The 72,089-nt window shown below is 42.8% G+C and overlaps 1 protein-coding gene across 2 annotated transcripts; it reads right to left on the minus strand.

The window, feature by feature from the left end:
- Positions 1–13,318: 13,318 nt before the first annotated feature.
- LOC138250358 (nicotinamide N-methyltransferase-like) lies at positions 13,319–46,745 on the minus strand. 2 transcript variants are annotated; one of them, XM_069205142.1, is made up of 3 exons: positions 46,538–46,745; positions 32,879–33,083; positions 13,319–13,828 (listed from the first exon to the last, which is right to left on the minus strand). In XM_069205142.1, exons 1-3 carry the CDS (start codon positions 46,689–46,691, stop codon positions 13,390–13,392), a joined length of 798 nt encoding a protein of 265 aa, XP_069061243.1. In that variant the 5' UTR covers positions 46,692–46,745; the 3' UTR covers positions 13,319–13,389. The 2 variants fall into 2 exon arrangements, with proteins under 2 accessions (XP_069061243.1, XP_069061242.1); XM_069205141.1 differs by having other exon boundaries at positions 32,879–33,086; positions 46,538–46,744.
- Between the last annotated feature and the right edge of the window lie 25,344 nt (positions 46,746–72,089).

The raw sequence follows: 72,089 nt of genomic DNA on the forward strand, positions 1-72,089 counted from the left end.
ATTGCAGTCCATAGTGGTAAGGTAAACAGTGTGTCGGAGAACAGTGCATGTTACCAACTGTAGCAAGACTGGCATGTTGTCAAGCACAGGACATAGGAAAATCACTGCCCATGTGGCATGGACTGGTGCTTCCTGGTACTCCTACAGGTGAAGGTGATCTGTTCCATGTCTTCATCTTCTGATGTGTGTATAGTCTCCTCTGCCCTTGGTGGTGGGTTTCAAGGGGCAACACACACTTCAGTTTTGGAGAAGTGGACTCTGAATTCCCGGTAGCTGCCAACTGTGGAACTATTAAGGGCATAACTGCAGAAAGGAGGAGCTGCTGGTTACTGAGTATAGCAGCAACATCGCTGTGGTAGGCAACCAGGTTGGCCCTGAGGGGGTCGTGATTGTAGTCATGCATGCAGTCAAATGTGTGGGAAGCCAGGTGTTGTAGCAACTCCCTCACTGCAGTGGTGAAGTCACTCACACACTGTTGTAGTCCTTGCAGTAGTGATTGTTGGATTTGCATGGCTGCTGACTGTTCTGCGCATGTCATCATGCACATGTGCATCCCCTCAAGGCTGGCTGCCATATTTTGCATCCCCACCCTCACCTCCTTGGCCAGGTCCCACTGGACTCCCACAACTGTCCTCTCAAAGGTGGTCCCAGTGTCATCAGGGTCCTCAGCTGTGTTTGAGCTGGCAGGTCGTACTAATGGGGTGGTGGGTGGGTCCTCTGTGATGGTTTCTACATCTGTAGTCCTCCATGCGACTAAAGGTGAGGTCTGGAGGGTTCCCAGGACATCTTGGAGGGTTTCCTGGCTAATGGTTGTCAGCTCGTCATCCATGTCATCAGGGTAGTCCAGGACAGGCATATCCACAGGAGAGCCATTTTCCTCTGCAATGAGATATTGTACATTTAGTGTGTCTGTGTTGTGGCAGTTGTAATGTGACGTCACTGACTTCCTATTAGTGAAACATTGTAATCTGGGTTCCTGTTCATTGTTCCTGCTATTAATATTAGCATTCTCACAGGCCTATGCCCCACCTGCATGTCACATGTAGTGTGGGCAGTTTGGGGAATTGTCTGCCTAACATCCTCTATGTGTAGGTTCTGTCCAAATTGTGTCTTTCCACCTTCTTGTCTTTCTCAACCCTCCCTCTACTACCATTAGCATGGAGAGGCCTTGCAATGCCTGTTGGTGTTCTGATGCCACTTGCACCACACATAACAATATGGAACTGACCCAGTCTATGATATTTCACAAATGCCTATACGTTGCTGAGACCTAGCACATACCATGTATTGCATTGGCATGACACGATACAGGTGTCAGCATTGGTAGTCTGTCATGTTGATGTTTGCGAATGTGTGCTACAGTGCATTGCACTGATGGGCCTGGCAGAGTTCCATTTCCTCTTATGACTGTGCAGGTGTGTTGCACTAGCTACACACATATGTCCTCCCCCTCAATGCTGTTGTCTTAGCAGTATGACAATTGAGATGTTGCAAGGTGGCATGGCAGCTATTGTAACACAGGCATGGGGTAGACCCTGGAATGGATAGCATGGGTATGACATTACTGCTGTGTACTTCATAATGTAAGTAACAATACCTGATGTTTATTGTGCTTATAGACATGAGCATTTGACAGGAGTTATACTTGGTTAGGAACTAAAAGGGATTGATCACGTAGTCATTCTGAACCCTCCTTTTGGATATGTTGGTTCCATGGGCATCTAACTGCCATTTCCTAATTGACCAGAACACACAGCACAGGTAGTAGTGGCAAATGTTGTCAATGGTAAATGCCACTTGAGGAAATGGCCTGAGACTGGGCATTTTCCCCAAGTTCACATTCTGACAGTACCAGCTGTCCTGTGACAGCAGCCCAGTTTTACTTTCTACCCAACCCTCCTGGTCCGCTACAGCATTTCCAGCAGCCTTGGCATGGCGAAGTAACCCCATGCAAAGGTTGTTGGTGTTGTGTTGTGCTGTGCCCCTGGATGCCCCTGCACAGCCCATGCACCTGTGCCGTGTCCCTTTCCCCTTTCCACTGCCTGATTTCCATGGCTGACATGCATTGTGTAGTACGTATGTACCTCCCCCTGCTTGCAATTAACATTTAGGCATTTTGGTCCCCCATGCAACTTACCCTGCATATGTGTTAGTCTGCGTTGTCCTGTTATTCCTGTGACGATCTCCTCCGGGATGATGGCTGCAACCATCTCCTCCATCTCGTCCACGGCCTCCTGCAGTGCTGGACTCCCACCTCCAGTCTGCAGTGCTGACTTTCTGTTCCTTGCCATTTTTTCCTTTGTCCTGCGCTTGCAGTCATGCCAGCGTTTCTTGCACTCTGTGACAGTTCTCCTGACCTCTGACACACTGTTTATCTTGCCAACAATTTGTTGCCAAATTGCTTCTCTCCTCCCAATTGGCAATTTTGAGGTAATGAAAAGTTGATGCTGGTGCTCCGTCACCTCTCTGACCAGTAGTTCATGTTCCTCTGCGCTGAAACAACTCTTCCTATTCTTCTTGTCTCTCCGCTGGGTCTTGTCTGTGTCCTCCTGGCTGGTTCCTGGTAATTTCGGTCTCCCTGGGGTCTCTCTCAGCTTCTGGGATCCATTTTGGGGCTCCTTAGTACTGTTTGCTGCATTTGTGCTGCTTTTTGATGCTATTGAGGTGGAAAATGGAGCATATCCGGTATGTGATCTCGCAAACCGGATTAGAGTCACTTTCCCTGCGTTAACGCAGTTTTGTTTTACGACATGGCTCAATGGTTAGCATAAAAAAATTACTCTAACCCATGCTTAGCGCCACCGTGCATCAAAGTATAAATTTGATGCACGGGTGGTGGTAAGAAATGGCGTTAGCCTGCGTTACATTTTTTTACACAAAACTGCATTAGCGCAGTTTTTCTTCAAAAATCATAAATATGGCCCTAGCTGTCCACAGTTGGAGCTTTGATCTTTTAGATGCTAGTTTTTACTATAAGGTATAAACATATATATATTTGATTTTACTGATGTCAAGTAGTTTACTCTATTTTTCTAAATTGGTGTGGAATTTTTCTTATGTTGTGCTATATTGTGCTTTTTACTCTTTGTGTGCTACATGAATATTTCACATTTTGCCTCTAAAGCAAACAAGACTGCTTTTTGTGCCAAGCTTCCCAGGGTTAAGCACAGGTTAATTTCATGATGTTTTTTGGTCCATGCCATAAGTTTGTGCTAATGATATATCCTATATGGTCAAACACAGAATATTAGGAACATATCATAACATTTGAATGTAGTCTCCAAAAACCAAGGAATGATTCACAAATTGAGTCTTTCTTTATTGATGGATACATCTCAAGATGATTTTCATTTGTAGCCAGGGCCATTGTGTTGTGTTCTACAAGAACTTTTTCAGGGCTAAAATGAAATCCATATTTATATTCATTAACCCCTTCGCTGCCAGGCCTTTTCCCCCTCAGGTGCCAGGCCTTTTCTTGGCTATTTGGGGCAGTTCACACTTAGGCCCTTATAACTTTTTGTCCATATAAGCTACCCACGGGAAATTTGCTTCCTTTTTGTCCAACATCCTAGGAATTCTAGAGGTACCCAGAGTTTGTAGGTTCCCCTGAAGGAGACCAAGAAATTAGCCAAAATACAGCAAACATTTCATTTTTTTAGAATAAAGGCTTCAGAAGAAGGCTTCTGGTTTTCCCCCTGAAAATGGCATCAACAAAGGGTTTATGTGCTTAGATCACCATTTTCCCCGCTTCCAGGAAAAGGCAGACTTGAATCAGAAAACCACATTTTTCAACACCATGTTGGCATTTTACTGGGTCATTCCTCATATTTACTATATTTTGTGCTTTCACCCTCCTTCCAGTTAGTGACAGAAATGGGTGTGAAACCAATGCTGGATCCCAGAAAGCTAAACATTTCTGGAAAGTAGATATAATTCTGAATTCAGAAATGTGTAATTTGTGTAGATCCTACAAGGTTTTTCTACAAAAAATGACAGCTGAAATAAAAAAAAAAATGAAATTGAGGTAAAAAATAGCCATTTCTATCCACTTTTCACACTGTAACTTTTTCCTGCAATGTCAGATTTTTTAAAGCAATATACCGTTACATCTGCTGGACTCTTATGGTTGCAGGGATATACAGGGCTTTTAGGTTCCTCAAGAATCCTAGGTACTCAGAGACAATAAATGAGCAGCACCTTTCAATGGGTTTTCATTCTATACCAGGTAAACAGCATTTCATTTGGTGAAATATAAAGAGTGAAAAATAGGTATCAAGAAAACCCTTGTATTTACAAAATGGGCACAAGATAAGGTGTTGAGAAGCAGTGGTTATTTGTGCATCTCTGAATTATGGGGTCCCCATACTAGCATGTGAATTACAGGGCATTTTTCAAATAGATGTCTTTTTTACACACTGTCTTACATTTGGAAGGAAACATTGTAGAGAAAGACAAGGGGCAATAACACTTGTTTTGCTATTCTGTGTTTCCCCAAGTCTCCCGATAAAATGGTACCTCGCTTGCGTGGGTAGGCCTAATGCTCGCGACAGGAAATGCAACATGGACACATCTCATTTTTACATTGAAATCTGACGTGTTTTTTGGAAAGTGCCTAGCTGTGGATTTTGGCCTCTAGCTCAGCCGGCACCTAGGGAAACCTACCAAACCTGTCCAGTTATGAAAACTAGACATATAGGGGAATCCAGGGTGGGGTGACTTGTGGGGCTCTCACCAGGTTCTGTTCTCCAGAATCCTTTGCAATCCTCAAACTTTGGCCCAAAAAACACTTTTTCCTTATATTTTGGTGACAGAAACTTCTGTAATCTGAGAGGAGCCACAAATTTCCTTCCAGACAGCGTTTCCCCAAATCTCCCAATAACAATGATACCTCACTTGTGTGGGTAGGCCTAGTGCTCACAACAGGAAATGCCTCAAAACACAACATGGACACATCACATTTTCCCAAAGAAAACGGCTGTTTTTTGGAAAGTGCCAAGCTGTGGATTTTGGCCTCTAGCTCAGCCGGAACCTAGGGAAACTTACCAAACCTGTGCATTTTTTAAAACTACGCACCTATGGGAATCCAGGATGAGGTGACTTCTGGAGTTCTCACCAAGTTCTGTTACCCAGAATCCTTTGCAAACCTCATAATTTGGCCAAAAAAACACCTTTTCCTCACATTTGGTGACAGAAAGTTCTAGAATCTGAGAGGAGCCACAAATTTCCTTTCACCCAGCGTTCCCCAAAGTCTCCCAATAAAAATGGAACCTCACTATTGTGGGTAGGCCTAGTGCCCGCGGAAGGAAATACCCCAAAACTCTACCTTGACACATTTAAATCATCAAATACAAAACTATCTCTTTTTCTGTGGGGGCATCTGAGTTTTTGGTCCTGAGCTCAGCAACAATACAGGGAAACCTATCAAACCCAGACATTTCTGAAGACTAGACACAAGAGGGAGTCCAGGGAGGTGTGACTTGCGTAGAGACCCCACTGTTTTCTTACCCACAATCCTCAGCAAACCTCAAATTTAGCTAAAAAAAACACATTTTCCCACATTTCTGTGTTGGATGACTGCACCGGGACAATGTTCCTACCACCCAACGTTCCCCTCAGTCTCCCGGTAAAAATGATTTCTCACTTGTGTAGGTGGGCCAAGTGCCTGTGATAGGGAAGAGCCAAAAACAATGTTGAAATTGAGGGGGAACCAAAGCGGGTCCGAAAGGGCAGTTTGAAAAAAAAAAAATTTAGGCTGAGAAGTGGGCATAATTTTTATCCGTATAGATGAGACCATGCTGGGTGGTAGGAATTTTGAGGATTCCTGCAGATTCGGGAAGGTTCCATCACAAAAATGTGGAAAAAATGTGTGATTTCCAGCAAAGTAGGAGGTTTCAGATCATTGTGGGTAAGAAAATGGTGCAGGGTGCATGTGAAGCACACCACCCTGGACTCACCCAGATGTTTAGTTTTCAGATGTGTCTAGATCTTTTGGATTTTTCTACATGGCAGCATCCGAAAGTCCAAAAAGTGAAGCCCTCACCATTCCAAGTGGGATGATTTTGAGAGTTAGCCAAGCTCTCATGGCCTAAATTTAAAACCAAAACCCAAAATAATTAAATGTCCTCTTGCTTGCCATGGGATAAGATGTTTTAGTGTGTGAGGGGAGAGGTGAAAGACTGTTACCCCCATCATTTGGGCCTATACTGGTTGGTAGCCACCACCACACTATTTTTTTTAATTCCCTGGCATCTAGTAGACTTTCTGCCCCCCCGGGGTGTGGATCGGAGGTAATTGCTCCATCTGCCCACTGGTGGGCAGAACAACTTTGGCCCCATTTATTTGGGGTGTTTTGAAAACAAAATCTTCCCTGGTCTCTGGGGGGCAGATTGGCCTTCAACTAATAGGCTGATTTGCCCCCAAATGGGGCACATATGGCCAACAGTAATGTGCCCCATTGGGAGCAACCCTTGGCCAAGGAGTGGCCCCCCAAACAAAATACACACATACACGCACACCAATTGCTGGTGCCTAAGTGGTTTCTCCCCACCCAGGGCAGATCCGCCTAATAGAAATATGCCGATCTGTCACCAAGGGGTGCAGAATTGGCCTAAAAACAATTCCCCACCCCCCAGGGAGAGATCCAAGGGGTCGCGCCCCTTATCAATCGAAAAATAAAATAAATCCCTGGTGTCTAGTGGCTTCTGCCCCCCCTTGGGGCAGATCCGCCTAATTAATATAGGCCAATATTCACCCAGGAGGGGCAGAAAAGGCCTAATAAAAAAATTGCCCCCCGGGGAGCAACCCTTGCATAAGGGGTCACGCCCCTTATTAATATAAATAAATAAAAATAAAAAAATCCCTGTTGCCTAATGGCTTCTGCCCTCCCCGGGTGCAGATCGGCCTAATTAATATAGGCCGATCTGCCCCCAAGGGAGGCAGAAAAGGCCTAATAAAAAATTGCCCCCTGGGGAGCAACCTTTGCCTAAGGGGTCACCCCCCCCTTATCAATATAAATAAAACTTTTAAAAAATCCCTGGTGTCTAGTGGCTTCTGCCCCCCTTGGGGCAGATCGTCCTAATTAATATAGGCTGATCTACTCCCAGGGGGGACAGAAAAGGACTAATAAAAAAATTGCCCCCCTGGGAACGAGCCTTGCCTAAGGGGCCGCTCCCCTTATCACATAAATAAAAAAATCCCTGGTGTCTAGTAGACATTTCTGCAGCCCATTGCATTGCGATCGGGCTGCATAAATGCTCAGAATGACATCAAAAGAAAGGAAAAGACTTTCTTTTGATGTCCCTCCCTGCTGAGCATTTATCTTCTTCATTGCGCTATGTATGGAACACTCTTCCTCCTCCTCATTTCCCTCATCCTCTGTGTGCCCTTCAGTGCTCTTGGCTGTCACCCAGGCCCTCAGCACCTTTTGCAGCTCCTCCTTCTTGGATGAGCTCTTAATGGGACAGCCAAAACGTTTACAGAACTGCTTTTGCTGAGCCTTGGTATAGCTTTCCAATTTCTCCAGGTCAAAAGCAGCTCGCCTGATGCATCTCCAGATTGGGACATGATGAAAAGTCAACAAAAGTACAAAGTTCCAAAAAGCAGAAAAGTTTCCAAATGAAGTTCAGAAGTCAATCAAAGATTACGACAAAAATGGATGTAGGGAAAGAGAAAAATCAAAGATCACCAGACAAGTAGTATGTGGTCATGTAGGCACTCAAAACAGTAGTGTACACTTAATTACTGTATGTCAAGTACAAATACAAATACAAGTCCAAACCCCAACCGCTGATCACCAATGTTAGAAATGGGGTCTTTGGTTGACAGTCCGGTTATCCCCTGTTCAAGCAAGGACCCTCACTCTAGTCAGGGTAAAAGAGAATCACCCTCTGCTAACCCCTGCTTACCCCCTTGGTAGCTTGGCAGAGCAGTAGGCTTAACTTCAGAGTGCTAGGTGTAAAGTATCTATACCAACACACACAGTAACCTAATGAAAACCCTACAAAATTACACAACACAGGTTTAGAAAAATAGGAAATGTTTAGTTTAAAACACACACTAACACTGTTAGCATTAAAATGTACCTTGGGTGTGTCAAAAATAACCCTGCACGGGCGAGGGTGTCCCAAAAGGGGCTTGGAATACATTGATTTCACTCACGAGTGAGAACTTGCGTCATTTCGCCTTTCGTCGGGTCATGCGCGTCGTTTCTTCTATCCGCAGGAGAGCAATGCATCGATCTGGTCAGCACTCTCAGGTCCGGGCAGGCCTTGAGTTGTTTTTACACACCCAGCGGTACTTGAGTTGGAAATCCAGCCACGCGATGAACCAAAAACCACGCAGCGCAGGTTGTGATCTCCCAGCCTCCGTCAGCAATGCTGCATGTTGTTTCTCCAGCTCCGTGCGTCGATTCTTCAGTCGCGTTTCCAGAGAGCATCAATTTCCTGCTGCACGGCTGGCGGCGCGTCGTTTCTTCAGCAGCAGATCAGAGTCACGTTGATCTTTTCCCTGCATGTTGCTCTGTGCGTGGATTTCCTCCTCTTAGGCTGCCAGCTTCTCCTTTCAGGGTCCCAGGAACTGGATGGGCACCACAAAGCAGAGTAGGAGTTTCTCCAGACTCCTGGTGCTGGAAGAGAGAAGTCTTTGCTGTCCCTGAGGCTTCAAACAACAGGAGGCAAGCTCTAAATCAAGCCCTTGGAGATCTTCACAAGATGGAAGGCACAGAAAGTCCAGTCTTTGCCCTCTTACTCTGGCAGAAGCAGCAACTGCAGGGTAGCTCCACCACGCACAGTCACAGGCAGGGTAGCACTTCTTCCTCAGCTCCTCAGCTCTTCTCCAGGCAGAGGTTCCTCTTGGTTTCCAGAAGTGTTCTAAAGTCTGTGGTTTTGGGTGCCCTCCTTATGCCCAATTTCTCCTTTTAAGTAGGCCTACTTCAAAGTAATGTCTCTTTTGAATGTGAAATCCTGCCTTGCCCAGGCCATGCCCCAGACACTCACCAGGGGGTTGGAGACTGCATTGTGTAAGGACAGGCACAGCCCTTTCAGGTGTAAGTAACCATTCCCCCCTCCCTCCTAGCACAGATGGCTCATCAGGAAATGCTGTGTGCTCACTGTCTAGCGTGAGGTCCAACCAGCCTAACTGTCAAACTGACCCAGATAGGGAATCCACAAACAGGCAGTCACAGAAATTGTATAAGCAAGAAAATGCGAACTTTCTAAAAGTGGCATTTTCAAACACACAATCTTAAAATCACCTTTACTAAAAGATGTATTTTTAAATTGTGAGCTCAGAGACCCCACACTCCACATGTCCATTCGCTCCCAAAGGGAATCGACACTTTAATCAGATTTAAGGGTAGCCCCCATGTTAACCTATGAGAGAGATGGGCCTTGCAACAGTGAAAAACGCATTTAGCAATATTTCACTGTCAGGACATATAAAACACATTACTAAATGTCCTACTTTAACCATACACTGCACCCTGCCATTGGGGATATCTAGGGCCTACCTTAGGGGTGTCTGACATGTAGGAAAAGGGAAGGTTTAGGCCTGGCAAGAGGGTACACTTGCCAAGTTGAATTTAGAGTTAAAACTGCACACACAGACACTGTAATGGCAGTTCTGAGACATGATTACTGAGCTACTTAAGTGGGCGGCACAACCAGTGCTGCAGGCCCACTAGTAACATTTGATTTACAGGCCCTGGGCACCTCTAGTGCACTGTACTAGGGACTTACTAATACATCAAATATGCCAATCATGGATAGACCAATTACATTCACATTTTGTAAAGGGGCACTTGCACTTTAGCACTTGTTAGCAGTGGTAAAGTGCCCAGAGTAACAAAAACAGAAAAATCAGAGTCCAGCACACAACAACAACCTGGGGAACAGAGGCAAAAGGTTAATGGAGACCATGCCAAGGATGAAAAGTCTAACAGGTAGTATTTCACTGTTAGGACATGTAAAACACATCAGTAAATGTCCCACCTTTAACATACACTGCACCCTGCCCATTGGCCTACCTAGGGCCTACCTTAGGGGTGCCTTACATGTATAAAAAAAGGGAAGGTTTGGGCCTGGCAAATGGGTACACGTGCCAGGTCAAATTGGCAGTGCACGACTGCACACACAGACACTGCAGTAGCAGGTTTGAGACATGTTTACAGGACTACTCATGTGGGTGGCACAATCAGTGCTGCATCCTGCTAGTAGCATTTGATTTACAGGCCCAGGGTACCTCTGGTGCACTTTACTACGGACTTACTAATAAATCCAATATGACAATCATGGATAAACCAATCAACAATACAATTTACACAGCGAGCATATGCACTTTAACACTGGTTAGCAGTACCAAAGTGCCCAGAGTCCTAAAGCAAACAAAAACAGGTCAGAACAAATAGGAGGAAGGAGGCAAAAAGATTGGGGATAACCCTGCAAAAAGGGCCAGGTCCAACAAGTATCAAAACTAATTTCATTGCAAAAGATATGTTTGCATGCCTTATGGTGCTGCTCTTCTCTCAACAATTCTATTTTTTCTTCCTGGCTGATAACGTATCAAATTGTTTTATTAAATTAAAGCATCTCCATGATGAAAGAGACAGGGATACATTGAAATATAATATTTCGTGTCTAGATACATGCTCTGTTGCATGTGAATTTGAAGAGAGAAAGTGGTGTTTTTAAGATACATGACCTGACCGTGACCCGAAATGAACCCATATAATGGAAAGTGATTATTTACTGTGAGATATAACTGTAACCAACAAATGAAGCACAAATTTAATTTGCCTTTATTTTGATACTGGCTATCAAATTGTATGTTCTAATTTAGTTTCAATACAGTGTATTGAATTGAATTTGCATGTATATATTGATCCATATCCCTGGAAAGGGAGCAACATGATCTTAACTTTGTATTAACGTTTTCGGACTACCTAAATGTTTTGACAGAAAAACACTGCACTCTTCATTAATAATGATTAAGGTGCATGCCTCTACCTAACGCTGGGGAGCAAAGGAACCAATAACGTTAAAGTTCTTGCTCCACTTTATGCCTGTGTATAGTTGTGGGGAGGCGGTAGTGCTCAGTTTTGGCGGTGTAACACTGAGAGTGTGGTTGCGATTTGGTTACTGTGCTGTATTGCACAAAACATAAAACTGCAGCCCAGAGTGCCGGCTGTTCTTTACATTTCTGATGCTAAAATGGGAGCTGTCCCCTTGAGAGGCACGTACGAGCTGGTGACCCAATTGTTTAGGGTCCCGGGATACTGAGTTCAGTTGGGACTGGATATTAAGGTATATTAGGCCCGAACCACAAACATCTAGAAATTACACTTTCCTTTCAAATAAATTTCTAACTATCATGAAACAGACGTATATTCTTAAAGTCCTCATTGATATCTGTAACAATTAGAGGAGTGTTTTTAAAATTCATAAACATTTGTGCCTAAGTCAATTTACACAACTGGCATTTTTACGTTTTATTTCGTTAAACATTCTTTCCCATTGAGAAACCAATTCCTCACAAACATCCATTCTGAGGTTTTCCCTTTACTTATCGAACTTTAGTTCATATTATCTTCTGCCTTTGACAGGAATAATGTAAAAAAATAATTCGAGGCTGGATACTGCCGGCAAACGTTTGTGAATAATTACATGGATGTTTTGGGTATTGCCCTGCCTTAGAAGGTGTTCCCACCTAGAAGCACCCACAACTCGCTCCTTTAAATATAACTACTGAAATGTAGAAACCTCCACAGTAGCCTGATCTTACATTAGGGTAAATTCATCTGTCTGTGCAAATACAAATCTGTTGAAGGTCACAACCACACTTTTCATGCTTCATGCAACTATTTCTAATTCTACGTTAGACGTAATGCACAAATAGTTGTGTGAATCTGGCTCATCGTAGAATCACATCTTGGACGGTGGCTTACTGTTGTTATGGGAAAAGGCTCCCTTGATGTTTTCTTAACTTATATCCTCTTTGAGCGATAGTTTGGAGGATGCATATATAGTATTAGCCTTGGGGACTGTAAACAGAAAGGTCTACATTTAGGGTTTTCACGTTGAAGGCTATGGGAACAGAAAAGCAGAGTAGCATTTTGTGATAATATCTATTGTGCGGCTTCCTTTATTTAGATTTTCATGAGTGTGGTGTACAATTTTTCAAAAGATATATACATGTTGCCTGCATGCCTATTTTATTGTGTGAGATGGGCATCTTTGTGTAGTTTGCACCACTCAGGTGTGGAAGTAAGTTCATGGTAACTATTTCAATTAAAATATTATTGTGAGCAAATTTGGGTGTAGATGTACATAGTCACCAATTGTGTTTAGTTATGAAAGCTATTTTTCATTTAAGTGGGTTTGACTACAATTGTATACAAATGCGCTGACGTTACTGACTACTTTTCCAAAGTTGTTGATAAATCTATAACTTAAACATTTAAAACAATCATCATACCTGATAAAAATGCACACATTTGCAGAACATTTTCCTACTACCCAATGGGTGAAATTGTTTTTATGAATTAATGTAGTTTGGTGTGCAGTTATCCGTCCCCGTAGCCTTGATTTCACGCTCAGCGTCAATGCAAATTTGTTGCACGAATGCGAGAATGTGCTGAAGTGACGCCCCTGACAGCGAAATGACAGGCGCCCTCAGAATTAGCATTTAACTGGAATATTTACCGCCTTTCAGCTATTTTCACAAAATCCCTTGTAAAGATCACATTGAAAATGAAAGTGTAAACAGATCACACTGGAAGTGATAATGTAAACAGTAACTTTATTTTCACCACTGACAGCAGTAAGAGGATGAGGCACACCAACAGTTTTCTTAACTGTTCTCTCTGTCTCCTCGTCACCCCCATAGTTACAAAGCCACAGGATGGTTATACCAGACAACAAAACTCAGTGGGGCTGAGGGAAAAGGTAGGTCGTGTACAGCGAGGTACAGAGGTGGAAAAACAGACTCTTTGGGAAGAACATCGTTAATATAACCGTAACAGACACAGGTCGGTGCATATAAAGATATCTATGCTAATTTCTGCTTTGTGTGCAGCTCTGCTTGTATTTATGGTATGTGCTGCATTGTTGCCACTGATTTATTTTGTGTGAGGATTTAGGGCCATATGTACAAACACATTTTTCCATAGACACAGAATGGGTAAAACCATTTGCTACATCTGGCCCCTAGTTCTCCTGGCATCCTGTGGAAGTGGGTATATAAAATCAATCATATGGGACAGTGTGGAGCTGAGCATTGGTCAGCCAAAAAAAACTACAATAACAATTCAAACAACAAAAACACAATAGATTAATTTTTTTTTATTACATATCACATCATTTGCAGACTTATGCGTTTCACTGTTTTCCTCTTGAATTAGATATCTCTTTTTTTGCGTGCTAATAAAAACAGAACTGAATTATAATCACACAGTGCTGCGTCAGCTTCACAATTCTCTAAAGTGAAAACCTCATGTTCCTCGATTAAAAAACCAGATTCGGTTATAATTTCTCTCACTAATTTATCATTCAAATTCAATACGGGAAGCCATTTGTCACCGCACAAATACTTCGTGCATCCTAAGGCATCCGTGAATAATAGATACCCGCCTATTTTCAAAAAGGAGGAGATATTTTTTACAATCTGTCGGAAGCTATCCAGATCTTTGCTTGCAGATGAAAGACATTCAAAAGTGAGTATACAGTCAGCCTGAGGCACAACTATTGGATCGAATGGGTTGCTTTTCGTTACGTCACATTTTAATACTTGTTTGACTACACTTCTTAGTTTTTCTCGTTTCTCAACAAGCTTTCCACTGCGAAGAAAAGAAAAAGAAATTGTAAAAGCTCAGATATACATGTTTAGTTCTTTCCCATAAAATTTTTACATTAATAATTTTCACAGAAAAACAACACTTGAATTGAGGGGAAGCAATGGCTAGCAATCTAGGAGGGAATACTGCTATGCTAGTATAAGTTGAAAGCTTTGTCTATAATTTAAAAATGATATGAGTTGAAATCAAAAGTAGTATGATGTATGGAAATGCAATTGCTTAATTTGCTAACGAATTTGCCACTTCATAGAATTACCTATTTACTTCCAAGGACTAATGGATATTCATCTCCCCTGTCCAATGTTGAATTAGGACAAAAAAGCAAGTTTTAAATAACGAGAGGTAGAAATGCCTGAAAAACTAAAGTGATACAAAAATATCAAGATGCAGAAATCTTTGTCAAGAATATCGATTTTTAGGTAAGTAATATCGTTTTCAAGAATGTCTTTGCTGCACATATAGACCCTCATTATGACCCTGGCGGACGGGGGAGAAGTGGCGGTAAAACCGCCAACAGGCCAGTGAATTTTTTTTTTAAATTATGACCATGGCGGTTACCGCCACTTCTCCACTCCAACCGCCAGAGACTTTGGTGTCCAGTCCGGGGGCTGTCACCAGACCACCAGCGGTATCAGGACCCTGCATACCGCCATGGATTTCGGGTGGTTTGGAGCCGCCACAGAATCCATGGCGGTAGGCACTATCAGTGCCAGGGAATCCCTTCCCTGGCACTTATAGCGGTCTCTGACACCCACCTCCCCCACCCCGAATCCTCCCCCCACACCCCAAACCCCCCTGCCACTCCACAAAGGTGACAGGACCCCCCTCCCCACCCCTACCCCCCACATGCACATACACACACCCCTACACGCACAAATACACTACAACAACACATACCCGCACACATACAAACAGACATGCACACAGACCGACCCGCACACATTTCCCATACACACAACACACCCCTGCATGCATACACGCACTCACACACCTCCTCTACATACTCACACCCCATGCACGCACACAACACCCCCCCACCCCCCTCCCCGAACGGACGATCAACTTACCTTGTCCGTTGATCCTCCAGGAGGGGACGGGATCCATGGGGGCTGCTCCGCCGCCAGCTCCCCGTCACCAGAACACCGCCACACTGAATCATGGGACGTGATTCGGTGGGCGGTGTTCTGATGACGGGGCGGTGGAGGTGGACCAGCCTCCACTTCCACGCCGACCGCCAGTATGGCTGCTGGCAGCTCTTCATCCGAAAAAGGACGGAGGGCTGCCAGCAGTCATAATATGCTGCGCGGAAAACCGCCTGCACTGGCGGTCTTCAGCTCAGCGGTCTTTAAAAAAGACCGCTAAGGCCGAAATGAGGGCCATAGTTTTTAATTATATAGTTGTGAAAACAAGTTTTCAATTATTTTTATTTGTATTAGTTCATCTATTTTTATGTATTATTATTATTTGCATAATTGCTAATATTTTAAATATAGATTGTCCTTTTAAGTGATTAACTATTTTTTATTTAATTGCCAATAGTGATATTTAGTGTTGTAACTAGTTGCTAGAAAGGTAGGGGTGTAGGATGAGAAAATAATGAAGTAATAAATAACTGACAAGTTATATTTTTTACTTTTACATTGAGTGTTGGGTGCTTGATTTGTAGGGGAATAGGGAGGGAAGTTAATTAAGTATTAATGAACAATTATTTTTTTATTTAATTGATTAATAATTATGTAAATTGTGCAGTACTTATATTTCTCAGATATATATTAGGGTCAGGTTGTTGGGTTTTTAGAAGTATAGAGTGGGAAGTTAATTAAGTAATAATGTATTTTTAATTATTTAATTGATAAATAATTATTTACATTGTGTATTTATTATATTTTTTAGTTATATATGAGGTGCAGGTTGCTGGGTTTTGAGAGGCATAGAGTGGGAAGTTAATTAGGTAATGATTAATTAATAATTCATTATTAACTATTTAGTTCATTATTAATGATGTCAGATGTTCAATAATTATATTTTATAAGTTATATATTAGGTGTGACCAGCTGAGCTTGTAGGGGTATAGCATGGGCTGTTATTAGAGTAATAATTTATAACTAATTATTAATTTATTGAAAACTATTTGATTAAATATTATTTATGTTAATAGTGTTATGCTTATTTATTTCAGTTATACTTTAAGTGTAGGCTGCTAGGTTTGTGAGGGGTATAGTGTGGGAAGGCAATTAAATGACAAATATGTTTTTATTGATTACTAAATTGTTTAATAATCATGTTTTTTTTTTATTTGTATTGTTATACATAATGTATTTGTGGCTAATTAATATTTTTCTTTTTAGGACTTTTATATTTGTTGTAAATTATTATGGCTATTTAGATTTGTTTTGGGCTTAAAGTGAATTACTTTCCCCACTGTTGCACAGGCTGGAGTGGGAATAGTAAATTTTACCCCACTGAAGTCCAATGCTTTCCCTACTGTTGCACAGTCTGGAGTAGGAATAGTAAATATTAACCCCTCTGAAGTCCAACACTTTCTCTACTGTTGCACAGACTGGAGTTGAAATAGTAAATTTAACCTATATGAAGGCCAACCCTTTCCCTACTGTTGCACAACTTGGATTAAGAATAGTAAATCAAATCCCTTCCAAGTCCAACGCTTTTCCCAGAGTTGTCCAGATTGGAGTGGGAATTATAAATCTAATCCCGGCAAAGTCCAACACTTTGTCTACTGTTGCACAGACTGGAATGGGAAAAGTTAATGTAACACCTCTGAAGTCTAACGTTTTCCCTACTGTTGCACAGATTGGAGTGGGGAATAGTAAATTTAAACCGTCAAAATTCCAATGCTTTCCCCAGTGTTACACAGACTGGAGTGGGAATAGTACATTTTACCTCTCCAATGTCCAACGCTTTCCCTAACATTGCGCAGGGTGGAGTAGGTATAGCACATCCATTATTGTTAGACTTGTCCTAATAGTGTTTAAACACATCTCTTACTATAATGTGTTTATTTTTTACATCCGTCTGTCTATCTATCTATCTATCGATCTATCTATCTATCTATCTACACTCACACACACAAATGTTTAAGTAAATATATTTTTTCAATATTTTAAATATTTGACATTTTTATATTTTTTTAACTTAGTAATTTATTTGATGGTTTGCAATCGATTTGTTAATGTTTTATGTTTTATGCATATTAATAATGTTATATTAGTTTGAGATAGCATTTAAATGCACTTTATTCTCAGCCCACTACACTTTGTAACAACTATGGTGAATTTAGATTTAATAATGGAGAATAAGGACTCTGCTCTCACATTGAAAAGGGAGGAAATAATAACAATTTGGAACTATAGGCTGAATAGTATTTCAAGTTGGTAGAATATGCATTAAGATTTCTTTTAAAATGCAATTAGCACTTTAGAAGACCAATTGAAATACATGTTCAGCAGAGAGTGCCCTGATTTACGCAATTAAAGTCTATATATAAATATATATACTGGGAGGAAGCATTGGTGATCAAAGAAATTTGGATTTCCATTTGTGTCCGGGTAATCTTCTATGTGGTTTTAGAAGAAGTGCGTAGTATAAATATATATATTTACATATATATATATATATATATATATATATATATATATATATTTCAGGGTTACAGTGATGCATAAATTATGCAGAAAAGAATAGAGAACTCTGGGTAGTTCCCAAGTGTAGGTGGAGAGCAGCTCTAGCAAGTATATATATATATATATATATATATATATATATATATATACATATATATATATCTCGCAACAAGCAATCTCCAAGTGAAGGGAGCCCCATCCCTGCAGGGCTGCTTTGAAATGGGTTTGGCACATCCCCTAATTCATATCACAGAAAGAAAAATTGTCAAAGACCAACTCAATGAAGCACAGGCACTTATTGTAATCCATAACACCATTTTCTTGGCAGTCTTAACTTTCCTGACACATTTCGGCTTTAGCAGCCTTGTTCGCAGGTGAGCAAAGTCAAAATGCAAATTATTGTGTTCCTTAAGTCACTGTGAACATGTGACCAGAAGGGTAATCCTACTATTACTACAATGCACCGGTAATGTCAATGCAATATAACACTCTGTAATGTCTATTTGAATCTTGTTTAATAGCGTCTTGGCATCACAGTTTCAAAGTAAAATATTTCAACCATGTTTCCTCATAGTAAAACGGTTACGAATATTTTACAGAATTAGGGCTTAATTCATATGTTGCCAACCCTGCTCGACTTCACTGCTGCTGCTCTTCAAATACAAGTAGGTCAGAGTTGGCAAGAGAATTTAAATCTTCCAGTCTCCCTTTCTCACCTCTGTGCTGTAAATTGCAGGATAATCCTTTTGTGTTACACCTAGGCAAGTGGGACATGCTCCCCAAATGAAATCCAAATAAGCAATCTCCAAGTGAAGGGAGCCCTCATCCCTGCAGGGCGGCTTTGAAATCAGGTTGGAGCATCCCATAATTCATATCACCCAAAGAAAAATTGTCAAAGCCCAACTCAATGAAGTACTGGCATTTATCCATTGCAGGGATGGGGTCTCCGTTCACAGCAGGAAAGGTGCTCCACAGTGGCTAGGGGGGCTGAGGAAAGAGGGGAGAAAGGAAGAAGAAATAGAGAAAAACAAGGGATGACAGAAGAAAAAGGCAGAATGTGCAAGGGTGAAACAGCAACAGAGAGAAAGAAAAGAAAAGGAAATACTTACTTATGATGGCCACCAGACCATCAGGGATGAGGTGCAGGGATGAGGTGGAGGAGGGCTTCGAACTGAGAGTCAGGAGACTCTCAGGGGCATATTTATACTCCGTTTGCGCCGGAATTGCGTCGTTTTTTTGACGCAATTTCGACGCAAAACTAACTCCATATTTATACTTTAGCGTTAGACGCGTCTAGCGCCAAAGTCCATGGAGTTAGCGTCATTTTTTAGCGTGGACACCTACTTTGCGTTAATGAGATGCAAGGTAGGCGTTCATGTCTAAAAAATCGACTCCGAGGCATGTGCGTCGGATTTATACTCCTGGGAAAAAATCACGCCCGGGAGTGGGCGGGTCAAAAGAAATGACGTACGGCCACTTTTGCGCCGTTTTTTAGCGTCTGCAAAAGGCAGGCGTTAAGGGACCTGTGGGCTCTGAAGGAGCCCAGAGGTGCCCTCCCATGCCCCCAGGGACCCCCTTGTACCCTTGCCCACCCCAGGAGGACACCCAAGGCTGGAGGGACCCATCCCAGGGACATTAAGGTAAGTTCAGGTAAGTATTTTTTTTATTTTTTTTTGTGGCATAGGGGGGCCTGATTTGTGCCCCCCTACATGCCACTATGCCCAATGACCATGCCCAGGGGACAGAAGTCCCCTGGGCATGGCCATTGGGCAAGGGGGCATGACTCCTGTCTTTGCTAAGACAGGAGTCATTTCTATGGGGGTTGGGAGTGAAAAAAAAATGGCGCAAATCGGGTTGAGGCTCAAAAATTGCCTCAACCTGACTTGCCCCATTTCTTGACGCCCAAGCTCCATTTTCCCCTACGCCGGCGCTGCCTGGTGTACGTCGTTTTTTTTAACGCACACCAGACGGCGCCGCCGGCTAACGCCGGCTAACGTCATTCAATAAATACGGCGCCCGCATGGCGCTTCAGAATGGCGTTAGTCGGCGCTAATTTTTTTGACGCAAAACTGCGTTAGCGCAGTTTTGCGTCAAAAAGTATAAATATGGGCCTCAGTTTGTCCCAGCAAAGGCAGAGGCAGCAGCAGCCAGAGGAGCTGGGGAGGGCAGCAGACACTGACCAGGAGGTCAGTGCAGTTGCCCTCTCACAGCACTGCGGCACCATTTAGAAGGGGAGGGACGGGGGAGCAGTCAGCTAGGAGGCAGGAGGCTGAGAAAGGTATATGGATTAAAACCTGTTTGCTAGATAGAGGCTGTTGATTATTTTTGGTGAATCTTGACAGTACAAAATATGGTATTTCTGATTCATACACTATGAAGTAGCGTAGTAGGGGAGGAGAGGACACTGGTGGTATTGCAGCAAGCATTCACTATTACATTCTGGTAAATACAGTTCACCATATTCTCTATAACTTACAAGCAAGAGTTTTTCACCATGTTTTGGTGAACTACTGCAATATCGCTGTGAATTCCTGGATGTGTATTTCTGGGTGATTGCCCTTTTTTAGCAGGAATGCTTGGAATGCTGGTTGTATTTCATCAGGTCAATAGCTCAGATATATGATGGAACAACACATGCGTATATCACGCATGCCTTTACAACGCAGTCGCTATGACAAAATCTTTACCACTCATGCCTTTACCATGCATACCTTTACAACACATTTCTTTGTAAAAGCATTGTTTGGTAAAGGAATATGCATGGTGAATTTTCCCCCGTCCTGCCCCTACACCTAACACCATACTCCACCCACCCAAGACTTTAAACTGCCACTTCCACCCCCTACCCTGAGCCCAAAGCCCGCCCCCTACCCTGCCCTGTCTTAAAACCTAGCCCACTCTGTCCTAAAAACTACCCTGAGTCTCTACCCCACCCTAAAACCTACCCTGTCCTAAAAACTACCCCACTCTGTCCTAAAAACGACCCTGCCCTAAACCCTAAAACCTACCCAGCCTCTCCTAAAAACTACCCCGTCCTAAAAACTAACCAACTCCAGCCCTGAAACCTAAAATTTACCTTGCCCTGTCCTAAAAACTACTCTGACCCCCCTGCCCCAAGCTCAAAAAGCTATCCTGCCCTGCCCTATAACCTACCCTTCCCTGTTCTAAAAAACTACCTCGACCCCTGCCCTAAACCCTAAAAGCTACCCTTCCCTGTCCTGTCCTAAAACCTACCCTTCCCTGTCCTAATAAAACTAGCTCAACCCCCACCCTATACCCTAAAAGCTACTCTGCCCTGTCTGAAAACCTACCCCGCCCTGTCCTAAAAACTATCCCGATACCTCACCCTAAACCATAAAACCTACCATGTCCTAAAAACTTCCCCGCCCTGTCCTAAAAACTCCCTGAACCCCCACCCTAAACCCTAAAACCTATCCTGCCCTGTCTAAAAAACTACCCCACTCTGTCCTGCAAACTACCATGCCCTAAACCCTAAAACCTACCCCGTCCTGAAAACTACCCCTCCCTGTCCTAAAAACTACCCAACCCCGGCCCTGAAACCTAAAACTTACCTCGCCCTGTCCTAAAAACTACTCTGACCCCACTGCCCTAAGCCCAAAAAGCTATCCTGCCCTGTCCTAAAACCTACCCTTTCCTGTTGTAAAAAACTACCTCGAACCCAGCTCTAAACCCTAAAAGCTACCCTTCCCTGTCCTGCCCTGTCCTAAACCCAACCTTTCCCTGTCCTAATAAAACTAGCTCAACCCCCACGCTATACCCTAAAAGCTACTCTGCTCTGTCTGAAAACCTACCCTGCCCTGTCCTAAAAACTATCCTGATACCCCACCCTAAAACCTACCATGTCCTAAAAACTACCCCACTCTGTCCTAAAAACTCCCCCAACCCCCACCCTAAACCCTACAACCTAACCTGTCCTGTCCTAAAAATAATTCCGCAACATCCTAAACCCTAAAAGCTACCTGTCAGCCCTAAAGCCTAAAAGCTGCCTGCCCTGCCCTAAAACCTGTCCCGCCCTGTCCTAAAAACTACCCAGTCCCCACACTAAACCCCAAAACCTACCTTGTCCTAAAAACTACCTCACCCTGTCCTGAAAACATCTCTGACCCCTGCCCTCAACCCTAAAATCTACCCTGTCCTAAAACCTATATTGCCCTGACCTGCCCTAAAAGCTACACGTCCCCCGCCCTGTCCAAAAATTATCTCAACCCCCACCCTAAAACCTACCCTGCCCTTAAAAGTATCCCACCCCCTGTCCTAAAAACTACCCCAACACCGCACCCAAAACGCTAAAAGCTACTCTGCCCTGTCCTAAAAACGACCTCAACCCCCTGCCCCCCCTAAACCCTAAAACCTACCCCACCCTTTCCTAAAAACTACCTGACCCCCTGCCTTCACCCTAAACCCTAAAAGCTACAATGCCCTGTCCTAAAACCTACCTTGCTCTGTCCTAAAAACTACCCCACCCCCCAACCCAGCCCTAAATCCTGAAACCTACCCTGTCCTAAAAACTATCCCAAACCCACACCCTGAACTCTAAAATCTTCCCCACCCCGTCCTAAAAACACCCCCGACCCAGTCCTAAAAACTGACAAGTATACATTTGTGCTCTTGACGAGATGTACTGGTATCGGGTATGACGTCCTCAAGCCTTTTGTGTGCACTGGACTGAAGTTCAATCTGATTGATTGGACTCATGCGTGAGATGATGCCTTTGTGAATTATGAATTGTTACATCCTGTTCTATCATGCACACATTCTTTCTGTGCTACAGGAGAAAATGGCACATACAATACTTGTAGTTTTATGTTAACAGATCAAACATCATTGTTTGGCTATATCCGACCCCAGAAGAGTAATACGTGTACGTTGCCCACTAATTGTAGTGCACAAGGGAAACCTCCTGAATATGAAACTAATTTGTGAATTAGCCATGTCCTAAAGTATAAACCATATACTCTGTCAAAATTGTTCATCCATTAGTCCCAATTCATATTGAAAAAATTAACAAAAACTCTTCATGAAACTGTATTAGTTCAAACGTTGAATAAAAGCTTAAAATTAAATACTACTTGAGGCTATCTTGCTTTGGCAAGCTACTGATTAGCATTCTATCTTTTTTGTTGAAAAGAGGCTCACAGTTTTCAGGGATAATATTGTTCATCCAGTAATTATTCACACCGTAATAAAATACCTTAATAATTTCTCAGTTTTCTTAAGGTGAGTTAGGCTTTTAAGGGTGTGATGCATTTTAGCTTGTTGAGTGCTCTATATGCCTCGTTAGGTCGATCCTAAAGACATATGCATTAAGCCATCTTCATACACAATTTTGCCATAAATGTCTATTATGACATATAAAATTAGCACAGAACTGTGGGTGAATAACCACATAGTAAAGCTCATGTGTACCCCCATATTATCCAAATAAATCAGGTTTTGCACAACATTATTACTCAATGCACAAGTAAGGAAAACATCTATGATTATGTAAAACTCCATCATGATGTGGCTGGTCACCACTTGGAGTCCTTGCTGAAGGTCACTTCTTCTGTCTAGTCAGTGCTGACCGTGAGCAAGTAGGCATTAATGCAGTGAGTGGCTTTGGTCATCTAGGAAGTGAACTTGAAAGACTTTATCAGCTGCACCAGAGGGAGAGCAGGAGTTCCATGTCATCAGCATAGGAGAGGATTGCCAAAGGGATCAGGAATGCATTGAAGAGGGTTGGGCTGCGCAATGAATAATGAGGCACTCTGCCGATTAATTTGTGGGTTTCCTGGGAGCTAGGTGCCAGGTTGACAGTTTGTGTTCTATCCATTAGAAAGGAGCAGATTCAGCCTAGAGAATGTCCTTGGATTCCAATCTCGTATAGGCACCTGATGAGGATGGGGTGTTTGGACATGTTAAATGCTGCAGAGCTGTCCAGGAGAATGAGAGCTGATGCATCTCCACTGTCCAGGATCATGTGTTTATGTTTTCCTGTGATGGCGATGAATGCTGTTTCTGTACTGTGGTTGAGCCTGAATCCAGACTGCTCGCCATTGTGGGCATGGTGGTTGCTGAGATGGTCAGTAATGCATCATTGGTTAGTTTCTCTAAAAAGTAGGTCAAAGGGAGATGGGTCTGTATTTGGAGAGCATGGCTGGATCAGTGGATAGTTTCTTGAGTAGGGACATGATGGTGGAATGTTTACAGGTGTCTGGGAATGTGTGTTTTACTCAATAGAGATATTGAGGATTGGTGTTAGTGCTTAGCTGATTGGTAGGAGTCTTTTGGTGAAGGCATGGTGGAGAAAGGTGTCAGATGGGGCCCACAAGTGGATGGCCTTCAGGGTAGCGGCAGTTTTGACTGTGGTGATGGCAGGCCATGAGGTCAGGGTTTGTTCTTCAACAGTGATGAGAAGTTGAATTGGGGCTGTGGCAGGGTCCATTTGGTGGTCAAAGTTGCCATATATAAGATGATTTAATTACAGAAGAATTTAGAGAGCTTGTTACATTGGTTTTGCATGGGGTGTTGCTGGAGGCTGTAGGGGTGAAACCTTTGATGATGGTGAAGTTTCCTTGCTGGCGTTAGGCTTAAGATCAATGCAGTATGGAAAAGCTCCATATCTGCTGGCAATAGCGTCCTAGGGCAGGTTTGAAGAAGACTTTATCCATGGTGTCCTGGCTTGTTCTCCATTTGACTCCAGTTGCTTGAAGTGGCATTTCATCAGCCTGAATGCATATATGTACCAGCTGACCTGTGTTCAGGCTCTTGCTTTTGGGTCCCACTTAAGGGAAGCCAGGGTGTTGGTGCATGCAATGACCCAGCTGCTGAGGTTCTTGATGGTTTTTGGCAAGTTGCTGGTGTGCCCAGGTTGGTACCTGAGAAGGCCCAGTCCTCTTCTGTGATGTTTTCTAGCTACAGCAGGCAGATCCAGTAGTTGTAGGTCTGTGGTAGAGCAGGATGAGTTTGCTGAGCCTGATAAAACTGTGGTCTGTCCAGGACATAGTTGCTAGTTTGTTGATTGTGATGCTACTGATTGTAGAGAAAATTGGGTCTTATAAGTGTTCAACAATGTGGGTGGGTTCGGAAATGTGGTGGGTGAGACTGAAGTTTCTCAGGTTTTCGAGAAGGGTCGTAGAGTTTGTAACCATGTAGTCTTGTAGGTGAAATATAAGGCCTCTGACTAGGTGGAAGGATCTCATGTTAATGTTGAGGGGTGTGAGGTCCTTGGAGAAATTGATGCGGAGACCTGCTGATCTGTATACCAGGGTTCTATGCAGTAAATGGTGTGTACCTAGATGGTTTGGGTGGGAAATCAGTTATTCCACTTCCTATGCATATGGATGATGGGAAATCATCAAGCACTCTTGAGTGCCTTCTCATTTTAAAGAAGGTTTTGGCGGGAAACCAGTAATTACACTATAGTGCAGATGGATGATGGGAAATGCAATGTTGTCACTTCCTGTGCAGATTCGCAATCAGAAATGAAGTCCTCTTGTTTGGCTTCTTCTGTTAAAGAAGATTTTATCAGGAAACCAGTGATGTCACTATCCCTGTGCAGATGGATGGTTGAAAATCCAGTTATATCACTTCCTGTGCAGATGGATGATGGGAAAAAAGTCCTCCTGCTTGGCTTCTTCTCTTAAAGACAGTCGTAGTAGCATGATGCATGTTCAAACACTTTGTAGAGTAATTTATATGAGATCAATTAGCTGTGAGGTATATGGAGAAATTATTGTTCTTCAGAACCTACTAACTTGTAATACTCCATCACCATTGGAAGGTGTTAAAAGCACTAACAGGGTAAATAATTTGCAGGGAAATTCAAGTGAATTAATTAGAAGAATGAAACAGTATTTAGTGTACAAGTATATACATATTTAAAGGAATGAAGAAATGATGCTATGAGAAGACTTCCAAATCACCAGTGCCAAATGGCTGAAAAAATATTTGAGGATCTATTCCCACATTTTTTTTGTAAATAATGTTATGCTTGTTCTACTAATGGATTCAGTGCTAGGACAACCATATTTTCCAAAAACAACCTTAAAAAATAAAAGGAGAGATAAAGTGTAAAAACCACTTGGTTTCACCTCATGCTCGCTAAGACATTACAAGTGACCTCAAAGGGCTTTTTTGAGATAGAGTTTAAGGGGTGATCTTTATTCTTGCAAAATCTGCATTTCCAGAAGGAGGTGGAAAAATCAGTCGAGGGGTGAGAAAAAGAAGGAGGGAGAGAAATAAATCCTTCCAAGGTAGTTCTCCTGTAAGTAGAAGGCAAATCCCCACTATAAGGTAAGTCCCCATCATAGCTACACTTCTAAACTATAGAGATCACAACACAATCCAATCTTTTAAGACTCGCATAACCTCTGTTACTTATTAGTGGAGTGAGTTATCCTTCTACCCCAATTTCACCCGGGCCAATCAGACAGCCTATTGAGAATTCTTACAAGCCAAAAGACTCCTTCAGAAGGCAGATACCTCCAATGCTCTTATATGCCCAGTGAGGCTGCACATTTCATTTGAGGGTAAGCCTCATTTATTCACCAATGCCAAGTCTGCCCTCAAGTTCTCTAAACATATTACCGCCACTGCCCAGTGACTCCCCCCACAGTTTGACAAACGATTCTCTCAGCTACAACAAGTTACAATGAGGGCCTATGCTTGCCTTTTCAAGATTCTACCTAAATGGTGGGGTGACTGGAACCCAATGCGTATCCACCCATAACACTATGATCCAAGATAATTATTTGAAGGATATCTGGCAACAAGCACACAGCTCACAGATAGAAGGCACATGCATCACAACATCACACAATGCATTGTCCAGGATTGATCATTGGCTGACATCTACAGATGTCCAGACCTGTGTCACTAAAATTATACACTTGGCCTGCACGCTTTTTTATATCATGCCCCGGACCAGCTAGAGCTCATGCTCCCCAGTGCAGCTCCCTGCAATTTCTTCTGGCAACCCTCCCACCTCCCTGAGTGCTGCATGATTAATTATTTTGTTAAGAAATACAAAAAGAGATACTAGATTATTTTACACACAACAAGGGCTCTGATGATTCCCCCTCCACACTTTGGGAAGTCTTCAAAGAGGTCATTGCCAAGCACACCAGTGTTTTAAAAGCCATAAGAGGTAGAATGTCCATGTTGGAGAAAGATATTCATGCTCTGGAATTGGAATATTTTCGATCCAAAAATACCTCCACACTAGCGGACATTAGAGAAAAATTAAATTAATTCTCCAACAAAGCCACTCTGGAAACTCACCATCTCACTCACAAGATGGTCTGGCGATACAGAGAGGGCGACAGATGGGGCAGGTACCTTGCTGGATTGCTGCACGGGCCATGAGCCTCCACGTATGTGGTGGAATTGCTAGATGATCAGAAGGTCCTTCAGTCATCTCCCGGGACCTGCTTGACTCTGTGACCTCTTTTTACACTAAACTTTACACTGCCATCTCCGCCCCTTCAGTCACTGAACTTCAGAAATACCTGGATGAGGTCCAACTCATCTGGCTAGATCATGCCCATCACGACTACCTAGACTCACCCATAACCACAATAGAACTCATGCAGCTGATTTATTGTCTCCCGAGCAATAAAGCACCGGGTCTAGATGGCCTGACCACCGTGTTGTATAAGGAGTATGCATCCATCCTCAGACCTCACAAGCTAGCTTTAATTGAGGAGTCACTAGAAAAAGGTGCAATGTCCCCTTCTCTCAGTAATGAAGTCACAGTGACACTCCTCAAGCAGGATAAACCTGCACTTGAATGTCATTCTTATCGCCTATTGTCTGTGATCAATGTTGACAACAAGATGTTTGCCAAGATTCTGGCTAATCACCTTCTGCTCTTGCTGCCCAGAATGGTGAGACCGGATCAATCTGTTATCATCCCAGCCTGCTCTACATCACATAACCTGCACACCATTAGTGCGGATATGCGCCATTTGCACCTGCAGCTTTCTGCAGTGGCGGCACAACTTGAAGCCATCAAGGCATTTGACTCACTAGAGTGCCATACCTGTTTTTTTAGGGTCGAGCGCAAAGCACTCTGTCCCTGGTGTAATCTCTCTGTGTGCCTTTAACCACGCCCATGTCAAGCCAAACAGTTTGGTTGGTTCATGGGCTTGCCTTTTAAAATTAGCTTAATTTAATTAATGAAAGACATGCATACGTCATGCCTTTTCCATTGTGTAGCCCGGCTCGGGCGCACCGGCCAACTACTGAAAACATACGAGGCGCCATGTTTTCCGTATGGTTTCTGCACTATTTTCTCTCTTTATTTCGTAAGGAGCATGAGCTCACTGGGCAGTAGTAGAGCGCTTTGCATGACATCAACCCTGTTACATGGATATTTGTACTTTTGCCGGTTACATGGATAATTGCACTTTTGCCGGTTGCGTGAATAATTGCACTTTTGCTTATACGTTTCATTGCGAACGAACTTCTGTTTCCTTTTGTGTGTTTGCTCTGCACTCATGGCGGGTGTCGGCTAGATTATATGAAACTATGTTACTTTTCAGTTTATGTGGCAAGAAAAGTCCAGTTAGGAGTTTACAACGCTAATAGCTTTAACTCGAGTAAACGCAAGACCCATTGCATTGTAAATGCTTGTTTTTTTTTTTTGCTTGCACAAATAGGGCTGTGCTGCTGATTCCTTAGCCAGATCACGCTCCCCTACCCCTCACCCACAGCCTGCACATGACTCAATGGTATGCTGTCTGGCCCATTCCTGATCACCTGCAGAACTAGACAATGGTGCCCACTGTTGCCAATTTTACTCGATATAGCCATGGTGCCACTATTAGCTCAAAGCAGGCAAGATCATTCACATTGTGGCCTTGGCTTCTCTACCAGAGGGCTAGTGATCTTGATGTATGCTGACAATATCCCATTAAACATTCATGAAAAACAGACAAACCTAGCTCCTCTGACTCCAGAGATTGTTCGATGTGGCGGCCTCTCCGACATCTTGATGAACTAGTCCAAGTTTTTATTGTTTCCAGTCCAGTCGCGCTTTCAAATGGTTCTCCTCCTTTTTAAGGGATAGAACCTTTCTACTTCTTGATTGCTTCTTTTTTGCTAACAGCCTTCCTCTCAGCTGTGGCATGCCCCAAGGCTCCTCTTTCAGTCCCACATTGTTTAATATTTGTATGCCCTCTCTGGCTGAGATTGTGGAACCTGGCAGCTTGTCACTGGTTTCCTATGCTGAAGATACACAGCTAGTCTTCTCATTTCATTCTCAACCATCTTTAAGACAGGTCAGCCCAACCTGACACCCTGTCTTCAAGCAGTAGCTAGATGGATGGCCAGCTGTAAACTTAAGTTGAACAAAGAAAAACAGAAGTCATACTAGTGGGTAATTATGGCCCACTCAGATCCCCTTCTCTGCTCCCTGATGGGTTGGAAGACCTGCCTCCACCAAGAGACAACATAAAGTCTTTGGGTTTTTGGCTGGACTCCCACCTTACTATGGACTATCAATCTAGAAAGTTGGCAGCCACCTGGTTTAGACTATTAAGACTTTTTAGAAAAGTCTTTAAGATACTTCATTTTCAAGCCAAAAGACTAATCACTAAGGCTCTCCAATTTCACACCTAGACTACGGAAATATCCTCTAAGTTCACCTTGATATGTATTAAAAAGACTTCAGGTGGTGCAGAACGCTGCAGCATGCCTACTTATGAAGGTTCCCAGATACCTGTCTGCTAAACCTGCTTTAGTTTCCCTTAACTGGCTGCCTGTGGAACAACGGACCAACTTCAAGGCCCTCTGCACTTTGCAGAGAGCTTTGCATAGTGAGGGTCCGGCTTTCCTTAAATCTAAGATACTTGACGGCCTCCCTTATTAACCTTTCACGGATTAAGAAAACAATATGGAGAAGTCGATCTTTAGCATTTAGCGCCTCAAATCTCTTCTCTTGGAGCTCCGCTGGGATAGTCAAGAAATTTCCTTTCATAAGAATTTGAAGACCCTTCTGTTCACAGCATAAGTTGCCTCCTTGTCGTTCTGCTTCTGCTCTAGCGTTGGGATACCTTTGGGATGCCAGGCACTTTACAAACTCCTAAACTAAACTAACCTAAACTCAGGCCTTCCCTTTGGAATACCCATTCAAATGGGTGCCTGAACTGTTCCGATACCTGAGTCACAATCTAGAAAAACATCGAAAGGCTAACTTTGGCTGAGTTATGTCTTGGCTTGAGACAAAATTCCAATCTGGTCTTGCCTGACGCTCTCTGTTGCCAGGCGGATAGTGATAGCCAAAATGATCATCCTCCTAAATTTCTATACCTCTCAAACAATCTGGCCATTCCTCTAATTGCTGACTTCATGCACAATCTATGCTGAAATCTTATCACACTGATCTGGGTGGGAAAACAGCCTTGTATTGCTTGGGAGATCCTCACGCTCCCACTCTACAAGGGCGGTCTGGGTGCCATGGACATGCATCTATACAATCTATGTGTCCAGGCCTAATACTTACATTTCTGGCTCCATATTATGCATTTTCAAACGCAAGTGGCCATCAAGGCAAACCAGGAAGTGCCATGCTCTCTATTCACAGCCCTTTACTCACCTTGTAGGATATCCATAACAGAAATCAACATGTTGGAAGCATGAGAAGGGCTTGGGATGGACTGAGGAAATGTGTAAAACTTAAATACCTGTATTCTCCCTTCATCACTCTCAACCATAACCCACTGCTGCCCTCTCTGCCAGACACAGGTGCCCATACGCATGCCCATGGTGAGAATCTCATGATGTTTTCTAACCTCTACCTGAGGGATCAGTTCATGTCACCCTTTGAGACCTTGGATGCTTCAAACCCTACGTTGCTAGATAAGCTTCTATACTGGCAACTCCGAGCTGCCTGTCGTCCACTACATAACACAATCCCATGCACTACCAGCTCTCGATCACTTACTCATGTCGCCCTCACCGCACAGATTAGTCTCCTGCTTGTACACCATAATGCAGACTTTCACCTCAGTAGCCACCCCGAACATGCCCACTGCCTGGCAATCAGACAGTGACCCACCGACACACAGTGGTCCTACTGTTGTAGCCAGCTGATAACTCTCTCACCCAACTACAGGCTGAGACTGATACATTTTAACTTCTTACATTGGTTATAAAGTGCTCCATAAAGCTTTTTAAAATGGGGCTCACAAAGGGAGCAGGTTGTCTGTGATGCGCTGCACCGCAGGTCACCTTTTTGCCTTTTGGGTCGGGGTGTCAGAGAGTGGTGGAGTTTTAGAAGGGTGTCTTTTCAAACATACAAGACATCACTAGCCAATGCCTACTTCGTATGCCCCTGGTGGCCCTTCTGGGATATGTCAAAGATACCCTGACCAGTGATCATCGACTGTTTACCATGCTCCTCCTTTCAGCTATGCTTAGAGTAGCTATGCACTGATGCCGGCGCTGCAGCCCTTTAATATCCACCTAGTTGCAAGATACACATATTGTCAGGAGCAATTGGCAAGTTTCTGGGAACTGATGCCTGAGTGGTCACAACCCAAAGATATTTGTAAACCTTTCCTCACTTACATGTGCCATAGGACCACCACATTACCTTCATCACAAGAAACCAGCACCAGGGACCGCCTCTCCCACCTTGGCTCTCCCATCTCACCACCCCCACATGTACTGAGTGATCTCAGTCAGTCGCCCCAGTCAACATTATAGATCACTCAGTTCATGTATTATTCTGCTTCTCTCCAATTTTGAGGTTGAGGCATATGGTTTAATGTGAACGAGCATGTGTTATAGACAAAAAGTAACTGGAGCTACATGTGGACTGAGTAGCTTCTCTCAATGGTGCTGAATCCCGCATTATTGTATTACTGTACTCAGTGGCGGCCCGTCCTTTAGGGTGGAGGGGCCACGCCCCCTCACCTTTTGCCACTCATGAAGAGTGTCTGTCAGGCTGAACAAAGGTTAGCCTGACAGACACTCTCCATGTTCAGCTCAGGCAGCCAGGAGCAGACATGCGCGATTTGCGCACACTCCTGGCTGCCTGAGCGGAACTTTGCTGGGCTGAGGAGGTCACAGCTCCTATGGGCGTGATCTTCTCGGCTCAGCAAAGGTGCCTCGAGGCCCTCCCGTGGGTGACGAGGAAAGCGTCACCAATTGACACTCTCCCTGGGCGCTTCAGGTTTAAGCCCTGAAGTGCCCAGGGCAAGTGACAATCAGTGACACTTCGTCACAGAGTGGGGTAGGGTCAGCAGTCTCACTGACCCCATCCCACTCTGTGACGAAGCTGGAACTGCTGCCCAGGTCAGCCAATGAGGGAAGGCAGCAGTCCCAACCCTCCTGGGACCTGGAGGCTGAAGGTAAGTGTGTGTGTGTGTGTGTGATGTTTTAAATTGAATGTTTGGTGCCCGTGTGCATGTTTGAGTGTTAATGAGTGTTGTTAATGGATGTGCATGCGTGCGTGTGTGTGTGTGTGAAAGAATGTGTGTGTGCGATCTTTTACAATGAATGTTTGGTGCGTGCGTGCATGTTTGAATGGTATAAGTGTTGTTAATGGATGTTTGTGCGTGCATGTCTGTGTGTGAAAGAATGAGTGTTTGTGTGTGTATCCCGCCTGCTCCCCTCCCTCCTAAAGCTGCCTGCCACCACTGACTATACTTCCCTCCCTATTCCCTTTCTCTTCCTCCCATCCTCTCCCCCATCTCCAATCCCCCTGATTCCCTTTGTACCACTACCATTCCAGTTGTTTTTCCTCAAATGCCAATTCAAAAATATTTTAAAAATATGTAAAAAACAAAAGCATAGGCTAATGGCTCATAATTACATGAAGTGGCAGAATGGTGTCATTTCTGTAATTCCACACAAACATGCATAACACAAAATGTCGTTAATTACGCAAATTACTCCAACGTAATTAAAAATTTGCCCAGGCCTATGCAGGATTCAGTAGTTTTAAAACCCAAAATTCTTTTTTGTCCTTCTTGCTCTTTTTTCTGTCTTCATCTGCAATCAAGCCCACACTAAGCTATAGTTGCTGATTCTTGTTTGCCACTGTAACTGTATTTCCCATGCTTTGTTACTCTGCTTGAGGAACCTACCCCTTCTATTTGGCTATTGAATTATCTAGTCCTGACACTTCTCTTATGCCTACTGATCTGCACCTATTCCAGGTTATGTCCTCCTCCCACACTCACCTTTTTGCATTCTACATGCTATTCTTTGAAATATACTTACTACTCTGTCACCTAAAATGCCCTCATACTGTTTTCTGTGATTTGAAATGCACTTGTAATTGTTGTACTGTAAAAATGTGAACATAGTTCCTGGCACTTGAGTGAGTCATAAAAGTATCAATAAAAAATAAAAACATAAATCAATATAATTTAACACATACCTGTTGCCGTCCAGTTCGCAAACAAACTTAATTAATGGAGTCCAGTTATGTGTTCCTGGTTCATTCTTCAAGGTTTTCTCATAGTAGCAGAGATTAGCTGCACTGAAGTCTGCTACGATTATCTCTCTGAATGCCTCACAAGCTGATAAATGCTGATAAATGGTTGGTCCACTACCTATGTCAAGTAGAAGATTTCCATTCACTCCTCCTTAGAGAAAAAGTAATATGATGTATTAGCAGTTTACCTCAAGTAAATAATTTGTGAAACTGGAATATACCATCTGCACAAATTTAGATTTTTATCTTTCAAATGTGCTAGTTTATACAATTTGCATAAAAACAGATGATTTGGTTATTTATCAACATTGTGCACTCAAAACTAGCAAAGAGTAGAGAGCATTAGTGATACTCAAAGAACTCCAGGCAAATAACAAAGAAGGTATCGACCTGCTGACTCAATTAAAGTTAATATATCATGCATTCAAAAAGCAGAAGAAATAACAAGCACTCTCATAAACCATCTATTGTTCAAGGGAGTTCCTTCATGCAATGATAGGACAAAGGTGGGAGTTGTAGTGTATTCAGAAGAATAAATTGCTAAGGCAAATGCATGACAGTTAGACAGTCACTGTATGCCCATCAGTATATTTGGGCAGGTGAGGTTCTGTAGTGGAGTTGTATTCTTTAAACCCTTGGGTGTTACAGATGGCCGGGGGTCATACAACACCATGGTTGGCCTGTGCTTAGGCTGGACCCCGGCTGTTCTAGCACCCACCCAAGGGGGAAGTGCTGGCACTTCCCCATGGGATGCCTTCCACACCTCCCTACCAGGGATGGCAGCGGAACCGCTTCCACTGCCACCCTGAATCCCCCCCCCAAGTGAATTGATGATGTCAGAGTGCACCCCGTGCGCTGGCATCATCAGAGGAGGCCAGCGGTGCTAGAAGCCATTTGCTTCCAGTGCCCCGAGGAGAAGCAGATACATTTTGTTCTCCTCATAGAGGTGTTGTGTTTTAAAGAGGCACCAGTAGGAAAGGAAATAGTTTTTCCTTTCCCTCTGTGTCTCTTTGAAATGGTTTCCTGCTGCACGATTGCACATGGGCTCGCGATCATGCTGCAGGAATACCACTGGGCCACCAGGGATTTCTGTTTGTGTGTATGTGTGTGTTTTGATGTATGGAGAGTGGAACCTTGGGCAATGGTCGCTTCCCTTTAAGGAGCACATGTTTTGGCTATTTCTGCCCCCCTTGGAAGTATAGCGGCCATTTTTAAAGACAGGGCAGAAAACACTAGGCCACCAGGGATTATTACATTTTGGTGACTTCTGGGGAGAAACATCTTGGGCAAGGGTCGCTCCCTTTAGGGGGCATCTATTTTGGTAGTTTATGCCTCCCTTGGGGGTAGATCATCCTTGTTTTTAGGCTGATCTCCCCCAAGGGGGGAGAAACCGCTAGACACCAGAGATTTAAAATGTTGGCAATTTTGGGGAGCGGCCCCTTTGGGCAAGGGTCACTCTCTGTAGGGGGTGCAAAATTCGGCCATTTCTGCCTCCCTTGGGCCAGACCAGCCTCTTTAGTTTAGGTCCATCAGCCCCCAATTGGTCAGAAACCTCTAGGCACTAGGGATTTCAAATGTTGGCAGCTTTGGGGAGCGGCCCCTTGGACAAGGGTTGTCCCCTTTAAGCAGCACTTATTTTGGCCATTCCTGACCCCCTTTGGGGCAGATCAGCAGAAACCACTAGAAACCAGGGGTCTTTTATTCACTATGTTGTTGCTGTTGTTGTGGGGAGTGGACCCTTGGGCAAGGGTCATTCCCCTTTAAGGGATGGCCACATTTTTAGGTCTATCTTCCTCCTAACTTGTTGTGTGTGGACTGGCACATTTTTTGCATTTATGATCGTAACGTTCATTTCTTCTTTTTATTATAGTACAAGGCTGTTGATTCCTTTGCTATGAAAGGTGTAACAATAGACTGTAAAACATTTGGCGCCTTGACACTGCTTTACAGCTCACAATCTGTGAGTCATTGGTTCAGTTTTCTGGTCTTTCAGCAAGGGCACACAGGAGAGTGAACAGCAGCAGGGGCACGGGGGGAAGACACGGAGAGAGAGCACAGAGAGAGAGGTGTAGAGAAAAAGGAGGAGGAAGACAGTCTAGCAGGAAAGCAGGAGAGCAGAGCTCTCCCACTAGACACCAGGGATGAGGTGCAGGCAGAAGCCTGTGGGTGGAGGAGGGCCTCAAATTCCTGACAGGGGACAGGGGTTCAGAGGAGCGAGGGATGAGGGCTCTACTTACCAGGTGGAGCCACAGGAGGCAGATCAGTTCACTGACCAGGTCAGTGTTATTGCTCCAAATCAGTACAAAGATTTAAACCTCTGATATGCATTGTGTTCAATCCCCAGAATCTGTGGGAATCTGTGGCCATTGATAATATCAACCCTCAGAAATATGTTCTAGTTCTAATTGACCTATTTTTAAGATGGCCTGTATTTAAAATTGTTGGTCAAGCTGATACCGACTCAGTTGTAGAATTTTTGGATCAAATATTTGTATCAGAAGTCATTCTTGCTACTATATTAAGTGACAATGATATACAATGTTTGTCTAAGATGGCCAAATATTACTTTGAAAGGGTAGGTGTACACCATAAAAGCACTGCATTATACAATTCTAGTGGGAATGGTATGGTTGAAAGATACAATCATGTAATTAAATGGGCAATTAAATTGGCTATTGCAAGTAACAAAGATTGGGCTATTCAACTAAGGAAAACAGTTTGGTCATACAGAAGTACAGTTAATGAAACCATCTCCTTTTGTAATGATGAGAGGGAGAAACCCTTGAACTAAGTACAATTCTTCCACTCTGGAGTTGAACAGTGGTCAGTGGAAAATGCATGGAACAACATTAATTGTGACCAAGAAAAGAGACAAATGCATTATGATTTCAAAAGAGGTACCAAATGTGATAAAGTGAAGGTAGGTGATTGTGTTAGAGTCAAAAAAACAGGTTGTGTGGTGAAAGGAGCAATTAGATTTCACAAAGCAGAAGAAGTGCCAGAGGTTTTGAAGAATTGTGTCACACTGAGCAGTCGTAAAGTGTGGAATCTCAAAAGAATTGCGCTAGGACCTTCTGAGATTTGGAAAAAAAACATTTGGCATGAATGGCAAGTTACCAAACAAAACCCATTAGAAGACATTCCTGATGATATAAATGCAAGATACTACACCTAAAGATAGTATTTCAAACTCTGTTGTTGAGTCTCCTAGTTTATTGTCTGGGAAAGATGGTGAGGTGGTAGTTGGTGGTTCATCTGATTCATTGGAACCTAGGGATGATGCTGAGAAGATATCTGATCTTGTGAATAATGATCCAAACGCAGATGGTATAGTATCAAGTGGAAATAAGAGAAAAAGGAAACCACCCAAGTGGTTAAAAGTGGTTGAGAGAAATCACATTTTATTAATAAATTAGGGACATAGAAGTTAGCATATGGGGATTAATTAACCTACAATTAAAGGCCTAACTGAGAAAATAACATGAGTTGGAAAATGTGCACATTTAAAATATGGTGAACCATGTGGCCAAAATTTGTATTAAAAACTATGTTTAACATGAGAGTTTTGCATTCATATTAAATGAGTTAACATTAAATAATGTTTTATTAAATGAGAATTAATAATCAAAGTATTAAAAAGAATATACATTTAACAAACATATTGAATTAATTAATTTTCTTAACGCAAGGTATGCGTGTGCAGAAAAAAAAAATACATTTAAAAATTGCTCTAACATGTTATAAATAATGTTTGCAATAAACAATTTGCTTTGCATATATGAATTGTAAGGTGCGCAATAGGTTTGTTAATGTATTAATATAATGGCTTCTTAAATTGAATAGGTCTAAAGAGATTTGTTTTGCATCAGTAATGGAAAATCACTTGTTTATTTTGCCCCTTCTGACCTAAATTCATTTCTCTAAACTGCTAATGTGATGTTGAATGTCTTATTGTATTGAAGGCAAGAAATATGTTTTAAAATAACAATGTAACACTAATTGTTCTAGCTGTCAAACAGGAGAGGACATGTGTAGTTCTCATGTGAAAAGTAGTGGTTTAGTTTATTGTGTGCCATGAGAAAGGTTCTCAAGTAACAAATAACTAGAAAATGTGATATTTTGTTAGAAACATGTGAAGTTATATGGATGACAATGCACTTTGGCTGAGAAGATTCAGAAAAGTATCAGAGTTGGTGGTCCCATCTGCAATAATTGGATGCTGAAACTGATGCCCAGAGTGTGCCCACCTTAAGGACCAATCAAGAGCATTATTTTAATTAGTGAGAAACTTTGAGTCTTCCTTCAGATTCCTTCCTGCCTCAAAACTGTTCACTTTTGTACTGTCTGTTGCCATCCTCCAACTCTCCATGTCCTTAGATTAGTTTTTTTCTCATCATAGTCTTAAATGCCCTATTTTTTTTAAGTGGTTCAGTACTAATAAGGCCAACTAATTCTGAACTGCTGATTCTTCCTGTGTGCAGCTTGTGTTCTGCACTGTCCTGATGCTGCTGTCAACTGACGCTGGTAAAAGTTAACCGTCTTGCCTGACAAACTACTCCTGTCTGCTGTCCAATGAGAAGAGAGATATAAATTATATAATTGTGGGTATATTGTTTTCCTTTTTAGTTAGTGACTTACACCGGTGTATTTTTCAGTTGCTGTTAGACCTGGCATCTTTGGTGTAGTCTCCCCTGTCTTTTTGCCTCTGCTTCCTGTGTTGTAACTGTGTGCTGGACTTGGTTTTTGATGTTTTTCGGTACTCTGGGCACTTTACCACTGCTGACCAATGCTAAAGTGCAAGTGCTCTCTGCGTAAAGTGTATGTCTAATTGGCTTTTTCGTGACTGACATATTTGATTTACTAGTAAGTCCCTAGTAAAGTGCACTAGAGATGCCTATGGCCTGTAAATCAAATGCTACTAGTGAGCCAGCAGCAGTTATTGTGCCACCCACATGAGTATCCCTGAAAACATGGCTCAGACCTGCCACTGCAGTGTCTATGTGTGCAGTTTTAAACTTAAACTGCCAATTCGACTTGGCAAGTGTACCCACGTTCCAGACCTAAGCCTTCCCTTTTTATACATATAAGGAACCCCTAAGGTAGGCCCTAGATAGCCCCATGGGCAGGGTGCAGTGTATGATAACGTGGGACATGTACTTATTTGTTTTAGAGGTCCTGACAGTGAAATACTGCCAAATTCGTTTTTCACTGTTGCAAGGACTATCCCTCTCATAAGTTAACATGGGGACAGCCTTTAAATATCTTTTGTTAGAAATGGGTTCTTCAGTTGGCAGTCAGGTTACCCCCTGTCCAAGTAAGGACCCTCACTCTAGTCAGTTCAAGAGAAAATCACCCTCTGCTAACCCCCCACTCACCCCCTTTGCAGCTTGGCACGAGCAGGCAGGCTGAACTTCAGAGTGCCAGGTGTAAAGTATTTGTACCAACACACACACAGTACCTTAATGAAAACACTACAAAATGACACAACACAGGTTTAGAAAGATAGAAAATATTGATCTAAACAAAACAAGACCAGAACTACAAAAATCCAAAATACACAAGTCAAGTTATTACCTCAAATGTAAAAAGAGTCTTCATGTTCTTTTAAACACAATGCAAACACTATTTGTGTGAAAATGTACCTGGGTCGTGTCAAAAATAACCCCCCACAGGCAAGTGTGCGTCGAAAGAAGCCTGTAATGCATCAATATCACTCATAAGCGAGACCGTGCGTTGTTTCTCCTTCGGTTGAGTCGGCGTGTGTCGTTTCTTCTCTCCGCAGGAGAGCGATGCACACAGGGAGCTGGGTTGTAGCCTGCATATCCTGATGAGCCATCTGTGCTACGAAGGAGGGGAGGAGTGGTCACTCACACCTGAAAGGGCTGTGCCTGCCCTAACACAATGCAGTCTCCACCCCCCGGATGTGTGTCTGGGACCAGGCATGGGCAAGGCAGGATCTTGTGAACAACAGAGACTTTCCTTTGAAGTTTGCCTACTTCAAAGGCAGATAGGGGTATAAGTAGTGGACCCAAAACCCCTAACTATTGGATTACTTCTGGATCAAGAGGAACCTCTACCGAGGAGTACTGCCCCTTTGCCTGTGAGTGTGCTTTGCTGGGTTGGCCTGCAATTGCTGCTTCTGCCTTTGAGGGGACAAAGACTGGACTTTGCTTTGTTTTCCTGCTTGTGAAGTGCAGGGTTTGGACTGAGCTTGCCCCCTGTTCTGAAGTCTCAGGGCCATCAAAGACTTCCTCTGCCAGCACCTGAGACTTGTACTCTGCCACGTGGTGCTCAATTCAGTCCCTGGGCCTTTGAGAGGAAAACCTGATGGAACCAAGACTGGAATCCACACACAGGAGAAAAATTGAGACAGCCTCTGCTTCACAGCTAAAAACTCAATGCATGACATGTATTGTGGCTGGAAAATCGATGCAACATCCACTTGCCGCTGCTAAAATCAATGCATTATCCACGCAGTGTGGCTCTTCACCACTGTGCACCTGGATTTCTCATGCATCATCGCTAGGTGTCAAAATCATCATGAACCTGCTCGTATCCGAGGTTGCTCATCCGGAAATTGAATGATCATCTTGTGCAGAATAGGAAAACGATGCATTGCCTACCTGCCCAGAGAAGAAATGACACACTGCCTCACTTGCAAGTAAGGAATCGACACATCGCTGACTTTTCCTAAACAAGCTTGTCTGTACGGCTTTATTTTTTATGCAAACCAGGTACTTTGTGTAAAAGCAAGACATCCATTGTTTTCTGTGAAGTAAGACTCTTTTTAATTTAGAAATTCATAACTTTGCTTGTGTATGTTGAATTTTTGTCATTTGGTCTTGTTTCATTAGATAACTATTGGCTATGTTTCTAAACTGATGTGTCCATTTTGTTTTCACTGTATTACTGTGTTTTGGTACAAATACTTTACACATTGCCTCTGAGATAAACTTGACTGCTTGTGCCAAGCTACCAAGGGGGTGAGCAGGGGTTGCCCTAGATGTGTATCTCCTTTACCCTGACTAGAGTGAGGGTCCCTGCTTTGACAGAGTACAAACTGACTGCCAACCAGAGACCCCATTTCTAACAATTGTCTTAGTTTGATCTTTTTTTCCAAATTGTTTTTGTCTTTCTTTTGTCTTTCTTTTATTTATCTTTTGCCCATATGGGTTAGCCAGCTTCCACATACAAGCCCAAAATTGTGTTAGTGATAGGAATAGCCCAGCTCTGAAATCTGAAATTGAATGTTGCAACTGTATTTTGATGATTTACTGATGTCACCATCATCTGCATTGAGTTCTAATAATAATGTGCAATAGTGTTGTTGCTTATCTATGTTATTCTTTTGGAGTGTTCAAATGTATTGGTGTTTAGTAGGTTAAAACTCTTCAAATGTTTTGGTCAGCCTATGGTTTTTATGTAGGTTTATAACTTAGCTTTGCACACCATTTATGTGACATTGATTTTGGGATTATAATAAAGCTTTGAAACTTTTTTTGGTTTGGAATCTGATAGAATGTTAAATTATCAGTGGTGTCTAGGATTATTTACAGTATAATGTCCATAATTTGTGATTGAATGATTCTGAGTACTACACTCTTCGCCAAGTCCAAAGATCCCATGTAAGGGGCCCCAATGGCAAACCACACACATACACAAAAACTTGCCTACAACTTACCTGGGATGGGCGCCCCCCTGCTGTAATGTCCTGTGGTGTGGTTGGTAGGGTTGGGGCGGGCATCTATGTGCCCATTCCAGTGTGTTTACCCATGGAAATGGGCCTACCTGCACTCTAACAACTAGTCTGACCAGGTGTTTAATAATGGCGCTAAACAGGCTTAGAGACATTATTTAGGCCTGTCTTCCAGTTGCGCATTGTTTCTGTGTTGGGAGTTAAATATGGCGCTGGGGGGCTAGTGCCATTTTTAGGAAGGGAACGCCTACCTTGCATCTCATTGATGCAAGGTGGGTTGGCGCTTCCTAGAAATAGCGCTAACACAATCATTTTGACGGTAGAAGGGACTGGTATCAAAACGTAAAAATTGAGTTAGGTTTGCACCACTTTAGCATCAAAATGAATGGTGCTAAGGTGACACTGACCTTCCATAAATATGGCGCAGCTGGTCACAAAGGTGTAAAATGTGGTTGTGGTTTAGTGGGGTGTTAACACTGCTCAAGCAACAGTCACATCCTACCAGGGTGACCACAGAAGTCTGTAAATTATCTTAACCCTTTGGAAGCTTGGCTCTGAATTAAATCAGACCAAAATTAATAGAAATCCAGTATGCACAAGTTAAGATATCACTTTTTAAAGGTATAAATGAGTCTTAATCCACAAGAATAAGTGGGTGTATCCTTTTAACACACAGTACCTGGTATGTGTCAAACATAACGCCGCAGAGGAGGAGATGCATTTGGAAAATAAAGCGATGCATCATTTTTTCTGGTGGGGCAAAGGCGATGTGCCATTTGTCTCCACGCAGCATGATGATGCGACGATTTCCGGGAGTGCAGCCTTCATTCTTCACTGCAATGTGGGGATATTTTGACACCCAGGGATGATGCATGGAAAATCCAAAATTCGCTGGTAAGATGGGCAGGTGTTGCTTCGATCTGGTAGGCGATGCTGTGATTTTTCAGCTATGATGCAGGCGTTGTGTCGATTTGTGCAGTTGTTGATGACCCTGAGACTTCAGAACAGGAGGCAAGCTCAGTCCAAGTTCTTGGAGAGCAGTTATGGGGGAAGTTAGAGTCCTTCCATCAGAGTCAGAGGCCAGCAGGCAGCAGGCAGCAGGGCAACACGCATGAGAGTAGTCCTTCCAGCAAAGCAGTTCAGATGAGTCCTTTGAGCAGCAAGGCAGTCACTCTGACAGAGTCCAGTTATAGGTCCAGAAGTTTCTGATTGATGGGGTCACAAACCCAGTAGATATAAACAAATGTGCTTTCGGAGTGGAAGAAACTTAAAACAGTGGTTTTGAAGTGCACAAGTTCCCCTTTCAAGCCAGCCTTGTCTGCCAGGAGATCTCTGGTTAGTGATCAGTCCTTTGTGTGAGGTCAGGCCACTAGCCTTTGAAGTGTAAGTGAGAACCCCCCACGCTCTTTGTGCCTAGGAAGACCCATCAGTATGCAGATGAATGCAGATGCAGCTGAGTGTCCTGTGTTTAAGGCTGTCTGTGTAGTATTCACAAGGGAAGCTGTAAACCAGCACAGACAAGATGTGGATTGGAGGCAGGCTGTAAGGCACAAAGAGCACTAAGGGAAAATAAATTCCTACTTTCTAAAAGTGGCATTTCTAAAATAGTAATGTAAAATACAACTTCACCAGCAAGTAGTTGTTGAAAATGGGGCCTTTGGTTGGCAGTCAGGTTACACCCTGTCCAAGCAGGGACCCTCATTCTAGTCAGGGTAAAGGAGAATCAGCCTTAGTTAACTCCCGCTCACTCCGTTGTTTTCTTGGCACGAGCAGGCAAGCTTAACTTCGGAAGCAATTTATAAAGTATTTATACCAACACACAGAGTAACTCAGTGAAAACACTACAAAATGGCACAACACAGGTTTAGAACAATAGGTAACATGTATCTAAACTAAACAAGACCAAAAAGATAAAAATCTGACATACACAAGTTAAGTTATGAATTTAAAAGGAAAAAGAGTCGTAAATCACTCGAAAACTGTGAGAACGCTGTTGGCGCTCAAAAGTACCTGGGTAGCATTAAAATAACGCCACACTGGCAAGCGTGCATCGAAAAAGGCCAGTATTGAGTTGATTTCCACCCTCAATCAAGAATGTGCGTTGTTCCTCCATCGGTCGGGTCAGCGTGCGTCACTTCTTCTCTCCCGCAAGAGAGCGATGCGTCAATCTGGACGGGCACCTCTGTCCGGCTTGCTTTGCGTTGATTTTCCATGGCCAGCGATCTTGCATTCAAATCCGGTTGCGCGGTGTCAAGAAACCGCGCTGCATGGGGGCTTGTGTCATTAACAGCAGCCGCTGTGGGTGTTGAACGTCGTTCTTCCAGCCATGTTATGTCGATCTCCCAGCTGCGATGCAGGTGGAACGTAAATTTTTTAGCCGCAAGGCTGACGAAGCGTTGTTTATCAGCCACGGGGCGGGTGGTGAGTCGGAAGTTTCCCCACCCAGCGGTCTTTGCTTGGATTTCTATCCTTTTCCACCAGCTGCACCTTTCAAGGGCCCAGAGACAGGCTAGGGCACCACTTTTCAGGCAGAACTCCAAGTGCTGGCAGAGAGAAGTCTTTGTTATCCCTGAGACTTCAACAATAGGAGGCAAGCTCAGTCCAAGCCCTTGGAGATTCTTCTCAAGCAAGAATGCACAAAGTCCACTTGTTGTCCCCTTTCACAGGCAGAAGCAGCAACTGCAGGATAGCTAATCAAAGCACAGTCATAGACAGGGGCAGCACTTCTTCCCAGCTCTTCAGCTCTTCTCCTTGGCAGAGGTTCCTCTTGATTTTAGAAGTGATCTAATTTTCATGGGTTTTGGGTGCCCTTCTTATACCCCTTTCTGCCTTTGAAGTAGGCCTACTTCAAAGAGAAGTCTCTGTGTGTGCCAGGCCATGCCCCAGACACACACTAGGGGGTTGGAGACTGCACTTTGTGAGGGAAGGCACAGCCCTTTCAGGTGTAAGTGATCAGACCTCCCCTCAGCCTACATGGCTCATCAGGATATGCAGGCTACACTTCAGCTCCCTTTGTGTCACTGACTAGAGGAGAGGTGCAAACAGCCCAATTGTCAAACTGACCCAGACAGGGAATCCACAAACAAGCAGAGTCACAAAATGGTTTAAGCAAGAGAATGGCTACTTTCTAAAACTGGCATTTTCAAACTAACAATCTAAAAAACAACTTCACTAAAAGAAGTGTGTTTAAATTGTGAGTTCAGAGACACCACACTCCACAGGTCTTTCTGCTCTCAAGGGGATTCTGCGCTTTAATCATATTTAAAGGCAGCCCCCGTGTTAACCTGTGAAAGGGATAGGCCTTGCAACAGTGAAAAATAAATTTGTTAACATGCACTGCACCCTGCCCATCGGGCTACCTAGGGCCTACCTTAGGGGTGCGTTACATGTATAAAAAGGGAAGGTTTAGGCCTAGCAAGTGGGTACACTTGCCAAGTCGAATTGGCAGTTTAACACGGCTTACAGGGCTACTAATGTTAGTGGCACAACTAGTGCTTCAGGCCCACTAGTAGCATTTTATTTGCAGGCCCTAGGCACTTCTAGTGCACTGTACTAGGGACTTACTAGTAGATCAAATATGCCAATCATGGATAAGCCAATTACACTTACATTTTACATAGGAGCACTTGCACTTTAGCACTAGATAGCAGTGGTAAAGTGCCCAGAGTAGCAAAAACAGCAATAACAGAGTCCAGCATACATAAACAACCTGGGAAACAGAGGTAAAATGTTAGGGGAGACCATGTCAAGGATGCCAAGTCTAACAGTAGGATTTCTCATTACCATTCCAACCATACTAAACATGACACGGCTACTCCTCTCCGATCAGAAATTTCTACTTAAAAGTATATAAGGGAATGTCCAGTGCTGGCCTATGAGAGGAGCCGGTTTCACATTAGTAAAAAATTACTTTGGAAGTTTTTCACTATCAGGACATGTACAACTATAAGTTACATACATAGCAACCTGACCTTTACTTAGTACCCTGACCTTTGGATTATCTAGGGCAAGCATTAGGGATGATTTAGATGTAATGAAAGGGGAATTTAAGGCTTGGCAAGTACTTTTAAACACTAAGTCGAAGTTGCAGTGAAACAGCACACACAGGCCTTGCAATGGCAGACATGAGACATGGTTAAGGGGCTAACTATGTGGGTGGCACAATCAGCGCTGCAGGCCAACTAGTAGCAGTTAATTTACAGGCCCTGGGCATATCTAGTGCACTTTACTGGGGACTTATAGGTAAGTTAAATATGCCAATTGGGTATGAGCCAATGTTACCATGTTTAAGGGAGAGAGCACAAGCACTTTAGCTCTGGTTTGCCATGGTAAAGTGTGTAGAGTCCTAAAACCACCAAAAACGTAATCAGATAAATGGAGGGAATCAGGCAAAAAGTTTGAGGAAGACCACCCTAAGGCTGTCAGGTCTTACAGCTTCCAATCAAATGTTAGCAACCATATGTTACCCATGGGAGATGTAGTCCTCACAGTAGTAAAAAATAAATGTTGTTTGTTTTGCTATTGGTACTTCTAAATTATAAAAGTACATGCCCAACCTTTAAATTACAATGCAGCCTGACCTATGGTCTACATAGGGCCTACCATAGGAGTGACTTATATGTAACAAAATGGGAGATTAAAATAAAAGGGGAGATAAGACATAGCAAGAGTTTTTTTTTTTTTTTGCACAGTCGAATTGGCAATTTAAAACTGCACACAGGTGCGATAGTAGGCCTAGAATGTATTTTAAAGGGTTACTTAAGGCGGTGGCACAGTAAGTGCTGCAGGCCCACTAGAAGCAATTAATTTACAGGGACTGGGTATATGCTATTCCACTTATAAGTAAATTAAATGTGCCTATGAGGTATGAGATGTAAGCCAATTTGACCATGTTTTGAGGAGTAAGCACGAGTACTTTAGCACTGGTTAACAGTGGTAAAGTGCACAGAGCACTAGAGCCAACAAAAACACATTCTGGAAAAATTGGAGTGGCTAAGTCAAACAGTTTAGGGGTGACCTCGCAGAAAAGACCAAGTCCAACAGTTATTCTTTAATTGAGGTTCTTGAAACATTTCACACAAAATCCATTTAAACATGTGCGGTCATATCATGAAGTTCTGTGCTCTCAGGGGCGTAGCCAGTGTATCATGGACCCTAGTGCAAAGAAGGGTCCCAGTGCAAACTAGCCCCACTGACCACTGTTTCAATCCTGAAGTGGAACGATTCCGTTCAGTGGTCCCCTCGGGCTTCTGTGGCTGCTGCAACAAAACTACTCCCCTGCCTTGCCTCGGCGAAAGAGCTGGAAGCCTGTTGTATTACGTTTAAAGTGTCTAAACATCATGTAACTAGAAATTCTCAGAGTTAATGAAGAACTTTAAACAGCCCAAGTCAGAAACAGAGAGAGGCAATCTCTGCTTGCTGTTTTCAGCTCGGCTGTCTGCATTTCATGTATAAACTCAGTGTACCTCCTCACGAGAGGCCAAAGTACTTTGTCTTTCCCTAACTTCTAACGAGGACAGCGAAAATGTGCCGTTTTTAAGTCTGGGTTTATGTCAGTGCTTAATTTGAGCCGGTGGTTTCCGTGCAGGGCACTGGCACGTATTTGTGAGGGTTCTGAGGGAAGCATTTACTGAGAGCAAAAGACACATGTGGAAAAGACAAGGGGAAGGAAAAACGAAAAATCGAAAAGCGTCACAAAGGGGAAAAGCATGAAGCTGAAAGAGTGAGCTAAAGGGGCTGGGAATGGCTGTGAATGGATTAAAGAGGCCCGAAATGGCTTCAGTATTACCTTGCCTCAGTAGTCTGTGCTCGCACATTTAATTACAGCAGCTGCATGATTCAGAGTCGAACTTTTATATACAAAATAATCACTGGTTTACATTTGTAAATTGGTAACAGCATCATACCTGAGGAGAATATACGGTGCAGCTTTAGTAAAAGTTTTTTCACATAGTCTTCTCTCAGAGGTGCCGCGGGATCATAAGTGTAGAAGGCTTTCAAATAGTCCTGTGGGTCGAACTCATCGGGACAGTTTTTCGTGCTGCTGGCGGATGGCTCCATCCTGCTATTTTCCGATGCGTAGTGAACTCTGAGACCCTGGGTGCTGCCTCACTACTTTAGTAATATATGCTACTCACGTAGCAGACCAACAGGTTGTGCAGGTATAGAAAGTTCAACAACAGCCCGTTAGCATGAAGGTATTCAACACATGTCAGTCTTATAAACAACTAACAGGTTAATGTGTATTTATAATGAGAAAAAATGCTTTAAAAACCTGCATAGAAGCCAATCATGGAAGGGTTGATGGGTCATTCTTAAAGCAGAGGAATTGTTTTTTAAATGATCTTTACTATTTTTGCACGTCAGAGAGAAATGGCTTCTACGTAGACATTCTTCCAAGTACTCTAGCAATACAATGCTGCTTTTCAGTTTGAGAGTGGTGACTTAGGGCCAGATGTAGCAAAGGTTTAGCGACTCGCAAACGGCGAAAATCGCTGTTTGCGAGTCGCTAAAGCCACTTTGCTATGTAGAAATGCATTTTGCGAGTCGGAAACGACTCGCAAAATGCATTTCTGACTCGCAAATAGGAAGGGGTGTTCCCTTCCTATTTGCGACTCGCAATGCGATGTAATTCTGGACTCGCAGTTACCATCCACTTGAAGTGGATGGTAACCCAGTCGCAAACTGGAAGGGGTCCCCATGGGACCCCTTCCCCTTTGTGTCTGGCATTAAAAATAATTTTTCAGAGCAGCCAGTGGTCCAATGGACCACTACCTGCCCTAAAAAATACCGAAACTAAAGGTTTCGGTTTTTTTTTTCAAAGTGCTGCTCGTTTTCCTTTAAGGAAAACGGGTTGCACTTTAAAAAAAAAAAAACTGCTTTATTTAAAAGCAGTCACGGACATGGTGGTCTGCTGTTCCCAGCAGGCCACCATCCCCGTGAGTGACCTGAACCGCTATGGGGTCGCAAATTGCGACCCACCTCATTAATATTAATGAGGTGGGTCTTTGCGACCCCATAGCGACTCGCAGAAGGTGTCTGAGACACCTTTCTGCATTCCAAATTGCGAGTTGCAATTTGCGAGTCGCTGGGACTCGCAAATTGCAACTTGCAATTTGGAACAATGCTACATCTGGCCCTAAGACTTGCCCGGTATAAAGAAACAGAAGTTGTGACTTCTGACCATCAAAAAGTAAACATTTTTGGGGTGCTCATCAAATCGTGCACAGAAAAATGTGTATTACAGTACATTCAAAGTCATGCATTGTATAACGAAACACAGTTACGTTTTTCAACCCACTTTAATACATTATTTGATTTAAAATAGAGTAAGTACAAAAAGGAATGTGTGCATAAACGACTGCTCCAATGTTTGTTGCTCACTTTTTCCAGCACAGTGGTTAGCACCAGTGGTATCGCCACAGAGATCACAATCATTAATATAGTCAATAGTCCCAATTCACATCGAGTTTGCTGTGACTTACTCTTAAAGTACCCCTAACTTACTCTTGAATTCCAGGAAAAAAGTGGTTGCAAACAGGTTCTGCCCATTTAGTATGCAAGGACTTTTAGCTTTGGATCCCCAGGTGTTTTGCCATCTGTTGTGGGTAAATGTCACTAGCTGAGCCGCACAACCGGTAATTATATGGCAATTGGACTGTGAGTGTTTACCACCAGTGTCCGCCTTTTAAGGGAAAGCCACTGCAATGCAGTTAGAGTATGGGCTGCTGGACTGATTACACATGAAAATGTGTGTCCACACACATTTGCGCATTGATGCAGACTGCACAGGAGAGACTGCAGTTGTGCCCAGCCTGGTAGCGCCACAGAGGTGACCTACTTGTGAGAGTTTTAAACTTAAAATTCAACTTGTACAAATACCCTTTTGACAGGCCTAAAACGTCCGATTAAATATCCATAAATTACCTATATATAAGCCCTGTTGCTCATAAAGATAGGGTGCAGATATTTAAGAGTAGGACATGTAGAAATCAATGTTGGACATGTCCTTACAGTGAAATATCCCCCCAAAAAAACTTTTCACTGTAGCAAAGCTGGCTGCTGCCATAGGGAATCATTGGGTTACATTGTTACATTTATTAATTGCTACATTTGGATTGGTAGCAACTTGAAAAACTAATTTGAATTGCAATTTATAATCCTCTTTAATGGTAAGGTCGTATTTTAAATAGTTATTTAGGATGTTACTTTTATAAATTTGGCATTTTCCTGCCTACATTTCTTGGGGGCTTACTTGAAGTTTCCAGCTACCTAAGCTGGTGATGTCTCTCCCACAGACAGTACAGAGTGCACAAAAGGGATTGGTGTTGAGGAGAGTGGATCTTCCTGACATGGCTGGGTGAGGTACTGGGTTTTTCAGAACCGGTACTGATCCGGTAACCCAGTGGTGCCAGGGTACACCCAAAGACCTCGGGTACTTTCCTGATTCAGACCACAGAAACTCAGAGTCTTCTAGGTGAAGTCAAAGATCGAATTTATTGGCTGCAACCAAGTAACATGTGTCCTAGAAGTACAACAGCACGGTGTGTATGTTCTCAGGAGACTGTGTTTCAATGCAAAGTCAGGTTTCCTTATATACAGTTTTTTAAGCTTCAGGCAAACATTCTTGACATTTTGGTTGGTCATTCACATGTTTTCACTACAAAGGAAAAACAGTGTCATGATGAAACCTCATATTTCATGTCATCCAACCCATAATAAATTACCCGGCAAGGCCTAGTATTTTACATCAGATAAGTGTGGACCCCCAATAAAAACGGGCACCTCCCCCTCGTAAAGTAAGAAGAAGAAAAGAGCAGGTGCAGGTGCGAGCAAGATTAGGCAGGGTGTGTGAGCGATAATAAGGGTTTTATGGCATGGTGTGCCTTGATGCTATCTGATTCGGCCACTGGGAGAGGGACTGACCAAACAGGTTTGGCCTGAGGCAATGGTTCCAGCTTGCCTAGCTCAGAGAAAAGTCAATCAAGGTGTACGTGTCCTTGGAATCAAATCTGACTGTATTATAAGCCTATGTGAGGGCAACTTTTAAAAATGGCTGCCGTGTATAAAATGGGAGCCACGAGTGCAGGACGAAAATGGCGATTTCGAGGTGAAAACGCTGCTGGAATTGAGCGAAAATGCTCATGCTTAGTGTACTAGTCATTATCGGTCTTTTGATACTAAAATCGTACTGCTGTGGCAAAGTAAATTACATGGATCCAGAATTTTTTAGAACCACATGGGGAGGAGTTGAGTAACACCAGAAGTAGAGTTCAAAAGCACTTTCTCCAGCACACACAAAAAACCAAGACACCATCCTTCAGTGTCACTAGCCAGGATGGAGCTACCCAGGGAAGAACTGACCAGAACCAGTTTTATTGTTAGACAAAGGCCCACGGGCTGGAATGAACATAAAAGTTGCATTTTCAGAACAAGAAGAGCAAGACCCTGACTTAGCAGTTGCACCAACACAATGGACAGCTGGAAGCACGAGACACTTGAGAGAGCATAACTTGTCTGTGCCATTATTCTTTTTTAGAATGTAAAATAAAGGAGTAAAAATCTTTCTATGTAACGTGTAAATGGCTACCATATAAAATGTTGCACTGAAAGGCATACTAGCACAGCGCACGCATGAATATAATGTTTCATGTAAAGCACATTTATTCATCATTGTTCAAGAATGTTTACGAAATAGTATTTTAGAAATTTTATTTTCATAATCATTTTATATTCATTATGAGAAATATGTGAAAATTATTTAAAGCAAATGTGCATATATGTTTATGTTAGCTTGGCCTGAGTGAAGGCCTACCTTTCTGTATTCCAGTTGAGGAAAGACCTGGTCTGGCAGTTCATGCTGGATGAGATTAATTCATGAATTCCATCCATCACATTTTGTATGCTTTAGTGTCACTGCAGGAGGGCTGCAATACCCGCGTGTGCTGGTAAGCAGCCTTGTCGGGGGGACAGGGAGCCCACTGGGCAGCACTGGAGTGGGCTTCAAGTTGTCCCTAATGGAAAAAAGGAAAATAAAGCCCATATTTATACTTTTTTGTGCCACATTTTCACCTCTTTCTGACGCAAAAGCGGCGCAAACTTGCAAAATACAATTGTATTTTGTAAGTTTGCACTGTTTTTGCATCAAAAAGTGACACAAATGCAGCAATACAAAAGTATAAATATGGGCCTAAGTGCGTTGGTGTGTCCCAGGTGTTACCATGCAAATAGAAACAAAGAAGAGTGAACTGCACAAGCTACACTCAGTAGAAACACAGCAAGAAACCTGCCTTTTGATTACTCACTGCTGCTGACTTGGAGCACCCTATAATGCTTTGCCAGAGGCTCCTTTACACATTTATTGCCTTTCGTAATGCCCCTAGCAGAATAGGGTATCACCAACCACATTTTTAAGTGCTGTGGGACTGCAGGGAGTGCAGAAGCTCCCACCAAAGTATGAGTGGTTGCCTTACATGACAAGAACCACATTATGCATAACCTCAGGCTGTTTAGCCTTTATATTCAAGCAGCATGACCTGGAACTCTTGCTCTATAGCTTGAGAATGTGGGGATGTCTCGAGATCCTATGGCTGTAGTTTATGTGGCCTCAATGTGCACAAGAAAGACTCAGAGCCATATTATGTTGACTTTAAATGCTACAGAAAACTACATGACCTACCTTAACAAAACATAAGACTTGCAGAGAAGGCAACCATGCAGCAGAAAATAACAGGCTGTGTCAATATTTGGGCTGGAAGTATGCATTGTTTGGACCTCTTAATAAAGTGGCAGAATGAGAAGAAACACCTGAATGAGAAGCTTTCTAGGTTACTAGGGACCAAATGAATTCTTAGAGGTGGACCGACCTCTCATCTTCATCTCACCCGCATCGAAGAAAGTGTCCTCTCCGCCATGTACCCTGACTTGCTATCTGGCTTACTTGTTGTCATAAATCCAATCATGGTTTAAGAACCAAAACACCGCTATGTTTCTCCTACATGACATTTCTCCACACACCACACTGTTTTCCCTCCTTACAAGTAGGCACGTATTCCATGATGTCACAGCCGTACCACTCCAGAGAGTAAACTGTTTATATTACTCTTCACACACTTTAAATGTTATATTTTCTATGGCAAGTGCATTGGTAGCAACTGCTGGAGAAGACATTTCCACTACAGGGGCAAGACTACAGTCAGGCCCCACAACTAAACAGTTTCCAACCACTCACACAGGTATGTCCAATACTATCAATGTAATTGCCAAAATGTATTTTTGTTGTTGTAGCTCAACACTGTCTTAATAATAGTTTGCTTAGGTATGGCTGACTAGGTGTCAAAGATACTCATCCAAAGTCCTGCTTTGCCAACCCTTCCACCACCCAGCACTACTATATATATATATATATATTGAAAAACAAAGTGGTCAAATAGTTGCTGCCTGGCGCACTCCACTGCTGGTGCCCAGTGACGGAGAAGACCAATCTCGGAAATATATTATAAACAAAGAATTTCACCGCACTCCACGAGGTATGAATAAAGTGTACTTTATTGCAGTCAACAACCACCTAAGCGTTTAGACTCTCCAAGGAGTCTTGATCACAGTAAATGAGTCCCTCTTTGCTTTCCCTTTTTATTCTCAATATCCTCCCCGCATTCGCAATGCATTCTGGATATTGTAGTTTCCACAACTTTAAAACATTCTCATTTTCTTTATAAAACGAAAACACAATCTCTTTTGATTTACATTAATTCTTCTGTTCTTTTTGGCTATTTACATTTATCATTTTTAACACTATTTCTCATTGTTATTTACAATATTTCAAATATTCTACTTTTGGTTCAAAGGCATTACTTTCTAACCAATTGCTCAAAAATCACGGGCTTTTTTAAAGTTATACAGCCATTTTTGAACTTGAATCATTTATTGTCAACCAGATATTTTCTTATAGTATATGTTCGTTATTTCTTATGCATTTATCTTGACAATTATATTACATAATTTCAAATCCAGCAAAAGTATCAATGAATCTTTCTTCCGAATTAATTAGTCACTGCCACCATTGGACCTCAATACTACCAAAGTAAATATCGGCTAAATGCCTATAATATATGCCCATTCATTATATCCTTTTCCTTAATTAAAATTTGCCTTGTCCACCTTTTTAACCACTCTAAATCATAAGTGAACATACAATTCTTCGTCCATATTCAATCCATATGGTATTTTGGTACGGAGCTTGATAATATATCTGCTCTCCAATTGTCGGAGCTTTCGGATTCTATCACCCCCTCTCTCATTCTGATTGATATGTGCTATTGCGGGAAAGACAAGAACATTTACAGACTATAAAGGGAAGGTCATACACATCTCTCAAATAATTACCTGTAATAGCCAATATGTGGTATATATGCTTGAATGTGAATGTGGCTTGAGATATGTTGGGAGAACAAATACAAATACAAAAAACGTTTAATCGTCTAATGAAATATTACAATTTGATTATTGTATGACTAGTTGCCTTGTTGTTGCTGGTGTGCTTCCAGCTGAGAATGGAGGATCAATCGGTCCATTTCAAGGACTCTTTTAAAAATGGGGAGATACTAGGAACCGCGTTTGGGCACTGGATAAAACCCCAGCATATCCAGTGCCATTAGGCATGCTCAGCACTGAAGATACTTCCAACACTTACATCACTTCCTCTATAGGTGTGAGTGCCCACTACACTGCATGGCTTTGGAGTGTCTTGCCATATTTCTATGTGCACTGCTCAGTTGGGTGTCAGGTCACCTATAGATGTGAGGATAATCTTGGAAGGCACTCGCTCCAACTACCTCTTATTCTTTCTTGGAGAAAATAGGATCCCTCTCTTCACTGCCCTCAGACATTTAGGGGTTTTCGCAATAGAACAAGACTGGTGAAATATGGTGGACAGAAATTGGTCTGTGTTGTCTATTGTTGGCAGGCTGCCTGGGATTTATTGATGTTGCAGTGAGTTTCACCTGCTGACTTATCCTGGCTGATCAATTCTCCGCCCCCTTGCACTAGCAGGTATGTAAAATGTAAATGGAGCCTTGTAATTGTATGTTTATTTTATTCATTTTAGTTATGTTTGTTGTTATGTGCCCTCTCATTACATTAAAATTAAATTAAATTCAAATAAATATCACAAATACATTTACAGTATATTTTCCATTTTCATGTTTTCCGTTTGTGTAGCCTCATTTGATTTCTGCAAGAGTTTCTTCAGTACCAGTGATTGGTCATGTGGGTTATGTGACTAAGGTTAGGCTGGACTAGATTTGATCCTATTTATTCCGCAGTATTTTGTACGAGATTTGGGTGCTTACCTTGATGAGCAGCTATTGTTTGACTCCTTGTAGTTGGGTTTTTGTGTTTGCATATTCCTTCCCGAGTCCCTCCTTATGTTTCCTTATCCACTTTGTAGTAGATATTTCGGATTTGCTGCCATTACACTTTCCCCTCCCGCATTTACAACAAAACCATTTGTCTCAGTGTGTGTATATCTCAGGGGTGGAAAACTACACACATGGGGTCAAACTGACATGAATGCCCTTCGACTTTATCTTGGGGTACTCTTAAATTACTCCCGAAATTCAGGAGAACTTAATTTCAGGTAATTGTTAATGAAAAAGCTGCCAGAGCTTAACGTCGGTTTATCTTAAACTTCACTCGCAAAATGAGCGTAGGCAAGAGTTTGCACCCACTACGTTGTTACTTACACGGAGTGCTCAAACACATGTGGCGCATAAGACAAGGGCCTCATTACAATGTCCCCACATGTAGCGGTGTTAATTCTGCATGCCACCCATTATGATACTTGGTTTACCTTTAAATTCCAGGTAGCGTTAATGCAGACTATGAGGTAAACCCTTGGAGTACTGTTGAAAATCGGGAATAACCAAGGAATTGGTAATTTTTACTCAAATATCGGTAGAGGTAAATCTCTGTCAGCGGGAGGTTGTCCACAAAGCCATGAAAAACTCATCAAAATACCTTGTGTCACAAATCAGTTTATGTTTCTGAGAAGCCAGCGCTAGACTACAGCCTTGATGGAAAGACAACAACTTCATTATACCTAAAATGTCATCTCTACTGGGAAGGGTTAAGAATGCTACTGTTATGCTGATTTCCAAAGGCATCATGTGAGCATTTGATTGTCACAGCCGATGCAATGTGGATAATCCGTAAATCTTTATTCTCAGAAACATAAACTGTACTTTCAGGTGGTCTGGAACTGTATGCCCTCAACATTGCGATATACTCGTGACTCGTAAATAATTCTGTTCACTCTTCACCATGGCAAGCCTTTCAGTGCTAATCATTTTTTAGCATGGCAAGAAGTGAATTTATTTAATGTACTGTATTGTCTGTATTCATAATAATGACTCTCTACTTAGCTCTACTATGATCAATACAGGTATTGTAATTTCTGCAATTATGGTATAACATATTACACTGACCTTAAATAAAGTCTTGTAAAAATGTTCATATTTCTTGTGTATGCTCGGTTTAGGAAAGGAAATGAGGGAATAAACATAAACCCTGTCTCTGACATATACTATTCTTCTTCTTTTATGTCCCCATCACAAACTGTCTTTGGGTAAATTCAGTCGAAATCTGTTGGATACCACCAATCTGTTTTCCCCTGCTCAAGCTGATTAGTTGGTGTACCTGTCCTTACCAGAGTGCTAAAGGAAACGTACCAGTTGTGGTCAGGATTAACCTCCAAAACACAACACTGCAAGAATTAACATTGTTTGAAAGATAAGACTGCATGGCTCACACCATAACCACAGCAAGAGTGGGATGTTTCAGTCTGATTTTGTAGTTATATCTTGGCTAGCCTGCATAAACCCTGTATTTAGAAACCCTTATGAAATTACCAAGATGCTGTGGCTTTTAAGTATTTCAGCCTCCAGAAAAAATAAGAATTTGCCCTCCATACGTATGAAATACCGGTGGTTAAACCCATTAGAGAGCTCTCCAAAACTTTGAAGCACTAGGTCTAATCAATGTGTCTGAACGACAGTGAGCATTGACAGTTGTTAGCTGGCAGTAGTCAACTGTACAATATTTTGTGTGGTTAAAAATCCTCACAATTAGAACTTAGTTGAACACATTTCCCCTAACATCTGGAATTCCTAAATAAACATAGCACTATTCTAAAAGGCAGATATACAGAAAAATCAAGGATGTCATTTAAGGTAGGCCTGAATGCTTCACATCCTTCTCAGCCTCTAGTAGCAGATGCTCTCAATCAGGCCATTTCATCTCTACAAAGTCTCTTTACTGAAGGCTCTTCTTCAGTTGGCTGGACGATTAGGAATTATTTTTATAATCTCTGCTGGCAATATACTCCTACTGAAACTACTTAACATCATACACGTCCAAAGCAAAATAAATGACAGTGAACGATTTATTGATCTGGCATCTGGTGGAGGCATATGCTGCTCTGTCATCTGATGAAACAGTCACCCAGGTAGAACTTTTATTTCACTTTAAGTCTAAAACTCCTGCAATGAACCCCCCCCCCCCCAAAGAAAAGTACCAAAACAGGTTGACTCATTGGAAAATTAGTTAAACCATATTCAACCTAATGGTATCACACCTAAGCCCTGATTCCAACTCTGTCAGAAAACTAGGTTTTATTGATTGCAATGGATATATTCTGGTTCCCCAGTTTGGTATTTTACGGATGCGATAAATGGAATCCATTCCAAAGGCTGGAGGGAGGGAGGAATGTAAATATGCTCGGTTTCCCCTGTTAAATTCCAGTACATTGGAAGTATCAAAATGTAATGAAAGGTGAGGAATTTAACACACCAGGGGCCACATGTATCAAATGGGTTTACCCATTCTGTGTATATGGGAAAATATGTTCGTACATATAGCCCCAGGTTATAACCAGACGAGGCTAATGTAAATACCATACAATTCAGACTGCTAACTTTGGCACAAACATGAGTTTGGGGAGGAATTGGAAAACACTAATCCACTCACAATCAGGGCCTTAATATTTTCTCTGTTGCTCAGTCTCTGGGTGTTTTGCTGAACTTTAAACTACGCCTGGACGGAAACAATACAAATATAGGAAAAATGCTGTGTTTCCAAATCCACATCATTCTTAAAATAAATTAAATCATACAAATAAATTAACCACCAACTGTCTTGTAGGCACTAGTCTTAGGCAAACTGGACTTGATAAACTGAACATTCAATTTCAATGAACATTTCACTGCTAACATCACCTAATGCTTGTCTTAATGCCATTACAATAGACTATTGACATAGGTTAGGCTATCTGGGCAAGCCATCAAACTATTTATGCTAGCTGGTCGACAATACCTTCAAAGAAGGTAATAATATGTATTGTATAAAAAGGTTACGAATTGGCCTTGAATATTCATACAAAAGATAATAACACATGTCAGTTAACACAAATACTGTGTAAGAAAGAAGGAAGAAGTAGCTGAGATAATGATAATCTTAAATACCTAATAAGAGTTAGACATATATGTTAGAATAGGTGTTTATTAAAGGGGCTCATCAAAGACTACTCTGGTAGAAGAATGATCAAGAAAAATTGTAATAACCTCATTCATAATGGTGAGTTAATCACAAAGACATAACCAGTGCTGTAATATCGGTCCCATATTCGGTAAAACCCTGTCTCAATAACAATCTAGCAAGCTACCCTTAGAACATTTGGTGAAACATGCAAGTCAAAAGTTATCACTCATTGCCCATTGTTTTTGTATGTGTTGCTGATTTTTGAGCCGCAGAGGAAGTGGTTATATGTAGTGACTTCTATTGTATTGCCAGTGCTACAAATGGCTTTATTTACAACAGTTACTATGCTTCTAATAGGTCGACAGCATAATCCTGCTCATGCATTGCGTTCCTCTCCATTTTTTTGTGTGGAGGTGCTAAATACTATCTAGATTTGTATGGTGGGATTGTATTTCCCACTTCCCCCACTGCTCACAAAATTAGGTGCATGAGTAATACCTGTTGTCCTGCAGGTGTCACCAAATGTTGTAACTATTCTACCTCCTTGATTGGAAATGGCATGGTCCTGAAAAGTGACCATGGGAACTTTCTGGTCATATTTGTGATCCTAACAGGAAGTCTGGTGTCTACATTTAATATGCCCATCGAGCATTTGTATATGGCCCTTCCAAGACTCGGCACTGACATGTCTTAAGGGCTTTAGAAATTTTGTAGTACATGTAGTAGTACTATAATGTTAGTATTAAAGGGCTACAAAAGGCTATTCACAAAGTCACAAGGAAAAATCTCCAACTCCACCTCTCCGTTGTTTTCTATAGGGATATCCTCACACATGTGCATTTACTACTTTTTAGTAAATATGTGTGTGACCAGGGAGAGTGACTAGAAAAATAGGTACAACAACACTAAGTGGGAGGGATTTAGAGAGGAGTGGGGTGGGGTTCAGGTTGGGTTAGGGAGGGGTTTATGGAAGGACAGGCACCTGCCCACTCAAGATAAGCTGAATGATTTTAATTTAATTTTATAAAGCGTTTAAATACGCAGAAGCGTCCTGGCACTAGGAGGAAGAAGAGTGATGCACAGATGACTTACAACTGAAATAGGTAGGTTTTCAATAATTTGCAAAATATCACAAAATTGGATTCAGTGCTGATGGCAATGACAAGACTATTACAAATCTGGACAGAATTTGTGTGATGGAATAATGGGAAATGTCCTGCTCTCTGAATGTTTTAAGGAATTGTAAATCAAAAACATTTATTTGGAGAGTTTTTAGGGTGAAAAAATCCAGTAATGATAGTATTTTGTCTAAGTACAGCATAGAAGCATTTTATAAGTCTTGAGGTCTTGCTAAAACAAAAGCTTGTCTATAGAAATATAAGTGAGTCTCCATGACCTTTCACATATTTTACAGTTCCATTTATCAAGAGCTGGTCTCCCTGGCTATGGATCCAGAGTCTTTGTCATTGGATGGAATGACCTAATATTCCCAGAATCAATGCCATATTGTAATGGGGTGTCTGATAGTGTTCCAGTTAACAATATCCAGCAAGAAGAGAAAAAAACTGTTGACAGGAAAAACCTTCCATATCTCCAGGCCCAATAGATAGGCTAAGCAGGGTACATTTAGAAGGAACTGGAGAAGGAGGAAAATCCACAGAGTCCAGTGAGTCAAAAATCGAGCTGAAACCATTTTTATGCAACTGGACTCAAAATGAACTCCCATTTTGATTTCTAAACAAGAATGTGATGTCATTTGAAAAAAGGTGCAGCCATCTTGGATTGAGGATGATAAAATATGTAATATTTCAATTTATAAGATAATGGCTTTAAATAATTAGTTCTTAGACAAATGAATGTGGTCATTCATATGTATTGTTGTTGAGGATGTTAGCGTGTCGGGCCTTAATAAGTAAACTTACAAGGGGATGTGTATAGGTCGATGAACCTTTTGATTCGTTTAAGGTGTTCTTACCATAGTTCCAGTACAGAGACAATAATCAATGCACAATAATCAAAAATCATTAGTCAAATCAATAAACAATGGAGTCAGTAATTTTGGTCCGCTTTACGATGTTCTCATCATCCGGCTCGTCAGGTATCAAATTTGTTGCATCTTCTCCTTCAGTCAGTGTCATTATTGTTCGTGACCTGGGAAAGGACATCTCACACATATTACACGCATTTTGATACAGTACTAGAGACATCATCTCCTGTCCGTCGGTTCCCATAGAAAGCTTTTGCTATGCATTTTCACAAGACAATGAGCATTTCAAAGTTAGTTCATTCTGTCAGCATTTTTCATTAAACGCTAAGAAATACAGCTTCTGCATGAGGTCTGGTACCTAGGCCAAGACATTCACTATAATTAATAAGAAACAACATAATTCATAACTGTAGGAGGCTGGCCTGGCTTATAGTGGGTACCTAATGGTACTTACACCTTGTGCAAGGTCCAGTTATCCCTTATTAGTAGATTAGTAGTGTTCTAGCAGCTTAGGCTGATAGAGGTAGCTATAGCAGAGCAGCTTAGGCTGAACTAGGAGACATGCAAAGCTCCTACTATACCACTTATATCATATTCCACTATATCATAAGAAACACAATACTCAGAGTTACTAAAAATAAAGGTACTTTATTTTAGTGACAATGTGCCAAAAATATCTCAGAGGACATACTCCCTTAGGAGGTAAGTAAAATAAACAAAATATACACACAAATCAAAATCAGGTAAGTAAACAGTTAGAAAAGTAGTGCAAATGCTGTAGAATACAATGGGATGCAATAGGCCTAGGGGCAACACAAACCATATACTAAGAACGTGGAATGTGAACTAGTTAGGGACCCCAGGCACTTAAGTAACTTATAAGTCACTTATGTGTCAAACCCTCACTTGGTGAAGGTTAGGTGCAAAGTTACTAAGTGTGAGGACACCCTGCAGTTCACGCAGTACACAGGATTACTGTCTGGCGTGGGGAGGCAAGGACTTACCTCCTCCAAATTTGGACAGAAGGACCACTGGACTGTCGGGTTCACTTGGCTCCAGCTTCTGTGTTCCAGGGACCACACTCGTCGAGATGAGAGGGCACCCAGAGGACTGGTGAAGCAGATGTTTGGTGCCTGCGTTAGCAGGGGGAAGATTCCATCGACCCACAGGAGATTTCTTCTTGGCTTCCAGTGCAGGGAGCATGCACCACCAGGAAACAGTCGGGAAAGCCGGCAGGATTAGGCGCTACAATGTTGCTGGTAGTCATCTTGCTACTTTGTTGCGGTTTTGCAGGCATCCTAGAGCAGTCAGCAGTTGATCCTTGGCAGAAGTCAAAGAGAGAGATGCAAAGGAACTCTGGTGAGCTCTTGCATTCGTTATCCGAAGAAAAACCCACCGGAGAGACCCTTAATATCCCTCAGAGGAGGATTGGCCACCTAAACAGGTAAGCACCTATCAGGAGGGGTCTCTGACATCACCTGCTGGTACTGGCCACTCAGAGGCCTCCATTGTGCCCTCACACCTCTGCATTCAAGATGGCAGAGGTCTGGGACACACTGGAAGAGCTCTGGGCACCACCCCTGGGGTGGTGATGGACAGGGGAGTGGTCACTCCCCTTTCCTTTGTCCAGTTTTGTGCCAGAGCAGGGGCTGGGGGATCCCTAAACCTGTGTGGACTAGCTTATGCAAGGAGGGCACCATCTGTGCCCTTCAAAGCATTTCCAGAGGCTGGGGGAGGCTACTCCTCCCCAGCCCTTAACACCTATTTCCAAAGGGAGAGGGTGTAACACTCTCTCTCAGAGGAAATCCTTTGTTCTGCCTTCCTGGGACTGAGCTGCCTAGACCACAGGAGGGCAGAACCCTGTCTGTGAGTTGGCAGCAGCAGTAGCTGCAGTGAAAACCCCAGAGCGCTAGTTTGGCAGTACCCGTGTCCATGCTGGAGCCACGGGGATGCATGGGATAGGCACCCTAATACCATATTTGGCATGGGGGACAATTCCATGATCTTAGACATGTTACATGGCCATGTTCGGAGTTACCATTGTGAAGCTACATATAGGTATCAACCTATATGTAGTGCACGCGTATAATGGTGTCCCTGCACTTACAATTCTGGGGAAATTGGCCTGAACAATGGGGGGGCACTTTGGCTAGTGCCAGGGTGCCCTCACACTTAGTAACTTCGCACCTAACCTTCACTAAGTGAGGGTTAGACATATAGGTGATTTATCAGTTACTTAAGTGCAACGTAAAATGGCTGTGAAATAACGTGGACATTATTTCACTCTGGCTGCAGTTACAGTCCTGTGTAAGAATTGTCCGAGCTTCCTATGTGTGGCAAAAGAAATGCTGCAGCCCATAGGGATCTCCTGGAACCCCAATACCCTGGGAACCTAGGTACCATATATTAGGGAATTATAAGGGTGTTCCAGTGAATTGGTGAAAATGGTCACTAGCCTGCAGTGACAATTTTAAAGACAGAGAGAGCATTATCACTGAAGTTCTGGTTAGCAGAGCCTCAGTGACACAGTTAGGCACCACACAGGGAACACATTTAGGCCACAAACTATGAGCACTGGGGTCCTGGCTAGCAGGATCCCAGTGAAGCAGGCAAAAACAAACTGAAACACAAGTAAAAAATGGGGTAACATGCCAGGCAAGATGGTTCTTTCCTACAATAATCCTTAGTATGATATATTTCTACATTAATCGAATACATTTTTCAATATTTTATATGAATTAGTAATAATTTAGTGCATTTCCTGAACACTGGTGGCCGTTTTCCGAGGTCACATTTTCAAACATGCACATTATATTTTCTATGTTATTCATTTTTCTACATAAGTTATTATTCAAAATACGTAAACATTCATTAATAATTTCTAAATAAGACATCTGCTTCAGCGATCCCTCCTCTGATGACTAAATGTGTCATCACACCAAATTTATCATCCACAGTTTTACAACTCTATTTCTTCTACATTTTGTCTTCTCTCTGAGTTTTCTCTTATATTCTTTCCATATTTCATTCTTCCCTCCTCTGATTATTTTTAGACCTTTTCAATGTAATTCTTTTACATAATTTTCATAAGCCCCATATTCCTAATATGCAACCTATAACAATTATTATTCCCTGTATAATTTTCCATAGCCCATTCCAAAAGTTACTAAGCCAATTTACCACTGAAGCAAACCCTTAACCAACCTTTTCCCAAAGACCTGGTTCTTCTAATTCCTTCAAATCAGTACTTGTGTTAGTCAGATTAGTAAGTAAGGGCCAGATGTAGCAAACTGTAATTTTGTGAATCAAAATTTGCGAGTCGGTGCGACTTGCAATTTCCGATTCGCTAAATCGTATGCAGAATGGTGTCTCAGACACCTTCTGCAAATCTCAAGGGGGTCGCAATTTGCGACCCCCTTGAGATTCTCTGCACTCACAGGGATGGTGGCCTGCCGGAGACATCAGACTTCCATGTCTGTGACTGCTTTTTCAATAAAGCAGTTTTGTTTTTGTAATGCAGCCCGTTTTCCTTAAAGGAAAACGAGTTGCATTACAAAAGAAATAAGGTTTCGTTTTTTCAGAGCTCTTAAAAAATATTTTGGGCGACATTCACAAAGAAGAAGGGGTCCCTTTTGCGAATGAGTTAGCACCCACTTCAAGTGAGTGCTAACTGCGAATTGCTTTGCGACCGCTTTCGCAGTCACAAAGAAATTCTGCATCGCGGCGTGAGTCGCAAATAGGAAGGGAACACCCCTTCCTATTTGCGAGTCGCATTCCCATTTTGTGAGTCGATACCGACTCGCAAAATGGGAATGTGCATCGCGATGGCCATTTTGCATGGCGCAAACTGCGATTTTCGCAGTTTGCGCCATACAAAACGGTTCGAACATCTGGCCCTAGGTCTCTTATCTCTTTACTATTGTTAGGAATGTAAGAGTAACACTTCCTAGATTTAATCATTTTACAGACTCTGCCATTTTTTCGCTAAAAGAATGTCTATAGTAAGACAATTTTGAAGAGTCATAGCTCTATCCGGAGCCAAATCAGTATTTATCAGGAGTATAGCCCCTGAAAAATTTGTCAGCATGTTATTGTCAACACCAGGACAGTGCGCACTCTACGGGCAACATAATGCAGGATGACAGATCTTATGCAATGTAGTGATGCATGCATTGTGTGCTGATATTGCCTATTAACTTTTTGCATTCCAGGTATTTATCTTGAAAAGTCATTAATACTGTTTGCAATGTATTGTTTATTTCCAAGCCTTTTTCTGCAACCTGGCTGGGTGTGGCTGGGTGTGGCAGATGGGCGGGGCTTGGGTCTATTTAAGGAACCCAGCCCAGCTCCACGTGTTCACTATTCAGAGGTCCCGGGTCAGAGCAGCAGCATATTCCAGAGCTCCTGTTCCGGACGCCTACTTGGACATTTCCTGGCCCTGTCCTCATTATCTTGCTGATTTTCAAGCAGGGTGGTAAGGCGGAGTTCGATGAAGGCCCTCGACTCCATTTTCTAGAAACATTTGAGTTTTTGGCTTTGTGATTTACTGCGTGTGCAATTTACACTTGGTACTTAACCCTTGTAGTTCGGATCGGCATGGGGCGCGATCATTTTGAGGCATTTAAATCTTGATGGTTGAATCAGCAACAGTGAGCGCGATTCATTCTTGGCAATTAACCCTTGCAGTTCGGATCAGCAAAGTACGCGATCATTTCATGGCTTTTGAATCTTGATGGTTGAATCGGCAACGGTGTGCGCGATTCATTCTTGGCAATTAACCCTTGCAGTTCGGATCGGCAAAGTGCGCAATCATTTCCAGGTTTTTGAATCTTGATGGTTGAATCGCCAACAGTGTGCGCGATTTATTTTTGGCAATTATCCTTTGCCGTTCAGATCGGCAGAACGCACGATCATTTCCAGGCATTTGGATCTTGATGGTTGAATCGGCAACAGTGTGCGCGATTCATTCTTGACAATTAACCCTTACAGTTCGGATCGGCAAAGTGCGCAATCATTTACAGGCATTTGAATCTTGATGGTTGAATCGCAACAGTGTGCGTGATTCATTTTTGGCAATTATCCTTTGCAGATCAGATCGGCAGAGCGCGCAATCATTTCCAAGCATTTGGATCTTGATGGTTGAATCGGCAACAGTGTGCATGAATTATTCTTGACAATTAACCCTTGTAGTTCAGATCGGCAGAGAGAGCGATCATTTCAAGACATCTGAATCTTGATGGTTGAATCAGCAACAGTGTGCGCAATTCATTCTTGGCAATTAACCCTTGCTGTTCAGATCGTCAGAGTGCACGATCATTTCAAAGCATTTGAATCTTGATGGTTGAATCGGCAACAGTGTGTACGATTCATTCTTGGCAATTAACCCTGGCAGTTCGGATCAGCATGGTGCACGATCATTCCAGGTACTTGAGTCTTGATGCGCAGTCTGGCAATAAGGTGCGCAATAACTTCTGGGCAAGTGAATCTTAAAACTTAGATCAAACAGAGTGTGATCTTTCTAGACAAAACAAGTTTAGTCAGTTTGCCTATTCCACAGTATAATTCATGAATCCTATAGCAGTTAATTCTTTGGGAACAAATGTACTCATTGACTCTGGTTGTGATGTAATTTCTATTCTAAGGATTAACTTGAGAAAGTTCAATGTTCAAAGTATATGATTATCAAAAGGTCACGTTATTAAAAAGTTATTGATCTCTCATGTTATTAAGAGTTAAAACAAAGTTCATGAAGATTAATGTGAATGACCTTGCTATTGTGTTCTTAACTCTTGCTTCCACAGGTCTCCTTCCCCGCTGTTCCTAACCTAAACCCCATCCCCCACTTGGCCATTCTTTAACTCTGTGCTATAACGGCTAGTAGAGTTTGGAGCTTCCAAGAGGTGGACATATTGGGAACAGGCACAAACCCCGAGGATCCGGTCTCGCTGACAGTTATCCACAATAGTAGACAACTTTCGAATCTTGATTGAATTTAGGATGACTCCCACTGAAGGGATCACCGCACCAAATATATCTCCCACTATCGCAGAAGAGGTCTCCCACCTCTGTCTCTTATGATGTAGTTCTGTCATTTTCTGAAACTTTTTCAAATCTTCCATTTAGTAAATCTTTGGGAATACTATCCCCAAATAACATGTCCCATATCATTCTCTTAGAAGACAGCAATAAGCATTAAGTCCATAAATATAATATATTCCTGGAATTGCAGGGTCCTGCACATTCAATATAAATGTCCATTTAATCTGAAAGAAAAATGCATGCCTACATTCACTCGTACCCACAAATAAAGTGTCAGTGCGCGATTTTGGTCTATATCTACAAAGCTTTCCTACGTGTAATACATCTAAAGCTAATTTGCCTTGTGTTTTAATTGCAGTGTAAGCATAATCATTTTTGTAAGTCCTTTTCTCTAAACCTTTTTTTTTATTTTCTCCTTCAGCGCCTTTCTCCTGTCATCAGTGTGATCTAAGAATCTTTTCTCTAACAGTGTAAGCAAGCCTGTAAGATTATTCTTGTGAGCATAAGCTGTCCCAAACGTTAGTGTAGGTTCAAAGAATCGTCTAACTGGTACTATGTCATTATCCTTAGCTACTCTACTCAAATATATAATAATAGGAACAAATGAAAACATGAGGTCATAATTAGAGTAGAAATATTAAATGTACTCCAGGTTATAGAACCTTGTTAGTAACAGAGTACAACGTATTCCGTATGTTAGTGGAAGACTATGATAGGTGACTCCTTCTCCCACTGATGAAGGAATCTCCGTGCACACAAGACAATCCTTTGCATCCATCGTCTCAACATACTCACTCATTAAGCGATAGAAAACATTAGAAGAAAGTTCTCCTTGAGCATTAGTAAAGTCATGCAAATACTTCTCATCTGATTTAAATCTCTCTAAGGCCGTTAATGTAGTACACTCCAAAGCAGAAGTATGGTTCGCTCCTTTCATATCAAGAACAGACATTCCGACAATCAATACTATAAACAAAATCCCACACATTATTGCCAAACCAATGCTCATATGTTTACAGTGCCTAACATCCCTAACCTGTTTATCTGCATCAGCCATGATCTGTAAAGAATCAGAAAGCAGAAGTAACTTAGAAAATGTGCAGCGAAAATCAAAAATAGTCAATTCTTTCAGGAGTTCTTCAGTTTCACTTTCAGGAACCCTTCTCCTTGTCAAAATCGGTTAGCAGCTTTGTAAAATCAGGTTTCAGAGTCAAATCAGGTTATTCAATGTCTTTTCTGGTTACTTCCATCAGTCTCTTTCTCAAAAATATTTCTTAGATTTTGTCAACAGTTCAATTCATCAATCTTCTTTAGGTCACCTCAAAATATTGACTCGGAAATTCCCTATCAAAACAAAAAGACATACACTCTTGTTGCCATTCATTTGTTGTTGCATACGCCCATTCAGGACCTGCGTATCTTCAACTTGCTATTCTTTTTCTTCTCAACTTTTGATCACCATTCAACTCTCTTTCAGTTAATTCCTCTTTTCTCGTAGTTACTTATCTCCTTTCTGTGTACCTTCTGTCAATATTTTCTTCAAGACTGAGCTTGAATCCTTTTCTTTCTCTGTGGTGTTTTCTCTTGACGGACCTGCAACCGGTTCACAAGGAGTCAGATCACTTTGACTTTGATCCAGCTCAACTCCTTACCCTCCTTGGTCTGGTACTTGCTCTCTTTGTCTCTCAGAATCGTCTGCTTCTGGAAAAGCTCACTCTGTACTAGGCTCTCCTGCTGGTTCAATTGAGATTGTTTTCCCAGTACCTTCCTGGAGATTTACACCTTCGCCTCTCACAGGGGTGATGGAACCATCTTCAATGAGCTCAGGTTCAGCTTCAGTTCTTCCTTGCTCCTTTTCCTGTTCAGGTGCTGTAATTTGTCCCACAGTTGTTGGTACTCTCTACAGCGCTTCTTCATGATCCAGTGGACATTCCACTTTCTTTATGTGACTCGCGTGAATCCAATTCGGGATCCCAGCACACTTCACAGCTGTTGTAGTTGTTAGAATCACTTGATACAGTCCCTTCCAGCGAGGCTCCAAACAGGTCTTGCCCACTCGTTTTCGGACAACAACCCAGTCACCAGCTCTCAGGTTGTGCCCTGGATCATTTATCGGTGGCAGTGTGGTGGCCTCCACCTGCTGAGAGAAAGAGCGGACTACATCAGCCAGACCTTTGCAGTAATTCAACACCATTTCATCTGTAATGTTCACAAGTGCATTTGCTGGAACTGCTGGCAACCTCATTGCTCTGCCCATGAGAATCTCATGGGGCGACAATCCTGTCTTCCTGTCAGGTGTGTTTCTCATTGACATCAACACCAAAGGCAATGCATCAGGCCATTTCAGATTCATAGCTGCACACATTTTTGCAATTTGTGACTTCAAGGTACCATTCATCTGTTCCACAAGTCCTGATGCTTCAGGGCAGTAACTACAATGCAACTTCTGTTCAATGTTCAATGCTGCACACAACAGTTTAATCACCTCGTTATTGAAGTGCATTCCCCTATCTGATTCTAAAGAGATCGGAATTCCGAAACGTGGTATTCCCCTAAGCAGCAATTTTGCTACTGTGAGGCTTTCATTTCTCCGCGTAGGGTATCTTTCAATTCATGACTAAAGATGCACACAATCACCAACACAGATCTCAAACCTCCACATACAAGCACCTCAATGAAATCCAATTGCATTCTGCAGAATGGACCTCCTGCTCTTCCAATGTGGCTCAAATTTACCACTGCCCCTTTTCCCGCATTTAATTGCTGACAAATGACACATCAATGACAGACTGCTTCAGCTGCTTGTCTAAACTTGGGGTTAAACCAGTCAATTTTGAACTAACGTACCATGGCATCCCTCCCAATGTGTGCCTGACCATGATAGTACCTCAACATCTGAGACAACCAGCCATTTGGAAAAGCCATCTGACCCTCCTCAGATACCCACAACTCATCCAGTCCTTGAACACATTTCATTTTTCTCCATGACCTTTTCTCTTCCTTGCCGACATTATTCTGCAAAGTTTTTAACTCTTCTAAAGTATCAACTACTTTCAATGCAAAACTACTGCATGTTGCGTCCTCTTCAGGTAACAATTCCCACTTGTCTTGGAAGGATACACAATTCAATGTGCAAAACCTTGCAACTTCCGCATATCCATTTCCTAGTGACACGTAGTCCTGTGACTTTAGATGTGCACTGCATTTCACCACTGCAATTTCTTCAGGGAGTTAAATCGCATATAACAACTCCTTTATTCTCTCACCATTTCTCACTGGTGATCCAGCAGAGGTCAGAAAACCTCTTTGTGACCACAATTGACCAAAATCATGAACTATTCCAAATCCAAATTGGCTATCCGTGTAGATAGTGACTCTCAATCGAGCAGAAACATGGCACTCCTTAGTAAGAGCAACCAATTCCGCTACTTGAGCAGAATACACTCCTCGAAGCCAGGAAACTTCTAAGGTACCTGTAATTGTGCACACAGAATATTCTGCTCTCAATGTCCCTGTGTTGTCTCTCAGACAAGAACCATCAACACAACCAATTTGGTCATTTTCTTCCAATCGGGTATCTCTAATATCAGGTCTCCGTTTTTTGCACAACTCAGTCACTTCAAGACAATCATGTTCAACATCTTCCTCTTTCTCAATTTCAGTAGTATCACTTGAAAGTAAAGTTGCCGGGTTCAGCACTGTACATCTTTTCAGTGTCACATTTGGAGCACCCAAAATGTTCATCTCATATCTAGTCAGCCCAGCACCAGTCAAGTATTGGGTTTTCGTCCTGGTCAGTAAAATCTGAATCGAGTGAGGAACCATTTCAGACAGGGGATATCCCATCGCTACTCCTTCACACTTTGAAAGACTCTGACCAACTGCGGAAACTGCATGCAAACAACCTAGTAAGGCTGCTGCAACTGGGTCCAAGGTAGCTGAAAATATGCCACTGTGCGATGAGCACCTCCATGACCTGAGTCTAGACAGACAATGTACATGCATCACGCTCATGACAAAAGAACGTGAATGGATTTGTTTAATCAGGCATACCCAAAGCTGGAGCTCTGCACAAACTCTCTCTCAACTCAGTAAACGCCTTCATCTGATCTTCATCTAGCACTATGGGGTCTGTGACACATTTTTGAGTCAGCTTCTGCAATGGCTTTGAAATTTCTGAAAAATTCGGAATCCTTTGACGACAATAGCCCACCATTCCCAGGAACATCCTAACATCTCACTGTGTAGTTGGGGGCGTTTATTTGCAGTATCACTGTAATCCTCTCTCTGAATATTTTGCTCGACCCTTTCTCAATCTGGTGACCCAAATACTTCACTACCTTCTGACAGTACTGCAATTTCAATGGTGACACTTTATAACCATACTTTCCCAAATGATTCAACACGGCAATCGAACCATACTTACACTCGTCCTTTGTTTTGGATGCAATCAATAAGTCATCAATGCACTGCACCAGAGTTGATTGGAAAGGCAGTTCTAATGACTCCAAATTCTTTTTCAAGATCTGATAAACCAAGGAAGGTGATTCTGTGTGCCCCTGAGGAAGTCTGCACCAGCAGTAAACTCTGTCTAAGAATTTGAAACTGAAGAAAAATTTACTATCCTCATGAAGAGGCACAGAAAAGAACGCTTGTGACAAATCAACCACTGTGAACCATTCTGCATCACATGGAACCTGGAACATTATTACAGCTGGGTTGGGCACTACGGGACAACACTTGACCACAATGTCATTTATATTTCTCAAATCCAGAACAATTAGAACCTTCCCAAATGGCTTCTTCAAACCCATTATCGGTGAATTACATAGGCTGCTCAACACCTCCTTCAAAACTCCCTGCTTCACAAAATCTGCAATTATCTGAGCCACTTTCATTAGGACATCTCGTGGCATGTTATATTGTGGTAGCTTTGGAAACACTGCGTTCGGCTTCAAAGTAACCTTAATTGGCTCCACTCACTTGATCAAACCCACTTCTTTCTCCGTCAAATCCCACATGTTTTCTTGCACTGTTCCCTGCAAATCAGAATGAAGTTCTCTCACTGTGAAAATCGGGAAAAACTCAGTCAATGCGTACTCCTCATTTGTAGTTTCACATTCAGTTTCTGGGGCTGGATCTTCCTCATCATCACTATTTGTATGGATTTTGATTCCATCATTTGAACAAGTAATCAGACACTTTGGGGGTCATTCCAACCCTGGCGGTCGGTGATAAAGCGGCGGCCAACCCGCCAACAGGCAGGCAGTAAAAAAAATGGAATTCTGACCCTGGCGGGAACCGCCAACACAGGCCGGCACTTTAACACTCCGACGGCCACGGTGGGACAGACAAACAGCACGGCGGTCACCGCCAACAGGCAGGCGGCAGACAATGTACCGCCCACCCTATCGCAACTCACCAATCTGCCACCTTTTCCGGGGCGGGAGCCCCGCCGATAAAAACACGGCGGAAACAGACTACGAACGGGAAAATGCTCACCTCTACACACTCCACGAGGAAGGAGGACAGCATGGAACCCGAATTAAACATCCTACCAGCTATTGTCTACCTGCTCATCTACCAGGGGTACGAACGCCGGCGCAGACGACAACGGTGAGTACTGCACCTACGACACAGGGGAGGGGGGAGGAGGAAAGCTTACGGGCACACACATACGCCATACACCCACCCCCCACCCCAAATACCTACACCCCAATGCAGAGCAACAAGTCAGAGTGACACCCCCCAAACCCACCGGAATAATGCAAAGACACAATTAAAATGATCTATAAAATATATGTATAATATAGCTCCATTGAAGTTATGGGAAATATGCAATATGAACGATACAAAATAAGGAATGAACATAGTTAAAAATATATACATAGGCAATAAGTCCTGCCCATTCTGTCAAAGTTCCATAGTCCGTGGGCCAATGTGCACAAACACATGGGCAAAGCCCACACAGGAGACCAGATACCATTGGAGAGAACACTGCTGGGGCATCAGATGATAAAACTACAGGCACCTCAGGGGGAAGGGAAAGGGGGGGCACCTCAGCCACATGAGTCCACGACGCCAGATCCACGAGGGGCCTCCATGCCCACTGTCCCATCCTGGGGAGTGCAAAGCCACAGTCTCACAAGTCTCTACAGTGGGTGGCTTGCCCACTGTGCCATCCTGGGGAGTGCAAAGTGACAGTCTCTCAAGTCTCTACAGTGTGTGGCTTGCCCACTGTTCCATCCTGGGAAGTGCCAAGCCACAGTCCATCAGATGGATTAGCGACTCCACTGTTAATGGAGGAGGCATGGTGCCCAGAGTGCTTCGTGAAGCCCTGCTCGACACAGAACTGGCACTGTCAATGGGCCAGAGGTGCTTGAGACGGCGTTGCCCAGCGGAGTGGTGCTTGACAGGAAGGGCCCAGCGGAGCGGTGCTTGAGACGGCGGTGGCCAGCGGAGCGGTGCTTGAGATGAAGGGCCCAGCGGAGCGGTGCTTGACAGGAAGGGCCCAGCGGAGCGGTGCTCGAGATGAAGGGCCGAGCGGAGCGGTGCTTGAGACGGCGGTGGCCAGCGGAGCGGTGCTTGAGATGAAGGGCCCAGCGGAGCGGTGCTTGACAGGAAGGGCCCAGCGGAGCGGTGCTTGAGATGAAGGGCCCAGCGGAGCGGTGCTTGACAGGAAGGGCCCAGCGGAGCGGTGCTCGAGATGAAGGGCCAAGCGGAGCGGTGCTTGAGACGGCGGTGGCCAGCGGAGCGGTGCTTGAGATGAAGGGCCCAGCGGAAATGTGCTTGACAGGAAGGGCCCAGCGGAGTGGTGCTTGAGATGAAGGGCCCAGCGGGGCGGTGCTTGACAGGAAGGGCCCAGCGGAGCGGTGCTCGAGATGAAGGGCCCAGCGGAG

This window comes from Pleurodeles waltl, chromosome 8 (genome assembly GCF_031143425.1).
Source record: "Pleurodeles waltl isolate 20211129_DDA chromosome 8, aPleWal1.hap1.20221129, whole genome shotgun sequence".
Taxonomy (NCBI): domain Eukaryota; kingdom Metazoa; phylum Chordata; class Amphibia; order Caudata; family Salamandridae; genus Pleurodeles; species Pleurodeles waltl.

What these genes read in the sequence shown, in the direction of transcription:
- LOC138250358 (XM_069205141.1), bottom strand. Translation starts at nt 46,691, where the DNA reads ATGGAGCCATCCGCCAGCAGCACGAAAAACTGTCCCGATGAGTTCGAC. An exon ending in GCACCGTATATTCTCCTCAG is followed by an intron (nt 33,087 to 46,537) that starts GTATGATGCTGT and finishes TTTTTCTCTAAG; the next exon opens with GAGGAGTGAATGGAAATCTT. An exon ending in TGCGAACTGGACGGCAACAG is followed by an intron (nt 13,829 to 32,878) that starts GTATGTGTTAAA and finishes TTTTCTTCGCAG; the next exon opens with TGGAAAGCTTGTTGAGAAAC.